Below are 64,703 nucleotides of genomic sequence, written 5' to 3'. Positions count from 1 at the left end.
GATAACACTGAATTGATAACCATGAACTGTTATAAAGGTTAACATAATGTCATGTGAATTTTATCTCAATAAGAAATTTTTGCAGCAAAACTACAGATAGTGTTAGAAGTTTCCCATTTACAGGTGGGTGAGTGATTGAGAGTTGCCCACCACCCTTAATATTATCTGACACCAAAATACCCCTAATTCACACTGAGGTGAAGGAGGGCAAGATAGAAACACACAGTGAGAACCATCAGTCTCTCCTTAGTGTTACTCATTTCTCTACAGATGTCCAGCAAAGGAATTCCACTGCTTCATCCACTGTCCTTGCTGGCATGTGGCCAGGTCCTCTCTCCTGGGCTCTGGAGGTGCTGCTGCCTGGTGGTGTGCTCAGGCCTCTGGCTGTCTCTGCAGGCTGAGCTCTGGGCTCCCTGGGGTCCTGCTCTCACTGGCCAGGCACCAGGTTCACATAAAGCAGAGGTGACTGAGCCTCCCACATCCCACATAGCACTGTGCTGACTGCACAGATGCACCCTGGCTGCAGACAGATTTGATGGGAAAAACCAAGGAGAGATGCAGTTCTGCTCCCCTGCTGGAGAACAGGAAACACTCAGGAGGGAGTACTTGGCAGTTAGAGTCCAGGCACTTCTGAGCCTCATTTTTATTCTGCTCAACAAACTGGAGTTTCATCCAGATTGTCAGCCACCCCAGGAAAAAATGGTTAACTCTTCAAAGAATTATAGTAACAATGAAGACTTGTAAACACAATACTATTTTCTGATTTCCAGTGCTTCAGTAGTATTATACCTGGAGCGTGGTGGACGTCTGCACAGTGTTTGCAAGTAACATGTGATAATTCTTCATGTTACCTCTTATTGGTTTAAAATTCTTCTATTCAAATAGTTTTTACTTACCACACATGTAGAAAATGCACAAAATTATCTGCACAGTTTTGATGGCTGACAAAGAAATATATTCATATTAAGGCAACAGAAACAAAATGCCAAATATATTGCAGGTGGCAGGGAGGTAGATATGAATTCATTTATGGAAATTACATTCAATCATATTTTTCAGTAGCTGTTGAAAATAAAAACATCCAATATGGTATACAATTTTCATAGAAGCATTTTGAATTCATCAACGTCACCTTTTTGTCCTAATCACAAATATGTTTGCATTTTCAATAATTGTTTACATTTTAGACTAAAAGCATATCATGTGTAATGAAGATGTGTGTCTAGTGGTAAAAATATAATAATAGGGTCATGCAGCCTTTAGAAGCACATTAGGGTCAGATGTGCTAAAGTACTCCTCAGCATCCCTCAATGACTGATCAATAACACTAAACCATAATTGCTAGTATGGAAAAATATAATTTAGAAAATAATTAAAACCTGTATTTTACAACATAAACAATCCACTGCATTTTTTAATGCAATCTACTTACTTGATAGTAAAGAACTGTCAGAGAAATACCAAAAGGGAAAACTCCCAGCTTTCTCCACTAACACACGAAAGTATTTGCAGAACCCCTTCTTCAAATTACTGTCATTAAAAATATGCTAATTTCTCTTTATGATTCTATTCTTGACCTTCTTGTTACCTGAACTTTGTTTTATTTATAACACCAACTTTTGGTGTTTATGGGAATTTTCAATAAGCATTTTCATTAGAGGACAATGTAGTTGTCTACATTGCTAAAATTGTGAGGTCAAATTAGAAAATTTGAAGACTTATTTCTTATTTAAAAAAAATCTAGGTGAAGAAATTAATCACATTTTTGAGATCTACAAGAATACTTGGAGGACCCCAGGAAATCAGGTAGTGGTCCTATATTTATTTTGTCATATCCATAATCTGAAGTTTCCTGTGAGACTGATCCATGAAAAAAGTAAGTCAAATATAGATAAGAATTTTTCAAGAAGTAGTTAAACACATAAGAAATGAAGGACATCAATTAAATTCATATGATTCAAACTGCTTACTGGACAATTTACTAAGTTTTATTGGAAAAATAAAAATAGTACATGGTTTAGTATAAAAAGTGGAAACAAAAAAATGTCTCTGTAGTTCTGTGCCAACTTCCAGATCCTGTGTACATATTTGTTTATCTTATATTTGACACAAATGTCTAGGGGTGGTGAGCAAGGACTCCTGTAGTGCCTGGAAGTCAGTATAAAAAGTTGAAAACCTGCAAAGTTTTTAAAATGCATTTGTCTCATCACCCATCACCTTCTGAATTTGTCATGTGCATTTATATTTTTACATAATGTATTATTGTATTATTTCTCTCATGGTAATCAATTTACTTGAAAATATCAATATTTTTCTTCTTTCCAAAACTTAACCATCAGTAATTGTTGTAGCCATACTTGTTTCATCGGTTATGCTTGTTGAGCAATTACTGCTATAAAGTGGAAATGTGCACATTTGCAAGTGCACAGGGCACCTGCGCTTGCATGACCTCCCACCATCCTGCACTGTGTGTGCTATAGCAGTGTAGAAGGGGCAGAGCATGCGTGAGAGCTCTTCATCTGTAAGTCAATAGCGTAAAGAAATCCAGACGAGGGGAGTGATCAGTCAACAAAGCCACCAGGCATTAGTTCCTTACCACTGTGAAGGAAGTCGTGCACTTGATACTAAAAAGATGAACAATACAAGGTCCCAAATCAAGGAATTTGCACCAATGATCTGAGTGTTGAATACATGCTGATTTAATCAAAGGCAATACAATATGTCTATTTCTAAGACTACACAGAAGGGGGAAAAGTTTAAGATTGTAAAGCAGTTTCCAGAGGAAAAGTTTCATTTGAGCCTTCTTTAAAGCCCAATACATATTAATGGAGAAAATTATATCACTATGTCACAGTTAGAAAAGGCTTCTGTCAGCAAGTTCCAGAGTATGCTATAAACAAGGGGGTCATTCGGGAGTGAGCCTCAGGTTTGTATCAGGGAAGAATTGGGGATGGGGCAAGACAGTGTTCAGGTAGACAGAGTAGGACCCCTTGAACTTCACCCTCACTGTGAAATTAACACCAACCTACCTGTGTCTGGCTACCCACCTCTGACCCAGGGGAACACACATTTCCAGAGGAACCGAGGGAGGCTCACCAGGAAGATCACTTTTGTAAGGGTAAGTGTGGTTAACCTAGAAGGTGCTGAGAAGGACCAGGTTTGCAGAGGGCAGAGGAAATGACAATATGGGTGATTCTGGATTGAGTCACCTATGGGTGGTCTAACCATGTAACCATGTAACCATGGGAAAAATATTCTTTTAGCATATACATTCAGTATCTTTTTGTATAATTATGATGCCATTAAAAAGAAAGAAAAATAATGGAAGGTTCCACAAGGAAAATATAAATTATTGACAAAGGGAACTTCAACTTCATCGTGGTGAACACAGAGTGAGAACATTTAAAGGTACAAAGTAGAAGTTGAGGAGAGTGTCAGCTGCTCGGGGCCTGAGGCTCTGAAGACCTTACCCTGATAACCTGGAGAGGAATAGAGAGCCCAGCAGGAGCAGGGACAGGCTGGTTGAGGGTGTGTGTCCATGAGACAGCACCACCCCCATCCTGGGGAGCACCAGGGAGAGTGGGAGACGTCAGCAGAGTTCAGAGGCACTCAGGTCACCTCAGTTTTCCACAACACTGGGCCTGTGATGCTGGAATGGGAAAATTTGAATTATTGAGATGGTTTTCTCATGAGTCAAATGTTTTCATGTTCATAGTGATCAGTACTCCAACATGATATATATAGATCTTTACATAAAAATGTAAAAAAAAATTACAATTTGCTTTATAATTTGAGTTATTAGGTGTGGAGGTAATGGCAAAATAATATTGAATTGTATTTATGGAGGAGGATGAAGGTAAGTAAACTACAGAGCATTAAACAATGAACTGTCACACAGGTTTTTTTACTTCCTCTTTTTAACTCTTCATCTTCTCAAATAACCAGAATTTCAAGTAAATGGCCAATGCCACCATGGTAACTGAATTTCCCCTCCTGGGCTCTCCTGATGGCTGGAATCTGAGTTTCCTCTATTTCACAGCATTCCCAATGACCTACCTGGGTACCTTGTTAGGGAACCCTCTCATTGTTACAGTCACGACTGCTAACCAGCACCTGTACAAACCCATGTACTTCTTCCTCAGGAACCTGTCCATCTTAGACATGTGCTTCATTTCTGTCACTGTCCTCAATACCTGTGTCATATCTCTTACTGGCAACAGGGTCATTTCAGTAGCTGATTGTGCAATACATATCTTCTTGGTCATTTTTTGTGCATATGTGGAGATGCTATTTCTCACAATCATGGCCTGGGACCGCTATGTGGCCATTTGCCAGCCTCTTCAGTACCTCTTCATCATGAACCCCAGATTTGTGTCTGCATGACCCTGGCTTCCCTGCTCAGTGGTCTGCTGTATGCAGGTGTGCACACTGGGAACACATTCCAGCTTTCCTTCAGCCAGTAAAACGTGGTCCATCAGTTCTTCTGTGATGACCCCTCTCTGCTGAGGCTCTCCTGCTCTGACACCACCAGCAACATGGTCCTTCTTCTTGTCTCTATTATAATCATTGGTGGTGGCTTCTTTGCTATAATAATAATGTCATATATTCACATATTTTCTGCTGTGCTGAAATTTCCCACCAGAGCCCCAGGGAAGGCCTTCTCCACCTGCACCCCTCACATCCTTGTTGTGTCAGTCTTCCTCAGTTCCATCACAAGTTTGTACCTGAGACCTTCAGCAACCTCTGACACCCTCCAGGACATGGTTCTCTCTGCCTTTTACACCATGGTTCCTCCCTTCTGAATCCTCTCATCTACAGTCTCAGGAACAAGCAGGTAAAGAAAGCTGTGAGGAGAGTAATGCAAAGACAGTTGTTTTCAGGGAAATGATAAAATTGCATTTCAGGATTGTCCTCATTTCCCTGTTTGTGGTTCCTAGATAAAGCTCTTCACATCTGGGATTTCCATCTAACCCTGCCTACACTGGGATCACATCATTAGGAGCTGATTTATTTTATAAGATATCTTTTTGTGATTTACCATATTTTTCCATGGATACTTCATAAAATTTGTAATTTTATCATTATATACATTTTTATTTTTAATTATTTGTTCTAATTAGTTACACATGACAGCAGAATGCATTTTAACTCATTATTCTAAATGGAGTATAATTTCTTATTTCTCTAGTGGCATATGATACAGAGTTTTATGGTTTGTGCAACCATAAGTGTATGTACATATGTTAATAATGACTGCCTCATTTTGACAGCCCTCTCCCCCACATCCTTCCTTCCCCTCACTCCCTTTTGCACAATCTGAAGTTCCTCCATAGTTCCCTATGTTCCCCCAAATTATGGATCAAAATTGTGTGTCCGACAAAACATTTTGCCTTTGGTGTTTGGGGATTGGCTAATTTCACTTAGCAAGATATTCTCCAACACCATCTGTTACCCAAAAATGCCATAATTTTATATTTTTAAGGCTGAGTAATACTCCATTGTGTACATATACTACATTTTCTTTATCCATTCATTTGTTGAAGGGCACCTAATTTGGGTCTAGGGTTTAGGATTGTGACTTGAGCTGCTATAAACATTGATGTGGCTGTGTCATATAGTATGCTGTATTTACGTTCTTTGGGTATAAAACAAGAAGTGAGATAACTGGGTTATATGTGGTGGTTCCATTCCAAGTTTTCTAAGAAATATCCATACTGCTTTCCAGAGTGGTTGCACCAATTTTTGGTCCCACCAGCAATGTATGAGTATACCTTTTCCCCCACATCCTCACCAACAGGTAATGTTGCTTTTATTGTTGATAATTTCCATTCTTACTGGAGTGAGATGAAATATCAGAGTACTTTTGGTTTGCATTTCTCTAATTGCTAGAGATGTTGAAATTTTTTTCATATATTTGTTGATCAATAGTATATCCTCCTCTGTGAAGTGTCTGTTCAGTTTCTAAGTGTATTTATTGATTGGTTATTTGTTTCTTTGGTGTTAAGTTTTTTGGATATATTTATTTCATGTACATGTGGTAAAGACTTTCTCCTATTCTGTAGGCTCTCTCTTTATGTTCTTGATTTTTTCCTTTGTTGTGAAGAAGTTTTTTAGTTGATATCATCCCATTTATTGATTTTTGATTTTATTTCTTGTGCTGTACGAATCTTTTTAAGGAAATATGTCCTAAGCCAACATGATGAAGATGTGGTTCTACTTTTTATTCTAGTAGGCACAATGTCTTGGGTCTAATGCCTAGGTCATTCATCCATTTTAAGTTGAGTTTTGTGCAGGGTGAGAGATAGGGATTTAGTTTCATTTTGCTACATATGGATTTCCAGTTTTTCCAGCTCTATTTGTTAAAGAAGCTATTTTTTCTTTGATGTATTTCTTGGCACCATTGTTTAGTATGTGATAACTGTATTTATGTGGGTTTGTCTCTATGTCTTATATTCTGTACCATTGGTCTACAAGTGTATTTTCGTGCAAAAACCATGCCATTTTTGTTACTATGACTCTGTAGTATAGTTTAAATTTCTATATTATGATGCTTCCTGCTTTACTCTTCTTGCTAAGGATTGCTTTCGCTATTCTGGATCTCTTATTTTTCCAAATGCATTTCAAAATTGCTTTTTTCTATTTCTGTGAAGAATGACAGTGGGATTTGATAGGAATTGCATTAAATGTGTATAATGATTTTGGTAGCATGGTCATTTTGACAACATTAATTCTGCCTATCCAAGATCATGGGAGGTTTTCCATTTTCTAAGGACATCTTCAAATTCCTTCTTTGTTTTGTTGTTTTCATTGTAGAGGTCTTTTTACTTCTTTTGTTACATTGGTTCCCACTTATTTTTAATCAATGCATAATTTAGTGAATAAATATAGTTCAACATATTTGCTGAAATTTTTTGGTTATATATATATATACCTCAAAGAATTTTAGGCTATATATATATATATATATATATATATATATATATTGAAGATTTATCCAATATGTCCTCTTACCTATATAAACAGCATCTAGTTTGGTTCTATAGTTTAGCTATTGTGACTTGAGCTCCTATAAACATTGATGTGATCAAATACTGTGACAGAGGAAAATTTTACCAATTTAATCTAGAGATAACTTACACTCCATAATTTATTCTTACTCAGAGCCAGTGTCAAATATGCAAGAAATGAGATATATAATTTTGTCAATTAATTATTTGAAAATATACAAAAATCAAATCCTAAAGAAGTTGTGACCAAAAATCCAGAGAGAAACACAATAATATCCCTCTCCATCTAGAACATGAAAAAAAGAGAAGAGTTTCTTTTTCCGTAAAGTAAACGGCGGGGGGGGGGGGCATTGTTACCACCCCTTGTGTCCTGACAATAAACCCAACTGCTGGGGAAGAGACCCCACCTTCCTTAGCTGTTCATGAGTGACCCAGAGTCAGGAACCAAACCCCAAGGCTGAAATGCAGGTCATCTTTTGGACAGTTTTCCTGCCACATTGTAATTGTCTGGCCTCGGTGTCTGATGATGTGAACACTTAAAATTGTTTCACTTTACTGAACTCTAAACATCTATCTGTACTTGTTTCCTAAAACCTCGTGGCAGTTTATTTTTTTTTCCTGAACAGCGATTGAATACAAGGGAGCATCCCCAGACTTTTATGTGTTTAATACTGTTTCACTAAGTTGCTGATGCTGGCTTGGAAACTCTTATTCTCCTGCCTTAGCTCCTGATGCACTGGAATTGCAGGGGTGTGCCACTTCCAAGTCTTGGGGCAGTCTTTCATCATCTCACAAACGTTATTTCTCTCCAAACATTCTAGTGTCCTCATTGACATATGCTTTGCCAACTATGAATTGTAAATGACATATGCTCATATCAAGTTACCTAGGAATACTTATATAACAAAAAGATAAAAAAATATATAATATGAAAATATTACATCAAATTCTAACTTTTGAGAAACAATTTTATTCACCAGTACAGTAATAGGAAAAAAAATGAAAAAAAAACCATTGTACTTATTACCTAGGTAAATTTAAAAGCCTGAACATATTTGATTGATTAGTAAAGGCATTTCTTAAAGTTTGCAGATAGGGGAATGCTTGGGAACCAGTGAGCACCCCAGCACTGGATGCTACAGGAAGCCTTGACTTGCTTAACAGGATCCAAACAGAACACAAGCTCCATCCACACACTGTGTGTATAGTTTCTGGTTCTCACTGCTCCAGTGTTCCCTGCTAGAGCAGAAAGACCTTCAGAGAATCCCAGATGATTCTGCAAACTCCATATTTACATGCATTTCTTCCAGAAATATAGCTTATTGAACATCTATGGGTGACTTGTATCAACAATTTTTGAGTTAAGTTAGGTGGGTAAAGATCATACTTATTATATGAATTAAGAATGCAATTAAATTGCAAAACCATCCCTAATGATAAGTATCTATCTTGACGAAGACTTTGGATGTTTACCTTATGTTATAAGATATTTTATATTGAAAGAATTGGTGATGAAGGAAAGCAAAAAAGAAAATATTGATATAAGAACTTCATGATATTTCACAGGTTGTGTCAAATTACACAAAAACACTATTGGTATGTGTGTATAATATGATATTTCTTCAGAATTTAGAAAAACTTTACTTTGTGTGCTAGTTTAGTACAAAGAAACACATTTTTATAGTAAGATAAATTGTGTGACAATATCTATTGTAAAGAGATCCACCAACAAGACATTATGGTAACATAATCTACTGAGTGCTTTCAGGTAATATTCATGACTGACAATATTATGCCATAACCATTATATTTTTCATGTTTTAAATAGCCTTTCTGATATTCATATGGATACCAGAGTCATATAGCATTGTAAGAAAGCAGTTGCTTATTTTAGTAGAGTTAAAATCCATATTTGATAAGATTTTTAACGTGATCATTGAGATAATGGCCAAGGAAGGTGTGGTGGTAAAGACATTGCAGTCCCTTAAGAGATGTCAAGTATTTCAAACTGACACAATATAGAAGAGGCTGAGGACATGTAAGGAATTTGCAAGACCACCACTGTTATACACTCATGGATGTAGAAGACAAATTCCCTTCCAAACTGTCTTGGGGCCACCCCACTAGCACAGGGGCCCAGAAAGTGAGTTTTCCCTGCTCAGCAAGGAAGACATTCAGAAATCATCACAGCAGTAGTTTCAGGAACCCAACTGAAGCACAAGCTGACAAAAGTCTTTGCCACTATTTACATTGTGCTGGCTCTGCAGGAATGCAGGGTGCTCAAGTTAAGGGGTCAGGCTGCCTTTCACCACCATCTCAAAAAAAGGCTTCATATGCCAATCAAACTGTAGCAGGGTCTGAGGCCCTGCAGGCTTCCCCTGAGCAGGTGATAGGTGAAGCTCTGAAGGTGAAGCCAAAGTCTGAATGGGATTTCCAGAAATTAGAGGTTACCAAAAGCATGAACTGAAGGCCATGAAAAGCTGCTGGCTACAGAGATAGCTAAAGGAAAAGAGAGCATTTGCCTGTGCTCTGCAAATGGCGAAGCCAAAGAGCAGGAATACCTAAGCACTTTGGAAATATCTTTTTATACTCAAGGGTCTTATATGCTACATGAGGAATTATAGGTGGAGTTGAGGGACATATTTGTTCAACAGGGTTTTGCATTTCCTCACCCCTTATCCATTCTTTATGTGCCCCTATTACTGCCTTTTGCTATTGGAAGATTTACTCTCTGCTAGTGAATACTGGATGCTTGTAACTTCTTTTGATGTTTTATAGGGGTTCACAGCCAATAGTTCACCTACAGTTTCAGGAAAGATTTTGGACTTTCACTTTGGGGGAATGCTGGAATTATTAAGATTGTGAAACACTTGGATATGGACTAAATTAATTTTGCATTGTGAAATTGACATGGGGTTTGAGGGGGCCAGCAGTAAATGTTATGAATGGGATGTGAGGTGTCTCCCAGTAGTTCCTCTGTTGAAGCAGAAGTTTCTGTCATTTGTCTCTGTGTCTTCTATTCTGTACCATTGGTCTACGTGTCTCCTTTGGTGCCAAGACCAGGCCATTTTTGTTACTATAGCACTGTAGTATAGTTTAAGGTCTGATATTGTGATGTCTCCTGCTTCACTCTTCTTGCTAAGAATTGCTTTGGCTATTCTGAGTCTTTTATTTTTTCCAAATAAATTTTTTGATAGCTTTTTATAGTTCTATGAAGAATGTCATTGGGATTTTAATTGGAATAGCATTAAATCTGTTTAATGCTTCTGGTAGTACAGCCATTTTCACAATATTAGTGGAATCATCCTATGACCCAGCTATCCCATCCCATTATTTATGCAAAAGAACTAAAATCAGTAACTACAGTGATACAGCCATATCAAAGTTTATGGAAGCACAATTCACTATATCCAGTTATGAAACTAGTCCAGATGCTGGTAAACAGATGAATGAATAAGGAAAATGTGATATATCTTCACAGTAAAGTTTTATTCATTTAAAAGAAATAATTAAATTGTGACATTTTCTGGTTAATGGGTGGAGGAAAAAAAATCATGCTAAGTGAAATAAGACAGACTCAGAAATTCAAGGGTCAAATGATTTCTTTCATATGCAGAATCTAGAGGAAAGTAAGGAGGCAAATTGGGTTGGATATTATAAAGATATAGGAAAGATGTGGAACAGAAGAAGAAAATCCAGAGAAAGGGATAAGGGATAGGAAAGGGTCATGAGTGTGTGAAAATGTACTACTGTGGATTCCACCTCTATACGCATCTATAAAATTCCAATAAAAATAAATAAACAGAGACTGGGGTGGGGGCTCAGTGGTAAAGTGTTCACCTAGCACGTGTGAGACCCTGGGTTTGATCCTTATCACCACATAAAAATAAATAAATGCAATAAAGGAGCCGCAGTCTGGCTGGGCAAAATTCCCGGGGGGTAACAAGCAAATTGTGAAGGTTGAAACAGTGGGAGCCACCTTATTGTAGGACAGCAGAGGTATTTAAACCTAACTCATTATACACAACTTGTTTCAATTAACATCATATAGATACATCAATTAGTCATTAAGGAATCCTCATTATCTTAATAATTACACAGAGCTTAACTTAATTAACATCATCTAGATAAAGCAGTCAGCCATTAAGGAATCTCCATCATCTTAATGGCTTGCTGGTGTTACTTCTCAAACCACGCCCCCTGGCAAAGTGCCAGAAACCATCTTGACTTGTCTGTGGCCCTCAACATAAAGGTATTGTGTGCAACTACAATGAAAACATAAATTTTAAAAATAAATAAATAAACAGATGAGGATATTGTAGACTAGTAGAATAGAACAGGGGAATCGGGGGAATGAGGAAGGGAAAGAGGGAATCCAAGGACTATAATAGAATAAATTAAGTTCCATGTGTGTATAATTATAGTAAAGTGAATCTTTATGTACAATTAAAAATAACAAAAAAGGCAAAATAAGTAGAAAGAGTTCCATAAATAAATTCAGAGATAAACAGTTACTACCATTGGAAATGTAGCACATCAGGTAAATGCTGGGGACCAGGGGAGACATGACCCCTCAAAGCTGTAGAAGAGACCTCTGAAAGGAGGGTCTGCTAGTGACCTTGGTATTGAGGGTTCTGATCTGGATCTCCCAGTGTGAGGATGTGTACTTCTGGTAGGGAAGTGTGCCTGGCCAACACAAGCATCCCTGAAGCCTTCAAAGCAGCTGGTTCTGAATATGACCTGTGATAAAACAGAAGGACCCAGTGACTGGTATTAACTACTGCTTATTACACACAGGGGAAACTGTAAAAAAAGAATGTATAATATGACCAATTCTCAGAAATTAATGAGGAACAACTATAGAGGGTTTATATGCATTGAACTACAGAAGAGGTTGAGATAGAGAAGAAATTTTTATTTTGATAAATTTGTCACCAGTGGCTTTTCTGTTCATTTTAATATACTACCAAAAAATCAATCAAGAAAAACCATCATATTTACAATAGCATCAACCTATGTATATGCTTCAAAAGACTGGGACTCTCATTAGAATAAGATGCATTCCATGTTTGTATAAATCTGTCAAAATACACTCTACTGTCATTGATAATTAAAAAATAACAAATTTTTAAAAAATATAAACTAATTAGACTAAATATAACCTAAGAAGTGAATAATCTGTGCACTTAAAATTACAAAATATTGATGAGTGAAATTAAGACAGAAAAAATAAATGGACTCAGCCCTCTGGACCTGAGTGCACACAGCTGGACCAGGCACTGAGGGCAAAGGGCCACCCAGCTGGAGTTGCAGCTCCCCTAGTCTGTTTGGAGACACTAAGCCAGGCAGAGAAAAGATGTGGAAAGAGCAAAAGAGACAGTGGAGGAGATCAGAGCCCAGAAGACATGATACATAGTAACTTGAATTTTCCTACCTTCATACCAACTGTAAGGGGAGCCTCTGAACCAATGTGAGGAGAAAGGAATGTCCTCTCAAGTGTGTGATTGAAAGTGTGGATTGTTTTAAAATGGATAAATCAAATTTTAAAAGAGAATAGATGATATTGACTAGCCTTAAACTTCAGGTCAGTTGTTGGAACTCTTGTAGCTACAGCTGAGAGAAATCAGTGTACTCACATACTGCTGACAGTTAGTCCAACATCATATGCACAAACTTGTCCATCAAATATTGGCAAAAGTGCATCCCAAGATCAACCCACCTTGGTGCTGCCTGTTGAGAGCCACAGCCGAGTTGGGATAACGCATGGCATTTTTGCCAGAAGTAGTGGTTGAGAGATGACTCCAGCGAGCCATTAACAGGATGACTTTTGAGTTCTCCCGGAGTTCCCGTTGAGTTCCAGTTGAGCCTTGCGGGGATGCCTGAAGAGTTCACATTGGTTGGGGAAGTGCCGGAGGAGGGATTTTCCAGTTGGTATTCCCTGGAGGAGCCGCATGGCATTCGGGGGAGTTCCCAGGGAGCGTGTGTGAAGTGTGCTGGTGGAGTTCAGAAACAAAGTTTGTTACTGCTTGAGTGGCTTGTGATTTATGCCCAGCCAGACTGCTGCAATTACCTTATCACTTACCCTCAGGTGAACCTCAGGTGATAAGGAAAATTGCTCCTCCCTGAGGGAAGACAAGAGAATTGGTTACCATTTCAAAAAAAAATGTGTTCTTGTTTTGATTTGTTTTGTTTTTGTTTCAAGCTTCCTATCCCTAGAACTTTCTCAGGAAAACTGGGAAAAATGGTTGGCTCCAGGTTTGAAGTTGTTTGCCCCTGAGAAAGAGATAGAAATATACACAAATGCACATGTCAAGAAAATAGGAAAATTGATACAACGATTTTTTGTTCCATTTTTGCTTCATTCTGTTTTGGTTTTGTTTTGTGTTCTCTTGTTGGGTTGCATTATCTTTAAAGTAGATTAGAAATTAGTAAAAAACAAACCAAAAGAGTGTTAAGTAAATTGTTACAGGTTCAGATCATGGAGAAAGACATTTTAGATCAAGTAAAAGAGAAGGTCTCTCGAGCTAGTGAGACAGAGGAAGAAAATTTAAAGGAGGAAGAACTATCAGGGAAACAGTTACAACAGGAGGCTGCTACTAACACCTTTCTATCACCAGAGTGTGTAAGTGTCCAACCAACCATTCATTCTATAGAGACAAAATATCCTATGGGGCTCTCAAACCCTGTAGTTGATAGTTGGGATACTGAGACAGGACCTCAAAAATTAGCGTGCCCTGTACTTGAGCAAGCAGGAGGGCAGTGAATTCACCGTGCTTTAGATTTCAAAACAGTGAAGAAGTTAAAGGAGGCTGTAACAACCTATGGTCCCCAAGAACCCTTCATTGTAAGCATGGTTGAATCCATTACCAACTTGGACATGACTCCAGAAGACTGGGCTAGCCTGTGTAAATCTGTGCTAAATGGAGGACAATATTTGTTATGGAAGGTTGCCAATGAGGAATTTTGCACAGAGACGGCTAGGAGAAATGCAGCAGCCGGTTACCCTCAAAGAAATCTAGATATGATATTAGGAAAAAGACCTTATGAGGGTCAATGGCAACAAATTGAATATGATCCTGCTATATATTCACAAATTGCTGCAGATGCAATTAGGGCATGGAAGACTTTACAAGGACATGGAGATTTACAAGGTCAATTATCTAAGATAATGAAAGGAGCTAATGAAACTTACAATGAATTTGTAGAGAGGCTTATTCAAACAGCTACCAGAGTTTTTGGGGACACAGAACAAACAATGCCATTAATTAAACAGCTAGCCTTTGAGCAAGCAAACAGATGGTGCAAGGAGGCCATTAGACCATGGAAACATGGAGATTTAAATACATATATTAAATTACGTAGAGACATTAATGAACAAGGGCAAGTCTTGGCAGCTGCAGTACAACAGGTTTTAGATGCCAGGCCGAAAACATGCTATAATTGTGAACAAACAGGACATTTTAAAAGGAACCCTAACCCTAACCCTCAGGGTTATACAAAATGTCATTTAAGAGGTAAGGAGGGGTAAGTCAAGAGAATACAAATGGAAGACATGATTTACAGTAGAAGGGGTAGAGAGAGAAAAGGGGAGGGGAGGGGAGGGGAGGGGAGGGGGGATAGTAGACAATAGGACAGACAGCAGAATACATCAGACACTAGAAAGGCAATATGTCAATCAATGGAAGGGTAACTGATGTGATACAGCAATTTGTATACGGGGTAAAAGCGGGAGTTCATAATCCACTTGAATCAAACCGTGTAATATGATGTATTAAGAACTATGTAATGTTATGAACGACCAATAAAAAAAAAAAAAAAAAAAGGAATTGCCCCGTAGGAGGAGGGTTTAACAAAGCTAGGTATCAAAGGAGTAGAATACCGGGTATTTGCCCATGATGCAGTAGAGGGAGATTGGGCTAATGAATGCCATTCTCAAACCACCATAGAGGGTACTCCATTATCAAAAAACAGACAAGAACCAGGTGTTTACCCATGATATCACGGAGAAAAGCATTGGGCTCCATTGCCAAAAACGGACAGGGGGGCCCAATGCTCTGGGGCCCAAGACCACGAATATACAGGGCACTGGAGGAACCCAGCGACACCATCAGGGTAGTGCCCAGGACACATTGTCCATTAGATTTCTCATCAGACAAACCAGAGGGAGTGCAGGATTAGACATCTGCTCCTCCACCAGAGCAGTACTAACTCCAGAGATGGGAGTTCAAATCATTCCCACAGGGGTTAAAGGACCTCTTCCCAAAGGAACAGTAGGCTTACTATTGGGACGCAGTTCTTCCACTCTAAAAGGACTTATGATAAATCCTGGGGTAATTGATCCCGATTATGAAGGTGAAATAAAAATTATAGCTGGTAATCCAAGGGGTATATCAGTAATTTCACCAGGAGATAGAATAGCACAGTTATTAATAATACCCAGCCTGCATGATAAATTTTCCAGCCGTACTATAGAAAGAGGTTCCAGGGGATTAGGCTCCACAGGTGTAGATTTAGCTATGCTGTCTTTAAATTTAGATTCTCACCCAATGCTAAAACTAAATATTCAAGGACATGAATTTAATGGGCTACTAGACACAGGTGCAGACCTTAGCATCATATCTCATCAAGAATGGCCAAAACATTGGCTGTTACAACAAGCCACTCAAACGTTTCAAGGCCTAGGAGTGGCGACTAATCCCCATAGAAGTGCAATGGTATTAGATTGGAAGGATCCTGAAGGATGTGAGGGAACTATACAGCCATATGTATTGGATCATCTTCCTATAAATTTATGGAAACGAGATGTCCTAGATCAATTAGGTTTGAAATTAACAAATAACATCAATCCAAATGCGCCCACTATTAGAGCTAGACAAGGTTTTAGGAAAGGAAAAAGATTAGGAGAACAAGAACAAGATACAGTAGCACCAATTCAAATAGATCAAGGAATAAATAGACATGGATTGGGTTTTCAGAAGGGGTCAATGAGACAATAAAAATTACTTGGAAATCAGAAAGAGCAAGTATGGGTTTCTCAGTGGCCCCTGACTAAAGAAAAGATACAAGCAGCCCATGACCTGGTCAAACAACAATTAGCAGAGGGACATATACAACCTTCTGTATCTCCCCATAATACTCCCATTTTTGTCATTAAAAAGAAATCTGGTAAATGGAGATTATTGCAAGATTTAAGAGCCATTAATAATGAGATGGTAATTATGGGACCTGCTCAATTAGGGATTCCCCAATTGTCTGCTTTGCCAAAAACCTGGTATGTTTTAGCTATCTATATTAAAGATTGTTTTCTTTTCAATTCCAATTTATCCTGTTGACAGTCCACATTTTGCATTTACTATCCCTGCACTGAATCATGAAGGTCCTACTCAGAGATATGAATGGAAAGTACTCCCTCGAGGGATGGCTAACAGCCCAACTATGTGTCAAATTTATGTTAACAAAGCAATCCAGCCACTTAATAATCAAAATCCTGAACTACAAATATTTCATTATGTGGATGATGTACTATTAGCACATAAAGATAAAAACACATTGCTAGAATGTTATGCCACTCTTACAAACTTATTAAAAAATTATAATCTAGAGATAGCAATAGATAAAGTACAATTAAATTTTCCAATTAATTATTTAGGAGTTCTATTATCCTCAACCATGGTCCATCCACCAAAAATTCAAATATAAGTAGATCAACTCAAATCACTTAACGACTTTCAAAAGTTATTAGGAGAAATAAATTGGATAAGGCCTTATCTAAGCATACCAAGAGGAGAGTTGGGACCTTTATTTGATATCCTAAAAGGTCCATCAGATCCAAATTCACCCCGAATATTAATACCTGAAGCAAGAAAGGCATTAAGAATCATTGAAACATATATGGAAAATATGCATTTGGATAGAATTGATATAAGTTTGCCTTTATTATTTATTGTTCTACCAACAAAAAATATTCCTACAGGAGTATTTTTGAAAGAAGGTCCATTATTGTGGATACATTTATCTTATTCTCCTAACACTATTCTTACTAGGTATCCTGAGGCTGTAGGACAATTAATACTCAAAGGAATAAAAGCAACAAAGGGGGCGTTGGAATTTTTCCCAATAAAATTATTATTCCATATACTATGGATCAAATTGATGAGTTAGCTAATGAGTTACATACTTGGGCAATAATCATGTGCAAATCTAATGTTTCATTTGATAACCACTTACCATCTAATCCTTTATTGTCTTTTTGGTCTTCGCATCCTGTAGTTTTTCCCAAAAATGACAAGAAAAACACCTATCATGAATGCTCCAAATATATTCACTGTTGGGTCAAATAATGGTACAGCAGCAGTAGTTACCCCTGATCAAACTTTTACATTTTTAGTACCCAGACAATGAGCTCAAAAGGTAGAGCTTAATGCAGTACTACAAGTTTTGTGATGTTTAAAGATTCTGTATTTGATTTACTTTCTGATAGTCAGTTAATGCTATAGTATCCCTTGAGGATGCTGGTAGGATTTCCCCTTCCTCTACTGTTTTCTCTTTGCTTTCCACTATACAAAGTCTAATCTGGGACATAAAAGATCCATTCATTATTGTACATATCAGAGCACATACAGGATTGCCTGGAGCCCTTAGTTTGGGCAATGATTTAGCAGAAAAAACTACACATGACATACATATTTTCTCTACAATAGAAGAAGCAACAAATTTTCATAAAAAGTTCCATGTCAATGCTAATACTTTAAAAAGGCATTTTAAAATAACTATAAAATAAGCTAGACAAATAATAAAATAATGTCAAAATTGTGTGACCTTTTTACCAAAGTTAATCTTGGAGTCAATCCTAGAGGATTGATACCTAACCATATTTGGCAGATGGACATCACACACTTGCCAGAATTTGGAAAATTAAAATATTTGCATGTTACAGTTGATACTTCTTCCAGATTTTTGATGGGCTCCCTTCATGATGGAGAAAAAAACTAAAAATATTATAGCTTATTGCTCACAAAATTTTGCCACTGTGGGCATTCCAAAACAGTTAAAAACAGATAATGCCCCTAGCTCTACCTCTACCTCTTTTAAACAATTTTGCTCATCATTTGGCATTACTCATATAACAGGAATTCCATACAATCCACAGGGACAAGGCATAGTTGAAAGAGCTCATAAAACTATTTAAATGTACTTTTTAAAGCAAAAAGAGGGAATTGGAAAGGGGTATATATCCCTCAAAGATAAACTTAAAATAACCCTTTTTACTCTAAACGTTTTAAATTTGGATTCATCAGGGCTTAGTGCTGCAGAAAGACATATGTATCCAAAAAATGTTCATAAGCCTAAGATACTTTGGAAGGATATTTTAACAGGACAATGGAAAGGTCCTGACCCAGTGATTGTCTGGAGTCAGGGTTCTGTTTGTGTGTTTCCACAGGGAAAACAGCAGCCAATTTGGATTCCAGAGAGACTAACCAAAGCGATTTCTACAGACCAAAAAGAAGGTGATTTGACTCAAATCCATAACAGCTGATATCCAGAGCTCCAGTTTGGCTATTCTTGCATCTACAACAGTGGTTCTCCCACACCTGGAGGCTAACGAATAATGAACACCATTAAAGCCTATTTCAAATGTAAAAAACCTTGGGGCTTGCTTGTGGGAATACCTTCAGACCCATTATGCAAGTTACAGGAAAAAGGATGGGATATCCAAAAAAGAGTCAAACCCAGGTGGTATCCAGGATGTCTTTTTTTCAATATCTATTTTATTGCCTTTTCCCACATCATAAAGTTTTATTTTGTTTTTTGAGCTCATACAGACCTGGGTTAATGTTTTTCTCATCAGCTCTATTTTTTTGACTGTGGAGTTTTTAAACATTGCAATGGAGATTTCACCTGTGAAAAGCTACAAGGCCTTTACTATTATGTTATGTATTGTATGTATTGTATTATGTGTGCACACTTCTGTTTTGTGTTGTATGTCTGTATGTTTGTATGTCCATATATCATATATGAGGAGTGCTCAGAAAAAATGGATCCAAATATTTTTTTATTCACATGATTTAAATGGTTTAATTTAAATTGGGTAAACAGCTGTTGAGGATTGTTTTCATATGTGAAGAAAAAAGAAGGTTAACAGATCTGTTTGTTTACTTTCACCTTCCCTTTTCATTATATTTAATAATTCTGTTCAGGATAATGTAAATTGTTCAGAAAATTGTTTTCTTAGTACCTGTTGGAATGTTACATAATTTTTTTTTCGCCATCATTGCCAGAATTTCTATCTTCATCCCAGTGCCAGTGAAGACAATGATAAAACCAAACTACAGCTTCTTCGATAGCTATCACAGTAAACTGTATAAACTTATGCATCAATGAATAATAACTCAACAAATAATGCTCAGTCAAGGAGTGCATTTACTTTGGGAGGAAATAGACATATTGATAGATTCCTCTGCTTTGAACTGCTTGCAGAACTTGCCTGGACTATGTATCACTTGTATGCATTGTGAACTATCTGTTGGTGCAGCAAATTGTGGTAGTGCTGGCGTATCTTTGCAGATGGTGTCATCGGTGGTACAATTTTCCCAAAAAGAGCCATCATTTGGCTTGGTGTCCTGGCATTTTGCATTCTCCTCTCTCCTGCTAGTGATGGTCTAAAATTTGGGAGCCAACAGAGGTGAGGCAAAGAACCTCACCCCCCACACTGGTGCATAGGCCTATCCACAAGTATGGTTGTATGTTGGATCAGTAGTCAGTGACAGGTAAGATCCAGTTGCAGTGGTACCAACCTAAGACAGGAGCCTGACACCTTGAGGTCAGCTCATCCGATGACAGGTAAGGAACATATGTAGTATTGGACAGCCTAATAGTGAGTGAAGATCACACACTGAATGATCTACTTATACAACATCTCCAGGACATAAATTCAAACATGGAGAATATACTTAGTGGCTTCAAGTGACAGTAAGTAAAGATAAGTTGGGACAATAGATAGATGTTTCATTAAGACTGAAACAAATACTTGGGAATAAGATGTAGTTGGATGTTGTACAATTGCATATTTTTGTACATAACTGTGAACTGATAATTTCAAATTGTTACAAAGGCTAAATTCATGACATGTGCCTTTAGTCTCCATGACAAGAAACTTTGTAGCTAAACTACAGATAGTATTAGATTTTTCCCACTTACAGGTTGGGGAGTGAGTGAGAGTTTCCCACCACCCTTGATGTTAACAGATCCCCATAAACACCCCTAACTCACACTGAGGTCAAGGAGGGCAGAGATGAAAACACACAGGGAAACATCAGTCTCTCCTCAGTGTTACTCATTCCACAATAATGACTTAGAGTGAGTCCAGCAGAGGAGTTTCTAAGTGTTATTCACTGTCCATGCTGGTACATGGCCAGGTCCTCTCTCCTGGGCTCAGGAGGGCCGCTGCCTGGTGGTGTGATCAGGCTTCCTGCTGTCTCTGCAGGCTGAGCTCTGGGCTCCCTGGGGCCCTGTTCCCACTGGACAGGCACCAGGTTCACATAAAGCAGAGGTGACCAAGCTCCCCACATCCTACATACCATGTGCTGACTTCCCAGATGCACCCTGACTGCAGACAGTGTAGATGGGAGAAGCCAAGGAGAGACTCAGTTCTGCTCCCTTGTGGAGAACAGGATACACTCAGGAGTGAATTCTTGGCATTATACTCCAAAGGCATCTGAGCCTCATCTTTATCCTGCTCAGCAATCTGCAATCTCATCCAGATTATCATCTAGCCCAGAAAGTTAATTCTGCAAAGAATAACTGGCAAACAGAAGTCTTGTAAACACTGTAGTTTTTTCGATGATTTCTATTCTTCACTGATAGTGTACCTGGAGTGTGGTGGAGATCTGCACAGTGTTTGCAAGTCCTGCATGTAATAGTTCTTCATGCTGCCTCTTGTGGGTTAAGATCCTTCTTTTCAATTCACTTTTACTTACCACACACACAAATGCACAAACTTATCTGGAAAAATTTGAGAGATGACAGAGAAATATATCCAGATTAGGCAACAGGTACCAAGTACCAAATACATTGCAGGTGACATGGAGGTAGATGAATGAATTCATTTATACAAATTACATACTTACATATTTTTCAGTAGCTGTTGGAAATAAAAACATCTAATATTGTATACAATTTTCATTGAAACATTTTTAATTTATCAACCTTACCTTTTTGTCCTGATTACAAATCCATTCTCCTTTTCAATAATTTTCACACTTTATACTAAAGGTATATCAGATGTGATGGGGATGTGTGTCCATTGGTAGAAATATAAAAAAGACAGTTGTGCAGTCTTTGAAAGTACATTAAGAAGGTTAGGACATAATAAAGTACTCCTCAGCATTCCTCTGTGGCTGATTAATAGCAGTAAGCCATAATTACTAATATTGAAAGATATAGCTTAGAAAATAATGAATTCCTGTATCTTACAACTCAAGAAATCTTTTCATATTTACATGCAATCTGTGTGCCATACCTTTCCTCATGTTAAGGACTATCAAGAGAATTACCGAAAAGGAAAGCTCCCAGCTGTCCATACTTTAGGAGAAAAGCACTTGGAGCCATCCCTCTTACACTTCTGGCATTAAACCCATGCTAACTTCTCCTCCTACTTCTGTTCCTGACACTCATGCTACCTGACATTTGCTTTATTTATGTCCCCCTATTTTGGATTTTATTAGGAAATTTTTAATAATCATTTCACCCTTTAAAGGAGGATGTAGTTCTGAACACGCTAAAATTATTGAGGTCAAGGTAAATAAACTAAAGCTTAATTCTAATTTTTCCTACTGTTTTAGTAGGGAAAAAACTAGAAACAAAGAAAATGTCTGCAGTTCTACATGAGCCTCCAGATCCCAAACACATATTCAATTGTCCATCTCATATTTGCCACAAATGTCTAGAGGTTTTTACCAAGGACTGCTAGAGTCCAGAAGTCAGTATAGAAGGGTGAAAACCTGCAAGGTTTCTAATGTGGATTTATTTCATCACCCAACATCTTCTGAACTTGTCATATGTATTTACTTTCTTACACTCTGTATCATTGTATTATTTTTTCATCTTAATCAAATTATATAAAAATACCAATACTTTTCTTCTTTCCAAAACCTCAGCATCTGAAACACCTGTAGTCATATTTGTATCATTGGTAAACATCTGTTGACAAATTTCTGCTTTAAAGACATCTTACCTTAGAAGTACACAAGCCCCTGGGCTTGCATGACCTAACATTAGCATGCACTGTGTGTGCTACAGCCATGTAGAAGGGACAGAGCCTGTTTGGGAGCTCTTCATCTGTAAATCAGTAGAATACAGAAAGCTAGTGCAAGTGAGTAGTTAATCAACAAAGGCACCAGACATTAGTTCACTTACCACTGTGTAGGAAGTCATGAACTTGCTATAAAAGGAGAAAAACATGAATGATACAATATCCAAATCAAGGAATTTGTACCAACAATTTTATTATTGATTACATAGTGATTTAGTAAAAAAAAAATAGTATAACACTGATTTCTAACAGTACACAAAGTGGAAAAAAATTGAAATTCTACAGAGTTCCCAGAAAAATTATTTTTATATGAGCCTCCTGTGTAGCCCAATATACAGTAATGGAGAAAATTAAATCAGCATGTCAAATAGAAAAGGGACTCTGTCTCAAAGTCCAAGGAGCATGCTGTGAACAAGGATGTCACTCAAGTGTTAACTTCAGGTTTGTATCCGGGAGGAACTGGGCTGGGGAGAAACAGAAAGCAGGTAGACTGAGTGGGACTACTGGAAAATTCATGCCCATTGTGAAATAAACACAAACCTACCTGATTCTGACCACCATCCCTGACACTGGAGGACACAAAATTTCCAGTGTAGCCCAGGCAGCCTCAGTAGGAAGGTCATTTTTCTACGGGTGAGTGTGGTTAACCTGACAAAGTTCTGAGGGGGACCCGGTTTTCAGAGATCAAAGGAAATGACTGTGTAGGTGACTCAGTATTAAACTGGTCTGAGCTACTGCAGAAGTGTTTTAAGCATGAGCAAAACCTTCCCTTCGGGAACACAGTATCATTTTGTACACTTATGATGACTTTGAGAAGAAAGGAATATAATGGTAGGTGTCAAGAAGAAGTAAGCGAATTATTGTCAACTTCATGGTGCTGAAAACAGAGTAAAAACATATTGAGGTAAAAAGTAAACATTTAGGAGAATGTTAGCTGGGCTGGAATGAATCTGGAGGCTTTAAAGACTTCACGTGAATCTTTTGGAAAGAAAAAGAAAACCCCAGTAGGAGCTGGGACGGGTCCAGATCTGAAGGCCTGTGGCCTGGAGACAGGACCATCCCCTTCCTGGGGCAGCAGCAGGGTGAATGGGGAACAGCAGGAGAGTCTATGTGGTGTCAGGTCACCTCAGTTCTCCACAAACTGGTCCTGTGAGCCTGGAATGGAAAAGTTTGAATTCTACATGGTTTCCCATGAGTGAAATTTTTTCATGTTCATGGTGTTAAGCACTTCAAGATTATAAACATATTCCAACATAGAAATGTTAAAAAAAATAATTATAATGTGAATTATTATTCATGATTTCAACTGTTAAGTGTTGATACAATGGCAAAATAATATTGAAATTGTATTTATGAAAGAGGACAAAAGGAACTTATTAATTAGCTAAAGAGAGAATTAAAGAACACACTGTAACACAGTTGGTCACAGAGGAGAGGAGGTGGGCAACCCTGGAAGTGCTCTGCATGGGAGTCTCAGGAGGTCAGAGGAGGCCTGATGGGGAGCTGAGGACAAGCCCTACAGGTCAGGCCCAGACCCAGGGCTGCAGATCTCCACACCTGCACTGGGAGATGCACTCTGATCAGAAATGATTAAACATATCAAAAAAACAAGAGTAAGCTTTCCTCTGCAGGGAAGCAATGGCCAAATACAAGAAAACACCATGCAGAGGACTATGTAATGTAATTCTATTAATTACATTTCTGCTTCTCACCTCTTATCTCTTTATCTTCCTAGACAACCAGAATTTCACAGCAATGCCAAACTGATACAGTTACTACATAATTACATAGAGTATAAAGTGTTCACCAGAGATGTGAAATATGGCAAAACATATGATACCCAGTTATTCACAGTATAATAGAGAATGAAAAAAATATGTCCACAAGTAGAAGTGTTGATTAAAATATTTCTGGCATATGCATATAATGGTATGTCATTCATCCTTAAGGAATGAACAAATGGTATATGCTACAAGGTGGATGAATCTCAATGTGTTAGGCTAACTTCAGTCAGAATACAGACCATACACTGAGTGATTTTATTTTTATAAAATTTCACAAATATGTACATTCAAAGATACAGAATATCTGTAGTGTTTTGTAGTGACTGATATGAGGGATAATATGGGCAATGTGTAAAATGGATTAGGGGGTTAATTTGAAGTAAAAATAAATGTAGGGGAGTGAGTGAGAGTTGCTCACCACCCTAAGTGTTAACTGATTGCCATAAACACCCCTCACTCACACTGAGGTTAAGGAGGGCAGAGATGAAAACACACACAGTGAGCACCATCAGTCTCTCCTCAGTGTCAATAGTTTCTCCATAACGACTTAGGGTGATGCCCAGCAGAGGAGTTCCCATGTGTCATCCACTGTCCATGCTGGCAAGTGACCAGGTCCTCTATCCTAGGCTCTGGAGATGCTGCTGTCTGGTGTCTCTGAAGGCTGAGCTCTGGGCTCCAGGGGCCCTGCTTCCACTGGCCAGCACCAGGTTCACATAAAGCAGTGGTGACTGAGCTCCCCACATCCCACATGTCATTGTGCTGACTGCACAGATTCACCATGGCTGTACACACATTGGATGGGAAAAGCCAAGGACAGATGGGGTTCTGTTCACAAACAGAGAATAAGAAACACTCAGGAGGGAGTACTTGGCACAGTAGAGTCCAAATACATCCGAAGCCTCATTTTTATTCTACTCAGCAAATTGCAATCCCATCCTTCATTTATAACTAGTCCAGGGAGTGAAGTGTTAATTATGAAAAGTAACAGGCACAGAGAAGTCTTGTGAAAACTGTAGTATTTTCCATGATTTCTAGTGCTTCAATAGTAATATGCATGGAGTGTGTGAGAGGTCTGCACAGTGTTTGCAAGTACTGCATGTGATAGTTCTTCATCCTGCCGCTTATGGGTTTGAAATCATTTTTTTCAAATTAATTTTTCTTACTAAAAACTTGTCATATATATTTACATTTTATGTATTTTATTATTGTATTTGTCTTCTAATAGTAATAAAATTATTTTAAAATTATATTATTTTACAAAACCTGAAGATCTGAAATACTTATGGCTCTATTTGTATCCTCAGTAATACTTGTTGAGCAAGCACTTCTCTAAATAGACTTACATTGCAACTGCACAGGGGCCCAAGGCTTGCATGACCTCATGGTAGCCTACTCTGTATGCTACAAAAGTGCAGAAGGGGCAGAACGTGCTTAGTAGCTCTTCATCTGTAAATCAGTAGAAAGAAGAAGCCAATCTAGGTGAGTTGTCAACAGTGCCACCAGGCATTATTAGTTCATTAACCACTGTGCAGTTTAAGGTCTGGAATAGTAATGCCACCAGCTTCACTTGTTAAAAATTGGTTTGACTATTCTGGGTGTCTTATTTTTCCAAATGAATTTCATGACTGCCTTTTCTATTTCTAAAAGGAAACTCATTGGTATTTTGATTGGGATTGCATTGAATCTGTATACTGCTTTTGGTAGTATGGTCATTTTGACAATATTAATTCTGCCTATCTAAGAACAAGGAAGAGTTTTCCATATTCTAAGGTCTTCTTCAAATTCTTTCTTTAATGTTCTGTAGTTTTTACTGTACAGATGTTTCACCTCTTTCATTAAGTAGATTCTCAAGTATTTTATTTTATTATTTTTTGAAGCTATCATAAATGGGGTGGTTTTCCTAGTTTCTCTTTCTGAGGATTTGTCACTGATCTACAGAATGTCTTTGATTTATGAGTGTTGATTTTATATCCTGCTACTTTACTGAATTTATTTATTAGTTTTAGAAAATTTCTGGTGGAATTTTTTGGGTCTTCTAGGTATAGAATCATATATCATTGGCAAATAGTGCTAGTTTGAGTTCTTCTTTTCCTATCTGTATGGCTTCATTTCTTTTGTCTGTCTAATTGCTCTGGCTAGATTTTCAAGAACTATGTTGGATGTAAGTGGTGAAAGATGGCATCCCTGTCTTGTTCCAGTTTTTAGAGGAAGTGCTTTTAATTTTTCTCCATTTAGAATGATGTTGGCTTGGAGCTTAACATAGATAGGTTTTACAATGCTGAGATATGTTCCTGTTATCCCTAGTTTTTCTAGTGTTTTGAACATGAAGGGGTTCTGTACAATGTTAAATGCTTCCTCTGTATCAATTGAGATGATCACATGATTTTTATCTTTGAGTCTATTGAAGTGATGATTATATTTATTGATTTCCATATGTCAAACCAACCTTGCATCCTTGGGATGAACCCTATTTGATCTTGGTGTACTATCTTTTTAATAGTTTTTGTATTCAACTTGCCAGAATTTTATTGAGAATTTTTGCATCTATATTCATTAGTGATATTTATCTGAAGTTTTCTTTCTTTGGTATATCTTTGTCTGGTTTTGGAATCCGGGTGATATTAGCATCATAGAATGAGTTTGAAAGTGTTCCCTTTTTTCTATTTCATTAAATACTTTGAGGAGTATTGGTGTTAGTTCTTCTTTAAAGGTCTTGTAGAACTCAGCTGTGTGTCCATCTAGTCCTGGGCTTTTCTTGGTTGGTAGGCTTCTGATGGTGTCCTCTATTTCCTTGCTTAAAATTGATCTGTTTAAATTGTGTATATCATCCTGACTTAGTTTGGGCATATCATAAGCCTCTAGAAATTTGTCAATGCCTTCAATATTTTCTATTTTATTGGAGTACAAATTTTCAAAATAATTTCTAATTATCTTCTATACTTCTGTAGTGTCTGTCCTGATATTTTCTTTTTCATCACATATTTTAGTGATTTGAGTTCTCTCTCTCCTCTTTTTCAGCATTGCTAAGGGTCTGTCAATTTTATTATTTTTTCAAAGAACCAATTTTGGTTTTATCATTTTTTTCAATTGTTTAAATTTCATTGATTTCAGCTCTGATTTTAATTATTTACCATCTTCTACTGCTTTGGAGGGGATGATTTGTTCTTTTTCTAGGGCTTTGAGATGTAATGTTAAGTCATTTATTTGTTGACTTTTTCTTATTTTAAGGAATAAACTCCATGCAATGAACTTTCCTCTTAGAACTGCCTTCATAGTGTCCCAGAGATTTCTATATATTGTATCAGTGCTCTCATTTACCTCTAAAAATTTTTAAATCTCCTCCTTGATATCTTTTGCAACTCATTGTTAATTCAATAGCATATTATTTAGTTTCCAATTGATGAAATAGCTTTTATTTTATATTTTGTTATTGATTTCTAATTTTATTCTGTTATGATCTGATATAATTCAGGGCAGTATCTCTACTTTTTTGTATTTGCTAAGAGTTGCTCCATGGCACAATATATAATCTATTTTAGAGAAGGACCTATGTGATTCTGAGAAGAAAGTGTATTTGCTCCTTGATAAATAATATACTCTATATATGTCAATTATGTCTAAGTTATTGATTATATTATTGAATTCTATAGTTTCTTTGTTCAGCTTTTGTTTGAAAGATCTATCCAGTGGTGAAAGAGATGTGTTAGAGTCTCCCAATATTATTGTATTGTGGTCTATTTGACTCTTGAACTTGAGAAGAGTTTGATTGATAAACACAAATGCTCCATTTGGGGGGGCATATATATTTATAATTGTTATGTCTTTTGATGTATGTTTCCCTTAAGCAGTATGAAATAACCATCTTTATTCCTTTTGATTAACTTTGGCTTGAAGTTATTTTGTTTGAGACAAGGATGGAAATTGCTCCTTGTTTATACAGACCATGTGAATAATATATTTTATCCCAACCTTTCATTTTCAGTCTGTGGATGTCTTTTCCTATGAGATGAGTCTCTTGAAGGAAGCATATTATTGGGTCTTTTTTTAATCCAATCTACCAGTCTAAGACTTTTGATTGGTGAGCTTAGGCCATTAATATTCAGAGTTATTATTGAGACATGATTTGTATTTCTGATTATTCTTATTTATTTAACATGACTTGGTTTCTCCTTTGGTTGGTGTTTCCTTTATTATAGTTCTTCCCTTTGCAGATTTTTATTGTTGTTTTTTATTTCCTCCTTGTAGAATATTCTGCCAAGAATTTTCTATAGTGCAGGCTTTCTTGGTGTAAATTCTTTTAGCTTTGTTTATTATGGAAAGTTTCTATTTTGTCATCAAATATGAAGCTTAATTTTGCTGGCTATAAGATTCTTGATTGGCATCCATTATCTCTTAGAACTTGGTATGTGTTGTTCCAGGATCTCTGCCCACTCCAGCACTCTGTGGCCCAGCAACCCAGAGAGAGGCACCCCATGCTAGTTTTCTTTTTTACCAAAGCGAGGCTCCACAGCCCTACATCAGGGTACATTTAGGATTTAGGGTGCCATCACTATGAAACTGGGATATCACTGCTTCAATCAAGGGACAGCAATAAGGACCTGGTAAGATATCACCAAGGTCCCTGTGGTCCTGGCTGCACCAGAGTTATCTCTACTAGGGTTGGTAGCAGTTATCCTGTTGCTGAGGTGACAGGGAGTCTTGCATGGGTTTCCCTATCTCTTGTTTCTCCTTCTAACAACAAACTTCTTATGATTACCCTCTCATTAGTCATATAATCTAATACCTCCATACTCTCACATCCTACCTCATAAACATCTCAGCCAAACCCCCAGGTCCCCCTTCTACAATTAGAAACTACAAACCATTACATAAACCTATTGACTATATGGTATAAGATAACCAAACTCATTTGATTATAGTGACAAAAGTGTAAATGTAAAAATGGAAGCTAACTGATCTATGGCTGCACATTGGGTACATTGAGTGCTGTAATATTGATATCCCCCTTAAAGGTGAGGTATTTGTAACCTATAGAGACATTATAAGACAATGGGGCAGAAACTGTAATACATCAGATCTATGCTGCAATAGAGTAAGTCACATAGACATCATGAAAACACAAGGGAGGAAAGTGACCCCAACAAACCAAGATACTACAACAATAGAATCCATAGATAGCACCATAGATGATGTATCAGAGAAGGGGTTTGGAATATACATAACTAAAATGATCTGGGAATTAAAGAACAACTTAAGTTAGCAAATACATGCAACCATCAATCACACCAACAAAGAGATAAGAGAGAAAATACAGGTAGCAAGAGATTACTTCAAGAAAGAGATAGAGATTCTGAAAAAAAAACAAACAAACAGAAAGTTTTGAAATGAAAGCAACAATAAGCCAAATAAAAACCACAATAGAGAGCATCAACAACAGACTAGATCACTTGGAAGAAAGAACCTCAGAAAATAAAGAAAAAAATACAATCTTGAAAAATTGGCCTCACAGTGAAGATGGTAAAAAAAAATGAACAGAATACTCAAGAATTATGAGATACCATCAAAAGACCAAATTTAAGATTTATTGAGATAGAGGAAGGTTCAGAGATTCAAATCAAAGGAATGCACAATCTCTTCAATTAAATAATAGCAGAAAATTTCCCAAGCATAAAAATGAATTGGAAAATCAAATACAAGAGGCCAAATGTACAAAATTACAATATATCTACACCAAGAAACATTACAATGAAAATTCCCAGCCTACAGAATAAGGATAGAATTTTAAAGGCCACAAGAGAAAAAAAATCAAATTACATATAAGGAAGACCAATTCAGATCACAGCAGATTTTTCAACCCAGATCCTCAAAGGCAGGATATCCTAGAACAACATATTATCAGTTTTTAACTTGATTTAGTTTCTCCTTCGATTGACTTTTTCATTAGTGTAGTTCTGCCCTATGCTGGTTTTCACTTTTTTTATTTCATCCTCATGGAATATTTTGCTGAGAATGTTCTGTAGTTCAGGCTTTCTAGTTGTGTATTATTTTAACTTTTGTTTATCATGGACAGTTTTTATTTTATCTTCACATCTGAAGCTTAATTGTTTTGGATATAAGATTCTTGCTGACATCCATTTTCTTTTGGAGTTGGTATATGTTGTTCCAGGAGCTCCTAGCATTGAGGGTGTGGGTTGAGAAATCAAATGAGATCCAAAATAGTTTCCCCATAGGTAATCTCATAATTTTCTCTTGCAGCTATTAAAATTTTATCCCAATTCTCTATGTTAGGCATTTGTGCATTCATGTGGGTCTGTTGTAATTTTGTTCATTTGGGGATCCTGAAAGATTCTTGTATTTTACTTTCCATTTCATTTCTCAGTTTGAGGAAATTTTCTGTATTATTTCACTGAAAAGATCATGCATTCCTTTGACTTGTATATCTGTGCCTTCTTCTATACTGATAAATCTTACATTTTGTTTTTTCATATTGTCCCATAATTCTTGGAATTTCGGTTTGTGGTTTCTTACCATCATCTCTTTGTGGTCAACTTTATTTTCAAGTGCCGCAGTCTGGCTGGGCACAAAATAACCGAGCCGCCATGAGGCACTTGTAGGTTCAAAACAGGAACTTTTTTATTGCCCAAACGACCATGAACACCACCCACAGGGCCCTTCCAGGAACACCACCAACCGGAAATCCCTCCTCCAGAACTTCTCCAACCAATGTGAACTCCCCAGGCATCCCTGTAAGAACTCCAAAGCAGCGGGTGCCAGAGGCAAACAGCAGTGGTCTAATATACAATTGAATACACTGCTTAACATAACCATCATCATCTCAATGGCTCGCTGGCATCACCTTTCAACCACTCCCTTCTGGCAAAAATGCCATGAGTCAATCCAAATCGGTTGTGGCTCTCAGCATTCAAGATTATAGAATTTCTTTTTTTTCTTTTTTGAAATTTTTAACATTTATTTTTTAGTTTTCGGCAGACACAACATCTTTGTTTGTATGTGGTGCTGAGGATCGAACCCGGGCCAGGCGAGTGCACTACTGCTCTAGCCACGTCCCCAACCCGAGAGATTATAGAATTTCTGTTTGATTTCATTTCATAATCTGTCTTTATTGAAGTTATATTTTACCTCCTGAAATTTGCCTCTGATTTCACTCTTTCCATCATACTTTATGTGACAGATCAGCTTAACTACACACATTCTGAACTTCTCTGATATTTCTTCCACTGTTTCATCAATGGATTCTGTTGTTCTAGCATCTTTCTTTCTCTGGGGCACTTTGTTCCCTTGTTTTTTTTTCATGTTGTTCATGGGGCTTCTCATACTGTGGCTCTGAGGCAGCACAGTTTCTACCCTATAGACTTATATTGTCCCCTAAAGTCTTCAGTATCTCACCTTAAGAAGGAGATCAATATTAACAGCACCCAATACAAACAATATATAGCCTTAAACTTAACAGCTCTTACTAAACGTCCACAGTTTTGTCACAATAAACAGAAATGGTGTGATCAATTGTAGTTTAACATATAAATAGTATGTTTGCAAAAGGGTTTACACCTCTTTTGGAGAGAGATTCCGTTTAGGAGACTGTGTGCATGTCAATAAAAAGCTTCCTTTTTGATTCAAATCCTCCACTATTTGCTTTTCCTTGGGCTCAACCACTTTCCCAGCTGTCTCCAACATGCATCCTGTACCTCTTGGTTCCTCAGGGTGTAGATAACAGGGTTCAACAAGGGTGTGACCACAGTGTAGAAGAAGGTGAAAAACTTGCCATTCTTTGAAGCAAAGTTGCTCTTAGGGTCAGTGTACACCATGGCCACTGTCCCATAAAACATGAAGACCACGAGGAGGTGGGAGGAGCAGGTGGAAATGGCTTTCTTCCTTCCTTCCTCTGACTTCATGCACCTCACAGCCTGAGCTATGCAGCCATAGGAAGCCAGGATCAGCCCCACAGGGACCATGGTGAAGATGACAGCTGTGATGGTCATCTGCCACTCATTGGCAGTGGTGTCTCCACAGGCAAGGCGCATGAGGACAGGCACCTCACACAGAAAGCCATCCAGGAGGTGATGGGGGCAGAAGGGCAACTGGAAGGTGGTGGAAGATTGGAACAGAGACACTATCAGACCAGACAGCCAGGCTAGGAAAACCAGCTTCCAACAGAGCGGACGGTGCATGAGGACAGTGTAGCACAGGGGCTGGCAGACAGCAATGTAGCGGTCAAAGGCCATCTCCACCAGCAGCACGCCTTCTGTGGCTCCAACACAGAGGAACACACTCAGCTGGATGACACACCCTGTGTAGGTGATGCTCTTGTCTGTCCCCCACAGGAGGGACAACATCTGGGGCACAGAGGCTGTGGTTAAGCAGAGATCCAAGAAGGAAAGATTGCCAAGAAAGAAGTACATGGGGGTGTGGAGATGGGGGTCCATGCAGGACAGAAGTACGATGCTGGAGTTCCCGAGGATGGTCATGGTGAACAAGAGGATCACAACCCAGAAGAGCATCCTTTCCAGCTGAGGCCACTCAGAGATCCCAAGCAGGACAAAGCCGACAGGGAAGCTCTGGTTGGTCCTCCCTGTGGTTTTTGGCATCAGGGCTTGAATATAATGGTAAGCAAGATTTTGTGTATAAAATTTGGAGAAAGACTCTACTGCCATTTATTTCGAGAGGATAATTGGATGCAATGACTTTCTTATAAATGTCTGTTTAAGCCAAGGTGGTTTTGCAACACCTCTTGTAATTGTTGTGTAAAATCTGAAGCCCCTGCATTCTCAGATGAAAACCTTACATGGTCACCTTAGAATACTTACACGCTCCTTCCAGATTATACACTTAGCCATGTTTATACATGGAATTAAAAGTGGAAAAAGTTTAACTTTCATTTATCTATGTTTTCCTCCAAAAGAAGCAGATATTATTTAGCATTATATGGTGATATTAATAGAAATGCATGGGCTATAGATTATCCCAGAACCAATAGTCCTGTGCCCCCAGTGTAATCTTCAGTACCGTTCTCTGAGTGATTAAAGCAGTACCTGGGCATAGAAGAGATACCAATGTTTAAGGAGTGTAAAGTGGGTTGGGCACCACTTCCTTGGCCTTAAGTAACGTAAATTAAAGAACCAAGCATAGCAACCCCATCACTGTTCTTACCTGATGAATGGCTACAACAACCATTGCTGCAGAGAATTCTGTTCCAGAAGACAGGAGGCGACAGGGTCCTTCCAGAAACAAGTGCTGTCATTCCCAGAACTGGTGAAACTAAAATCACTAAAATCACTATAACTGCTGCTTGATTCTACCCTATATATGTCCATCATCGTAATCCTCAAAAACCAACTAGGAATAAAGTATAAATATCAAGAAATTACCATTCCTGAAAAATAGAGATAGACCGGGTGCAGGGACACATGCCTATAATCCCAGATCTCAGGTGAGTTCAAATCCAGCCTCGGCTAATTCTTGAGGGTTAAGCAACTCAGTGAGTCCCTGTCTCCAAATAAAAAATAAAAAAGGGCTAGGTATGTGATTCAGTGGTTAAGTGCCCTTGGGTACAATCCCCAGTACCAAAACAGAGAGAGAGAGAGAGAGAGAGAGAGAGAGAGAGAGAGAGAGAGAGAGAAATATGAATGGGGAGATGGGGATAGAAAGAGGGGGGCACCAAGTGAGACGTTTATGAAATTGGTATTATTTAAACATTTTCTACTTGGCAAGGTGGAAAAGGTTTGGCAGAAGCATTGGTTAAATAAACTAACTGGGACACAGAACTTAGCACCAGAATACTGATTTTTTTTTTTTTTTTTGTCTTCCCAGAAATGTAGAAATCTTCCAAAGAAATCAGGAACGTGAGAGGCAGAGGACATAAAACTTGTGTTAGGTGAAAGGGAATTGGAGTTGTTCATTTGGAAATTAGCCTTTGAATGTGGCCAAATAGTGTAAAATCTTATGGAACATTCTAGAAACCTATCACTGTTCTTCAGTAATTGATTCTCATGAGCCAGGTGCTTTGCTCTGATCGGTGGACATACTGCGAACAAGAGATGAAATTCTTGCTTTGGTGCAGCTCAGAAGTCCATGGAGAAAGTAAGTACATTGATGAACAAATAAATCATAAGCATCCCATTTTTTGAAACAATGTGTTCTACAAAAGCAAACAATGCTGGCTGTCATAACTGCAGAAGGCGGTGAAGGGGGCTAGAAGCAGAGATGGCTGCTGCCATAAGGACTGGAAGCCAAGCACTGAGCAGGGCACAGCCTGAGAGCCCAGCAGGGAGAGCAAGGGGGCAGGAGCAGAGGCCCCAGGCCCGCAGCTGAACTCGCCCCTCTTCTGGGGCGCCCATCATGTCCCAGGACTGACCTGCACTGTGTTGTGTTAGGAGTTCCCCCTCCTCCGGGTGCCCCATGCTCCGAGTCTCAAGTGACCACTTACTTATGCTGACTCTGGCACTGGACTCTGGCACTGGACTAGAGCTTGCAGGTTATGCGCTGGGATTTGACTTTTGAAACGACTCCAACAGGTTCTGGTTCTTCATACAAAAGGAAAAAGTAAGTTGAGGTCAGTGATATTATGTGTTTACTTTTAAAAAAATTGTATTGAATTATATTCATAAAAGATTATATGCTTTCTTTATAAATGAATTTTGTGAATACTACAAATAAAGATCATTAAAAGAAGCAATAAAATCAACTGTAATCCCACTGTAACTTCAATAAAATATTTACTATAGAGGTTTGATTTCTTATTTTCATAATACATTTTATTAGATGTGATGTGTAAATATACATCACTGTTTTTCATAAAGGATGCCAGATATGGATTAGAATCCCAAGTCCAGGAATATTACAGTTGTGCATGCAGCCTCACATCTTTAAACACCTTCATAAGTGTCAATTGTTGAGTGTGATTCAGAGCTTCATACTACTTGACCTTAGTGCCAGACTTTGTGTAATGATTTTAATCCTATTTTGGATGTATTTTCTATTCATGTTTTTTCTTATCTAAACACTGAGAAAAATGTCTGTGTAAATAATTCCTCCATTCTTGCCAGGAGTGCATTTTTCATGAGAGCAACCCATCTCTTTCCAAACTCTATAATGACAGAGGGATGGGGGATGCCCTCCCCCTGCCCCACATGCAGGGCTGATTTTTACCTAACTCATCACACCACCAATAAATAACCTCTGTATCTCCTCTCTGTAATTCAGAACTAAGATGGTAAGGCCCTAGTGGGCATGTGATTTACATTTTCATTACAAATCTGGATCATCTGGGAATTCTTCCTCACTAAAAGAAAATATTTATGATTCTATTTAAATTTATGTAGTTTATTTTTCTAAAGAGTACATAAGTTAATAGTACTCATTCCCTGATAATAGGAATTAACCTTTGAGCTTATACATATATTTAAATATGCTTTAACTTATTTGATATTTTAGCCTTCATGCTTAGCCTTGGATTATTATATGAACAACACAAATCCCCAATTAAAAGCATTTAATATTGTTTATCATCCTTTCTTCTTCTATGTTATTTTTTCCTTTCTTCATGTTTATTGCTATTTCATTCATTGCCTTTTTTTATACTTTAGGTAAATTTTTACCAAGATATTTGTGTCCTTGTTTACTAATATCATTTTCTGCACCTAAAGTTTACATCAATTGGATTTTGAAATGTTGAAAATGAAATGTAAATGCAATTCCTAATTTATTAAATGTTCAGAGTACTTCACTGAGACCCCTCTTTCATCTCACTGAAACAATGGCCATTTTGCACTGATATTTTCCAAAAGCCACCATTGTCCAGGTTAAGGCCCAAAACTACCTCATCTGCTGAGGGAGAATCTGCCCTGCTCCTGCCTCCCTCTGGAATTGTCAGATTTGGGCTCAAAAACACCTCAGCTGTTACATCAAGTTATCTTACATAAAGAAACATGTGCATTTCAATTCTAACTAGCTATAGTTTTACTACGACTGATTGTGATTCTTACGAGCACATGTAAAGTGAAGAAATGTGTGATGATTAATCACTAGGCTTGCTTGACAGTGATGCTTCACTAAATAATCCTCCACCTCACTTCACACCTCTCAATATGAGGTGTTTTAAGTTCACTTCTGTGGTGTGGGAAATGAAAATATGGTAAGAGATTTCTGCAACAGTGGTGAAAACAGGTGTGTGTGTGAGTGTGTGTGTGTGTGTGTGTGTGTGTGTGTGTGTGTGTGCTGTAGCATGAAAAGTCTACAACACAAACATGATATTCTTGAGGTTGATAATTTGTGTGTTTTTAATATATTCTGCTCCACAGTTGCACATAGCTTCAATCCCCTTGAAGTCTGAGACCTCTTATGCCTTCTGAGCCTTTTCTAGTTTTATTTATTCTATTTTCATATCTACTTTCTATCTCACAAAATCAGCAGCTTACCAGTGAGGAAGCAGGTCAGCAACAGAGCTCGGCAAAGCAGGTTTCCAGGCCGGGCATCACCTGCAGACCTACCTGTCTTGGGACTTTTCTCAGCCCTGAGTATCTCTGTATTTAAATACAAGGAGGGCACAGACAATAGCAGCTGGGAGGAAAAAGGGCATCAACTTTTTTTTCCATAAAGAAAGAAAGTGATTACAAGAAACTGTCTCTAGGGCATTGTTCCTCACAGTAATTAGTGGCCAGTCCCAAGATGTGGCAAAGTTGAAAGAACAAAAACAAAATAAAATGAATTAAATGTTTCCCTTGTCTTCAATGAATATATTCCCTACTTTTTTAACTGTTATCACTTGACTGCTTAAATTCATTGCCATGAACACTAATCAATTGGTTTAGTGATTATGTCTTCTAAAGGTTGCAAGAGGGCATGGTTTATTACTCATGACATCAGGTTCACTGAGTGCCTGCTGCAACCCACCCTGCAACAGCTGTGAAGACAGAACAGAGACAGGAGAAAGCCAAAAAAGGCCAAACAGCTCTGTTGCCTGTCTGACCTCAATTGCAAGTATTATTCCTAATCTAAAAACAGAGAGATTGGACAATTCAAAGAAAAGTTACATCAGACAGAAACACATTTTAATATGAGGGTTGGGATGCTTAATGACAAAGTAGAAGATGAAGACAAAGAGGTTCATCCCAGACAACATAAGCAGACAGTTAAGTTTATTTTTAGATATCTTTTGAAGCCATTAAAATATATTGACTTCTTGATTTGTTTTGTAGCAATTTTGCTATTACTCTGTAGAGATGATACTTGTTTTGTGTATTTATTTTGTATCCTATTACTTCTTGAATTTGTTTATTATTTCTAACAGTTTTTGGTGGAGTCCATCAATTTTCCTGGGAATCATCCATAACATAGCAGGTGTAGGAGGCACAAACTCATCTCAAAAAATATTCTGAATATAGACCTTGATGGCTCGGAATAAAAACATTCTTCTTTTAAGTGTAAGATACTTCAGTGTAGGAAACATCACAATCAAATCAAATGTAAAAAAAGTTGAAGGAAATGTGAGAAGAAAGTCAACAATAGCATGATTGTGGGAGACCAACTTTGCATGTGACTGAGTCACTTTCTGGCTGAGTGATTGAGGCTTTTGACAGCAACCCTACCAGACAGCCCCTCCCTTCTTGGGTTCTAGGGACATTGTCTTGCTACAGCCCCATTGGGTGGAGCTATGCTAACCTGTTCCTTTGTAATATAACCCCTTGCCCTGTTTAGGATAGAGTGTTCCATGGAAATGCCTTTGTGTGTCCCCTTATCTTATTGTGCCCTTGTGTGTGGCCTACCAGGTGTCAGTCAACCTGCTGACAGTGGACATCATGAAGCTAGACTCAGCCCTCTGAAACCTGACCCCTTGCCTCATTTGAATAGTTACTTCTCAATAAAAGTGGTCAGAGCATCTCTCTCTCTCTCTCTCTCTCTCTCTCTCTCTCTCTCTCTCTCTCTCTCTCTCTCTCCTTCTGAGGACCCTTAAAGTCAGAGGAGCTGTCACACAACCCCAATGGAAAAGGTATCTGTGTCTCTTGTGTGGTTATTTTGAACAGTCCAGTTAGCCCAGTTCCCCTGGAGTGACCCATGAGTGATTTAGTCATGAACAAAACCCAGCAATTGGCATCCCTGGGTGGACAAAAAGATCTAAGTTCTTAAGTCCCTGGGGAAAAAGCCTCACATGATAGAAAATTACAATCAGAATTGATGATAAAAATAATTTTCTTTAAAGAAAAATGTAATATTAGGTGATGCTATTGTGAAATAGAACTCAAATATTATGTATGAGGTATCCAAGGAGAAATATAAAACAAAAATTGAAGCTAACATTGTAAGTCAGCAAACTGGGGGTTTCAAATAAAACAGAAAAAATAAAATTATGTCAAGAATAACTTAAATGTAGAAACTGCTGCAGATGTTTAATAATTTGAAAAAGACTACTTAAAATCTTAAGTAAAATAAGACAAAATTCAAAATATTAAAAAAGAAATAATTAATTTGGAAGACAAAAAATAAGATGAAATATAATTAATAAATTTGAAAATATAAATGAATAGAAAGAGAAATTCAAACAAAAGTATTATTCAAAATTCTAAACCACATTGCTTGCCACAGGATACACTGACAGGCCACAGTTTATGAGCTCACATTAGAGTTCTTTGTAGTAAACCATGCCAAACTGAATGAAATTCTAACTGAATCTTGGTTTGGATTTCATTGAGATTTCGGACATTTAGAAGATGTCTATCACTCTTTGGCTTTGGATCCTGCCAGAGGTCCTGGGGCACAAGAACAGCTCCCCTAGGTGCTATGGACATACTGCCACTGGTATTCTTGAGACAGGGTCTTGCTAAATTGCTCAGGTCCATGCTGGGTTGCACAGATTTTCCATGAATTTGTGATCCTCCTGCCTCAGCCTCACACTGAAATTACAGGCATGTGCCAACCTTGCCAGCCTTTCCCCCCTTTTCAAGTCGAACAGTCTCAGGAACAAGAAGGTAAAGGATGCTGTGGGGACATTAATGCAATGAGAGTAGTTCTCATGGAAATTATAAAGCTGCCTGTCAGAATTTGCCTAACTTTACTGTTAAGATTTATGATTAGATGAAGGTCTTCAAATCTGGGCTTTACAAGTTACACTGCCTACCCTGGTATCACTTAATTAAGACCCATGAAAGTTTTAATATAATAATTTTGTGATTTACACTATTATTTCTATTCATCCTTCATAAAATGACATTAGGTTGAACTATAGAAAAAGAGAAAGCAGTAACATAATTAAGACTTACTCCATATATCAGACTACCTGCTGAGCTATGAAACAAAGTCCACATTTTGGCAGTAATACATTTTATCCCAGGCACAAATATAAATAATAAAGACCATTCTGAGTAAAAGGTGTTTTTTTTTCTGTGTCCCTCTGCATGTGAGAGGGTACAAATGTATAAATTCAAATGGAAACTCTTGGGAGAGCAGCCAGGAGGTCTCTCAAGGACTCAGAAACTTGACACAAAAACCACTGACCATGCCTGTGGTTCATGGTGGACATGACTCTGAGCATGCTCAGGGAGATGCATGGAGCAGATGGGCTGCTGTTGGCTGCCAGGATCAGTATGGCTCCAGCCTCTGCTGCAGAAAACCCTGTTTTCACACTGTGCTTGCTGTAGATTAGAGACTTAATGCATCCCTCTAAAGAAAAAGCCCACAGGACAACTGGATTTGCTCCAGCCCTAAGCACAGGCCTCCCACCTCCACAGAGGCCATTGTGCCTAGGAGGGGCAGGCCCCCAACTCACTTGCCCCTCACTCTGGAGAATGTTTGATGAATGTTGTGTTCATGAGGAGTCTGCATCTGGCTCTGCCCTGAACAATGCTGCTGGCCTCTCCGAGGTCCTGAGGGATGGGAGGAAAGACAATTCCAATAGTCCAGGGACAGTCCAAGGCCAAGATGGACAGGATTCCATGGCAGGTGATAGTGCTCCTCTCCCTCCATGGCCTGCAGGGGGGTCAGCACTGTGACCCCTGGACCCCTCTGGGGCTCCAAGAAGCAGATTCCTCTTCTTAATTATTCTTAACTTTCTTTCCTGATTTCTTAATAATTCCTTCTCATAAATATAAAAACAGAGGAGTCCTTTTTACCTGGGATCCCTCACTTGTGGAACACTGCTGACAGATTGAAGAGAAGGTATCCATCCACATCATTCTTTCTTCATTAAACTTGTTTCTAGGCATCTGACTTAGTATTCTTTTATAATGCTTTTTGCATTTTGTACTTTCTTCCTAGACATAGGGAAGGTTATACTAGAAATTATAGTTAACCTGTGAAAGCTAGACTGATCACCAGTACACCTGAGATTGGTCTTATTTTAGAAGCTACATTGTTCTGATGACCAGCGCCAGGTCCTGTCTCACATGAAATGTCCATAAAGGAGTGGAGGCTGCTGGCCTTGGCCCAAGGTCTGCTGAAGATCATGAATGAGACAAGGAGACGATGCTCATGGGTCATTCTGTGACAGTCCTTCATTAGGCTTCCCTCTGTGGCTCATCATAATCAGTGTTCCTTCCCTGTGCTGGGCTCTGGGCCTCAGTTTGGTCTGTACCAATATAAGTACAAAAGGTTAAAGATTCCTTTGTAACTTTTGAATTTTCAGTAATGTAGGATCACCCTCTAGCTGTACAATGGTGACCAAGTCAAATACTGAATCCTGTTCCTGGACATTTCCCTTCCTTTCATTGTCCATGGGACTCAAAGTCAAATAAGGTGTATAGACATAATAAGTAATGTTGTCTCTACTGCAGATGAAGTCACTTACATTGTACTCTTCCCTAGTCTTGGAGCCCCCTGGGACCGTGCAGTAACATGCCTGCTTATTGGCCTAAACACCAAGGTGGCCATCATTCCTATGGCTATAGATACAGGGTCTTTGTTCTCTCTTTTTCTGGATCAACACCAATTTATTTTCTTCCTTATTTTTCCTTTTGGACAGGTACAAGGTGGGGGATGAGTAGTTAAAGACAATATGGAAAGTGGCAGCACAATGTGGGGTCAAATGAATGGAGTTCTGCATACATGGCATAAGTTAAGGGCATCTGTGTGGCAAACCATCCCCCATGCTAGGCATGTGAGCAGCAAACCTCTTAACCCATAGGCACAGACCTGGCCATGAGGCCCTGTGTTGCAGTCCCTATTCTTACTCCAAGGCCTGCTCCTCGATTGGTCACTGCAAGGACAGTTGGTCAAAAATTGTATTGGTGGTGGCATGTAATCTGCTTGGCTACTGCCTGAGTATATATACATGGTAACTGCAAATAAAATCAGACCTGCTTCCTGCTTGGTCTCTGGAGGTCTTCAATAGTGACTCCACAGCCACATTCTCCTCTACCCTGTTCTGTGGACCTCCTCACTGGAGAAGAGAGCGACCACAAAGTACAAGAAAAGAAGATTACAGAATAATTGCTTTGATCAGAATATAGACTAACATTCTCAATAAAACCTAGCAAAAAAGTCCAGCAACACATCAGATGGATTATAGACCACATTCATGTGTACTTTCTCCCAGGATGCAAAGAAGCCCCTATAGAAGATCACCATCAAATCCCACATTGTGTTAAAAGAGCGAAGGGAAAAACATCTATCAGTGGACATGGATTTTTTTAATGCTGGTGTATATATATAATGGACTCTTATCGATTGACTTAAAGAAATGAAATAGTGGTAAACGCTACAATATGGAATAATTTTGAAAACAACCAAGCAGAGTTAAAACATAAAAGCAACATGTATTGAATTATTCTAGTCAAACAAAAAGTCTAGGACATATAAATTAAAAACTGGAGATTATACACAGTGGTTTCCAGTGACTGTAATTAACGATATGCAGATATAGTATATGTAATATATTAGATGGTTCATTTGAAGAAATAGAAATATTTGGTAACAAGATATAGTTGGATGTTGTGCAATTTTGAAATATAGTATATAGCACTGAATTGATAACTATGGACTGTTACCAATGTTAACTTTATATCATGTGGATTTCATCTCAAGGATAAGAAATGATGCTGCTGACCTGTAGATACTGTTAGAGGTTTCCCACTTACAGGTGGGTGAGTGAGAGAGAGTTGTCCACCACCCTTATTGTTAACTGATCCCTTGTAAACACCCCACACTCACACTGAGGTAAAGGAGGGCAGAGACTAAAACACACAGTGAGCACCATCAGTCTCTCCTCAGTGTTACTTGATTTCCAAAAATGACTTAGGGCTATGCTCAGCAGAGGAGTTCCACTGTGATATCCAATGCCCACCCTGGCACATGGCCAGGTCCTCTCTCTTGGGTTCTGGAGGTGCTGCTGCCTGTTAATGTGCTCAGGCCTCCTGCTGTCTCAGCAGGCTGAGCTCTGGGCTCCAAGGGGCCCTGCTCCCACTAGCCAGGCTCCAGGTATACATAAAGCAGAGATGACTGAGCTCCCCAAATCCCACATGGTACAGAGCTAGCTGAACTGACCCACCTGGCTGCAGACACAGTGGATGGGAGATGCCAAGGAGAGACAGAGTTCTGCTCCCAGGCTGAAAATGGGTGAAACTCAGGAGTGAGTACTTGGCAATTAGAGTTCAAACTCATCTGAGCCTCATTTTGATGCTGCTCACCAAATTTCCATCTCATTCATATTTCTCCCAGGAAATGCTTGGTCAATTTTGCAAGAATAACAGGCAAGAGAAGTCTCATAAACAGTGTAGTATTTGCTGTATTTTCTACTGATATATCTATAGAATATAGAATATAAATTGTCCCCACTTACAGAGGGAAGCACTTGGAGCAGTCTCTCTACATTCTTCTGGCATTAAACATTTGCTAACATTTCTTTGTACTTATTTTTCGAAGCCTCAAAATATCTGATCTTGTTTTTTTTCTTTTTTTTATGACCCCAACTTTTGTGTTTTCCAAGGGAATTTTAATAAGAATTTTTCACCCATTAAAAGAGAATGTAGTTCTGAACACTCTAAAAATATGGAGGTCAAACTACAAAAATTAAAGCCTATTTCTTATTTCTCAAAATCTAGGTTCATAAAGTAATATTATTTTAGAGATCTTCAGAATACTCTGAGTACCTATGAAAGTTAGGTGGTGATTCATATATTTACTCTATCACATCCATAGTCTGAAGTTTTCTAGGAGACTGACCCATGAGAAAATTAAGTTAAATTTAGAGAAGTTTTCAAGTTGTAGTTAAACCACATAAGCAAAGAAGGACATCAAATAAGTTGATATAATGCAAAATATTTACTAGAGAAATTACTAAATTCTGTTGCAAAAACAAAAACAGTAAATGGTTTAGTATAAAAAAAGTGAAAAAAAAAGTCACAAGTGGTTCTATGTCAGCTTCCAAATCCTAACAGATAGTTGATTTTCCAACTAATATTTGTCATAAATGCCTGGGGTTGGTCAGCAATCATCCATGAAGTGCCCAGAAGTCAGTATAGAAGTGGGAGAAGCTGCTAGGTTTTTAACATGGAATTATCTCATCACCCATCACATTCTCAATTTGTCATATATATATTTACACATTAGATATTGTGTTATTATATTTGTCCTCTAATGGTAATCAATTTATTTTAAAATACCAATATTTTTTTCTTTTCAAATCCTCAAGGTCTGAAATACCTGTCACCATATTTTTTTCCTTAGTAATATTTGTTGGGCGAGTACTGCTTTAAAGACATCTCGATTTGCAAGTGCACTTGACCTCACACCACCCTGCACTGTGCGTGCTACAGCAGTGTAGAAGGGGCAGAGCCTGAGCCTGCTTCGGAGCTCTTCACCTATAAATCAGGGGCATAAAGAAAGCCAGTCTAAGTGAGTGGTCTGAACAATGCCACCAGGTGCTAGGTTATTAACCATTGCACAGGAAGTCATGCACTGCTACTGAAAGGTAAAATGATGGATAATACAAGATCCCAAATCAAGGAATTTGCACCAGTGACTTGGAGTGATGAATATATATTGATGGGCTGAAAGGTTGTTTATCATGGTGATTCCTAACACTCAACAAAATTGGAAAAAAAAAATTAGAGATTATGAAGCTTTCCGAGGAAAGATTCCAGTGGAGTCTCCTTTAAAGCCCAATATTGACTAAAGGGAAAAGGAAATTAATACATCACAGTAAAAAAGTCAGCAGTGAACAAGAGGGTCCTTCAGGCTGAATGTCATGTGTGTGTCAGGAGGAACAGATTGCAGGTAGACTGACCCCTTGAACTTCACACTCACCACCAAATTAACAGCAACCTAGCTGAGTCTGGCCACCCACCTATTGCTCTGGGAGACACACAGACTTCCAGAGGAGCTCATGCAGGATGAGAAGGAAGGTCTTTTTTCTAAGAGTGTGTGTGGTTAACCTGACAACGTGCTGAGGAGGACCCCAGTTTGCAGAGGGCTGAGGAGATGAAGATGCTGGTGACTCAGGAGTGAACTGGTTGAGCTGCTGCAAAAGTGTTGAAACTATGAGTCAAACCTTTCTTTTAGGGTTTACAGCCAGTTTCAGTTTGTGGGATTGTGATGTGGATAAGAAATCAATATAATAGAAGGTGTCACCAAGACTAAGGTAAATTATGTGTTGGACAAAAGAAGCTTCAACTTCATGGTGCTGAACATGAAATAAGAATAGAATAAGGTAAAAGTAGAAGTTTAAATCAATGCCAGCTGGGCTGGAGCCTAGAAGTTGAAAAGTCCTTATGCTGCTCAGTTGGAGAGGAAAGAGCCTCAGTGGGGGCTGGGACTGGTCTGGCTGAGGTCCTGTGGCCATAAGAGAGCACGCATGCATGTCCTGAGGAGCATCAGTGAGAGTGGGAGACTGCAGGGAAGTCCAAGTGCAGTCAGGTCACCTCAGTTTTCACAACACTGGACCTGTGAGCCTGGGTGGGAAAGTGAATTCTTGAGACGCTTTCCAAATGAGCCCAATTTTTTCGTGTTCATGAAGATATATTCTCCACCATTATGAATAGTTTACTATATATTAAAAAAAGTAGAAAGTAATTATTATTTGCATTATTAAGTGTGAATACAATGGCACAATAATATGGAATAAATTAAAGGTAAATAAATCTGAGAATATTAAAGAATGCACTGTCAGACAGGTGGCCATGCAGGAGAAGAGGGGAAAACCCCTGGAAATGCTCCACATGGGTGTCTCATTAGGTCAGGGAGGTCTGATGGGGAGCTGAGGGCAAGCCTTGCAGGTCACACCCAGACCCCACACCTGCCCTAGGAGGTGTACTCTGCTCAGAAATGAGTAAACATATCAAAAAACCAAGAGTGACCTTCCTCTCCAGGGAAAGCAATTGCCAAATACAAAAAAAAAAAAAATACTTTGAACAAGAATATGTAAAGTAATTTCATTTTTTTCAAATAATTGTTATTGTCAATGGATGTTTTTTAACACATGCTTGAAAAGTGCTCTATGACTGAGCAACAACCCCAGCCCCCAGCAATTGTATTCATCATGTTCTTTTTTTTTTTTCCTTCCTCTCTCTTCTCTCTTTATCTTCCCAGACAACCAGAATTTCCAGCAAATGGCCAATGCCACCATGGTAACTGAATTTCTCCTCCTGAGCTCTCCTGAGGGCTGGGATCTGAGTTTCCTCTATTTCACAGTATTCCCAATGACCTACCTGGGCACCTTGTTAGGAAACCTTCTCATTGTCATTGTCACCACTGCTGACAAGCACTTGCACACACCCATGTACTTCTTCCTCAGGAACCTGTCCATCTTGGACATTTGCTTCATTTCCATCACTGTCCCCAATGCCTGTGTCAACTCTCTCACTGGCAACAGGGCCATTTCAGTGCCTGGCTGTGCAACACAGATATTCTTGGTCATTTTCTGTGCATCTGTTGAATATCTGTTTCTCACCATCATGGCCTGGGACCGCTATGTGGCCATCTGCCAGCCCCTCCAGTACCCCCTCATCATGAACCCTCAGATTTGTGTCCGCATGACCCTGGCTTCCCTTCTCAGTGGTCTGTTGTATGCAGGTGTGCACACTGGGAACACATTCCGTCTGTCCTTCTGCCAGTCAAACTTGGTCCATCAGTTCTTCTGTGACGTCCCCTCTCTGCTGAGGCTCTCCTGCTCTGACACCACCAGCAACATGGTCCTCCTTCTTGTCTCTGCTGTGGCAGTTGGTGGGGGATCCTTTGGTATAATAATCATGTCATATTTTCGAATATTTTCTGCTGTGCTGAAATTTCCCACCAGAGCCCCAGGAAAGGCCTTCTCCACCTGCACCCCTCACATCCTCGTGTTTTCCCTATTCCTCAGTTCTGGCACAGGTGTGTACCTGAGGTCCTCAGCAACCTCTGACACACTCCAGGACATGGTTCTCTCTGCCTTCTATACAATGGTTCCTCCCTTCCTGAATCCTCTCATCTACAGTCTCAGGAACAAACAGGTAAAGGAAGCTGTGGGGAGAGTAATGGGAACACAGTTGTTCTCAGGGAAATGATAAAGATGTGTTATCATAATATCACTGAGTGGAGTTCAATGAGATTAAGGGATCTTCCTAGGTGGGCTTTACAGGTTACACTGCCTACCCTAAAGCCACCTTATTGTAAGCTAGGTTATTTCATAAATTCATTTTTTATGATTTAACATATCATTTCCATGGATCCCTCATGAAATGTGTAATTTTATTAATGCATTTAAAATATAAATATAATTCACTGTGTTTTCTGAAATCATTTTTAAATATATACATTAAAGTTTCATTATATATAAACAGTACCTGTTTCAGTTGCTGTCACAGAGGAAAGCTTTACAAATAAAACATGGAGGTAACACATAGTCGAATAGTCTGCTCTTGCAGAGAGAAATGGAAAGCATATTTTAAGCACTGTGATACATAATTGTGTCAGTTTCATATGAAAATATATGAAAGTCAAATCCTAAAGAACATTTCACCAAATACTTAGAGATAATAACAATAATATTTCTATCCATCTGGAATATGAAAAAGGAAGACACTCTTTGTCCATGAAGTAAACAGAGAGTGCTGGTTACCACCCCCTTTGTCCCACAGTCAAATATGTCCTCTGGGGAAGAGCACCTGCCTTCCTCAGGCACGTTGGCTGCCAGGATTTTAGTATGTCCTCGAGTGACCCAGTGTCAGGGAGCTAATTTGGGGGTTGAGTTGAGGTCAGCCTTCTGATCATTCCTCCCCCAATGTTTACTTCTGTAATGTCTATGGGGATGTGTCCTGCCTGAAATGATGAAAGATGGAATGTAAGTGTCTGACCAAAGAGTGTGTCTTCAGTCAACTCCAAAATTCCCCCCCAGTTTCCTGGAATTCGGAAAGCAACCCTGTCTCTGTCTTGTGGCTATCTTTGTTATGCTCGAATTCAGGACCCCCAAAGACCACCAGAGACCCAAGATCTATGTAAACAGCAAAGAGGTGTTTATTGCGAGCTAGCTCGGTCCTCCGCATGCACACACAGCAGCTGGTGACGCTGAGAGGCCCTGAGCCCAGGGTTTGCAGCATTTTTATACATTTTTTGGAGAGGGCAGGGACTTCACATACATCATAGCAAATCATCACACACCGCAGGAAAATCAAATAACAACTCTAAAACATGATTAGCACATTCACTGGCGGGAACAAGTTGGGTAGGGGTGATTGGTCAGAACAAAAGGGGTATTGGTTTGAACTGATTGGTTTGAGCCAAGAGGGGTGTACGGGCTGAACTACATGGTTTCCCAATATGTTATCAACCACCATAAACTACTGGGAGGGTCATCTGGCATCCCAGGTATTTCCCTGTCTCATGCTGATTGGTGGCTGCTAGGGGGTTGCTATGGATCTCCACCCAGCCTGACTGAGTCAGGGACACCTGGGGCAGCAGATCTCTCCTGTTATTTGTAGATAAACAACTTAGCAGGGTGGGGATGTGCCTAGGAGTGCTCTGTGGGTTTTTCCAAGGACAAAGGTCATGTCCCTTCCTTGGACAGGCTTTGCTCTGAGATAGAGGCTGGTTTTTCAGGCTCAGGGCCTCTCAGCATCACCAGTCGCTGTGTGTGCGTGCAGAGGACTGAGCTAGCTCGCAATAAACACCTCTTTGCTGTTTACATCGATCTTGGTCTCTGGTGGTCTTTTGGGGGTCCAGAATTCTAGCCTAACAGAATCCTTATATCAGTATTTTCTTTTTTCATCTCCTTTACCATCAGCCTTTCAATATAAAACATAATTAAATGCCCAAAGGTGTGTATCAAATGGACACCTCTCAATAGGACTGGTGGTTGCAATTCAATGTCTCTCCAACTTAATCCATTAAATTTAAATTTCATTTTCATGGCCACCTCAGCTCATGAAAAACTCATGAATTAAGATTCAGTTAGTTTTGTGGCAGAAAAAAATGCATGTAAAGATGGAGTTGGCAGAATTCATCTTGGGTTCCCTGAAGGTCCTTCTGTTCTAGAAGAGAACATGGAGTAGTGAGAACCAGAAGCTCTGGGACACAGTGTGTGGGTGGAGCTTGTGTTCTGGTTGGATATGTTACAGCAGATCAAGATTACCTGCATCAGCCAGAGCTGGGCATTTCACTGGTCCCTATTACAAGTATTCCCTTGTTGTCAGACTTTAAGTAATGCCTTAGATAATTAATCACACATATTGAAGATTTTTTATTTTCCTTGGTAATAAATACACTTATGCTTTTCTCCACTTTTATCCTATTAGTGTACTGGTGAACAAGATTGTTTTTTAAAATTTGGAATTTAATATATTGATTTTTATATTGCATAAATGATTTTTCTCATTTTGTTATATAAGCATTCCTAGGTAACTTGACATTGAGCCTATGTCAGTTATAATTAATGATTAGCAAAACATATGCCAGGGAAGACACTAAAATGTTTGGAGAGGAATATCTGTGTGAGATGATGTGTTGCCACAAGTGGGCTCAGGGGTGTACACCTGCAATCCCAATGGCTCAGGACTCTGAGGAATGAGGATCTCAGGTTCTAAACCAGCCTCAGCAACTTAGAATGTACCAGAACAACTTAGCCAGACCCTGTTTTCTGTGATTAAACAGGAAAAGGGCTGGGGCTGGGCCCTTGGGTTCAACACTGCTGAAAACAACAGCAGCAACAACATAAAGATGAAAAACCAGCCTCTACCTCAGAGCAAAGCCTGTCCAAGAAAGGGACATGACCTTTGTCCTTGGAAAAACCCACAGAGCACTCCTAGGCACATCCCCACCCTGCTAAGTTGTTTATCTACAAATAACAGGAGAGATCTGCTGCCCCAGGTGTCCCTGACTCAGTCAGGCTGGGTGGAGATCCATAGCAACCCCCTAGCAGCCACCAATCAGCATGAGACAGGGAAATACCTGGGATGCCAGATGACCCTCCCAGTAGTTTATGGTGGTTGATAACATATTGGGAAACCATGTAGTTCAGCCCGTACACCCCTCTTGGCTCAAACCAATCAGTTCAAACCAATACCCCTTTTGTTCTGACCAATCACCCCTACCCAACTTGTTCCCGCCAGTGAATGTGCTAATCATGTTTTAGAGTTGTTATTTGATTTTCCTGCGGTGTGTGATGATTTGCTATGATGTATGTGAAGTCCCTGCCCTCTCCAAAAAATGTATAAAAATGCTGCAAACCCTGGGCTCAGGGCCTCTCAGCGTCACCAGCTGCTGTGTGTGCATGCGGAGGACCGAGCTAGCTCGCAATAAACACCTCTTTGCTGTTTACATCGATCTTGGGTCTCTGGTGGTCTTTGGGGGTCCTGAATTCGAGTATAACAAGCCCAGGGTTTGCAGCAGTTTTATACATTCTTTGGAGAAGGCAGGGATTTCACATACATCATAGCAAATCATCACACACCACAGGAAAATTCAATAACAACTCTAAAACATGATTAGTGAAAGGGTAAAGTTTCTAAGCTATAAAGCCTGAATTAAAATGTAAAAGACTGGGCATTGCAAAGTTCCACTGCTACACCCAGAACCTGAAATTCCTGAGATAGTTAAGACAACGCCCTACTGGCCATTTAGCCTAGGGCCCTGTGCAGGTTGTCACAGGGCCCCAACCAATCAGTTTGAATGTGTACCCCACTTAGGAGTGACCAATCACCCCCGCCCCACCTGTTCCTGCCAATGAATGTGCAAATCATGTCTCAGAGTGAAAGGGTAAATTTTCTAAGCTGGAAAGCTTGAATGTAAAAGATTAGGTATTATTAAGTTCCTCTGTTACACCCAGATTCCTGAGATAGTTAAGACAACACCCTACTGGCCATTTAGCCTAGGGCCCTGTGCAGTTCCTCACAGGGCCCAAACCAATCAGTTTGAATGTGTAACCCGCTTAGGAATGACCAATCACCCCCGCCCCACCTGTTCCCGCCAATGATTGTGCCAATCACGTTTCAGAGTTGTTGTTCAATTTTCCCGCGCCTCATGATGATTTGTTCTGATGTATACAAAGCCTCCCGCCCTCTCCAAAAAGTGTACTTAAGCTCTGTTTGAACCTCTGCTCGGGGCTCTGGGCTGCTCTCCCTTCTTGAGTGAGCACAGAGTCCTAGCGCACTGGAATGGATCCCAATAAATATCCCCTTTTGCCAATTTCATGGAGTCAGTCTCTTGGGTGGTCTCTCCCTCCGACGTTTCGCCATACCTTTACAAGAGTTGTTGTTCAGTTTTCCCGAGCCTCATGATGATTTGTTCTGATGTATGCAAAGCCCCCCCCTCCCCAAAAAGTGTACTTAAGCTCTGCTTGACCTCTGCTCTGGGCTCAGGGCTGCTCTCCCTTCCTGAGTGAGCCGTGGGCCTCAGTGCACTGAATTAGGATCCTCTTCAATAAACTCCCTCCTGCTCATTGCATAAAGCTGGTCTCTTGTGGTCTCTTCCTCCGATGTTTCGCCGGACCCTTACAATTAGCACATTCACTGGCGGGAACAAGTTGGGTAGGGGTGATTGGTCAGTACAAAAGGGTTATTCATTTGAACTGATTGGTTTAAGCCAAGAGGGGTGTATGGGCTGAACTACATGATTTCCCAACATGTTATCAACCACCATAAACTACTGGGAGGGTCATCTGGCATCCCAGGTATTTCCCTGTCTCATGCTGATTGGTGGCTGCTAGGGGGTTGCTATGGATCTCCACCCAGCCTGACTGAGTCAGGGACACCTGGGGCAGCAGATCTCTCCTGTTATTTGTAGATAAACAACTCAGCAGGATGGGAATGTGCCTAGGAGTGCTCTGTGGGTTTTTCCAAGGACAAAGGTCATGTCCCTTCCTTGGACAGGCTTTACTCTGAGGTAGATGCTGGTTTTTCAATTCCATGATATCTCACATCTTATATCAAATAATGCAAAACCCTCTAAGTGTGTGGATGTGGTATGAACATTCTGCAGAATTTGGCAAAAGCATTTACTTTGGGTACTAGTTGTGAATCCAGGAAACATTTTTTTATAGTAATATTAATTATGTCAAAGATATATTTTGGTAAACCATTTTTTCTGAAATATCAGTTCTCCCCTTATAAGGACACTATATTTAGGAGTCCTTGGTAGAGCCTTTTTTTGTGTTTCTGTTTGTCAGTGCTTTATAAAATCAAAACTATGGAAGACAAAGACTTAGCACAGCCAATAGTTAGAAATCTTTTGAGAGTTTAGCTACCAAAAAGACATAGTAACTTAATTTAAAGAGTGTTTTAAGGTAGTATCCAAGACTGAGAATATTTTGCCAGAAGCAATAGACTTTCCCAAGTTTTATAAAGGCTTTAGAATGTTTATATCAATACTATAGACATATAGCATTTTAAGAAAGAATTTGTTTATATTAATAAAGTTAGATACCAGATTTGATCAGAATTTTAAAGTGGTCATTTAAAAACTAATGCCAAGGTAGGTGTAGTTGTAAAGAGATGGCAGTCCCTTACAGATGGTAAATATTTCACAAAGAGACTAGGAAAGAAACTGAAGGAATGTAAGGAATTTGCAAGACCACACACCTTGCAGACTCAAAGATATATAAGGGAAAATTCCCTTGAGAAGTGTCTTAGGGGCACCCTGCTTGCACAGGGGGCCCAGGAAATTATCTTTCCATGCTCAGCAAGGAAGATATCAGAGGCCACCATGGTAGTAATTTCAGGGACCCAAAATGGTGTGATCTGGCAGCAGGCTTTATCATCATTTGTTTGGTGTTTGCTCTGCAGGAATGCAGGGTGCTCAAGGTAAAAGGTTCTAGAGGCTTCCACCATCATTTCAAAAGAGTATATGAGAAGCCAGGCAAACTATAACAGAGTATGAGGTCCTACAGGCTGCCCCTAACAGGGTAATAAGTGAAGTTGTGAAGGTGAAGCCAAAGTTAGAATAATACCCAGAAATTAACAGATGCAGTACAAAGAACTCTCAGCCAAGAAAAACTAAGATCTGAAAAGATGGTCAAAGCCAAAGAGAACCCTTGGGCTCTGCAACTGGGAATTTTAAAAAGGCAGGAATTTGCAAGTGAAAAGCCAGCCTCTACCAGAGAGCAAAGCTTGTCCAAGGAAGGGGGGCAACCTTGGAAAGATCCGCAGAGCACTCCTAGACCAATACCCACCCTACTGATTTTTTTATCTACAAATAACAGGAGAGATCTGCTGTGCCAGGTTTTTGACTCAGTCAGGCTAGGTGGGAACCCATAGCAACCCCCTAGCAGCCACCAATCAGCATGAGACAGGGAAATACTTGGGAAGCAAGATGACACCCAGTAGTTTATGGTGGGGTGTTGGGAAACCATGTAGTTCAGCACATACTCTGGGCTTGGGGCCTCTAAATGTCATCAGTTGCTGTGTGTGCAAGCTAGCTTGCAATAAACACCTCTTTGCTGCTTACATCCATCTTGGTCTCTGGTGGTCTTTTGGGGGTCCCGAATTTGAGCATAACATAAGCCCTTTGAATTTTCCTTCAGTTTCAGGTGAGATTGTGGACTTGGAGTTTGGGGCAGCACTGTAATTGACCCTTGGAGATGGACTAAGTTGATTTTGTGTTGTGAAATGGACATGAGATTAGAGGACCAGCAGTGAATGTTATGGGTGGAATGTGAGGGTGTTTTGCAAAAGTTCCAGAGTTGAGGCAGGAATTTTCAAAGGTCAAATAATGGGTAGGAGAGCTACAAGCTATTTAGTATATTCTGGTTTGCATAACGTGACTGTGTAGTAGCTTCAGGTATGTGGGGACGTTGCTGGAGGAGATGGGACACTGGGGTTAGACCTGGAACTATTCATCTTCCTGCATCACCTTTCCCCTTCCCTGTCTTTGCTTCCATGAAGCCATAAATTGAGCAGATTTTGTCTGCTGTGGCCTTCCCCAATGTGCCCTCACCATGGACACAAAGCCATGGAATAAAACTCTGAACCCATGAGCTGAAATATGCTTCGGCTCATCATAGGTGGTATTTGTTTATTGTAGGTTTTTTGTTTCTTTGTTTTTTGTTTTTTTTATGAAGGCATTTTGGTCACCACAATGCAAAGCTGATTGACACAATTATTCAACATCATCATAGAGAATGCAGAATGTGAACCAGAAATATCAAGGATAGCAAAACATATGAGAACCAATAAATCAGTCACATTATGTTAAGAGAAAGAAGGAGCATATGTCCACAAATGGATATGCTGATTAAAATATTTCTGCCATATACGTATAATAATGTTACCGCTGTTGACCGGTGATGAGTTGAGTTCTTGCTTCCCCAATGTTGAAGAAAAACACCAGAGAAGCACGCTGAATCAAGGTCAGAGTGGAAAGTAGAAGTTTATTAAAGGACAGCAGAAAAGACTTATCCCAGAGGAAGAAGGGGACCCAAGAAATGGAATCCATTGAAGGGTGAATGTGCTCCACTTTTTATAGTTTTCAGTGATGGAATGTAAGTGGGAAGGCCCCAGGTGGGCCAAAGAAGTAATCTGGGCAGGAAGGACTTCTGAGTCAGCATCTTCAAGTTTGCTGGGGGCTCACTTCTTTGGGATGGGCTATTGTCTTGGGCTTTTCCTGGACTTCATTAACATTCCAAGAGTTGTTTAACTTTTCCCAGAATTCATTCTCAACATAGCCTCCATTTTAGATCTTACTCGATATTAGACACAATTTACCTAACTACACTGACTACCTAACTTTAAACCTGGCTTCATTCCCCCCTCTAATTTTGGGAACTCCTTACTGCTGTAAGGAAAGGGGGTGAAGATCATTCTGGCTTCTTCAGTCTGAAAGAAGAATTCATTAGTACTGGAACCATATTGGTGAAGCAATAAATGCCACAGCACAGGAATATGCCAATGAGTATGATGACAAAGACAGAGACTAACAATGTCTTCCACCAGGAAGTACCAGAGAACCAGGAGCTCAGATATTGTTCCCAAGACAAGGTTGGTGAGGACATGGCTTCTATCTGAGCATGTAAATCTTTAAGGATATTTGTCACATTGCCAGAATTGTCAAGGATGTAAACACAACATTCAGTTTTAATAATGGCACCAGTACTACCTTGAGCTGCAGTGAGGACATCCAAAGCCATCTGGTTTTGTAAGATGGCCTTCCTCATAAGTGTTATCCCAGTATTAAAGAGAGAGATACTCTCCTCAACATCATGGAGGGCAGTTTGAGTATAATTGTTTAAAGTCTCTACATGCCACATTATATCTTCTAAAGCAATTTGTGGGATAAACAGAGAAGCTAGATGATCATACCAATGAAACACTTATCATCCCCATTTATGTTTGAGATGGGGGAGATTTGCTGGCTGCGTTATATTTGGGGTCCATCTCCCCTGCATTCAGGGGTACCCAATAGTACATCTTCCTATCCAGCCTGGGGGAAGCCAGGGCCATAGGTTAGTTCCACATATCCACTGAGTCCCATTGGGTGCTGGCCAAATAGTTTGAGGTCTAGAGAGCCAATTTGTTCCAAACCAATCATTGGCTTATAAAACTATAATTTGTTGGCATTGTGACTCTGGGGTCCATCCTAATTTTCGAGTAGCATTAGGCCATGTGTCATAGGTATGGTTTCATTGTTCCCAACAGATTGGGGCTTTTTGGTTTAAATGCCCAATAGTGGGAGTGAGCCATAAATCTCCATCCCAAATCTGACAGATAATGTATATCTGTGGCATATTCATGGTGCAGGTGGTGGAAGGAGAGAATTAGATGGAACTATATGGGATTTAACAGTGGTGGAAGTCTGAAGGTTGGTTTGGTTTAAAGTGAAAATCTTTCCATGACCAGGTTGTGATAAAGTTTCATTTATAGGCCATAAATTAACATCTGCATGAGAGGCATTTTATAAACAGGGTCTTTCTTTCTTTTGTTGTAACATTAAGGATTGTAAATTTATCCAGTCATTTCCTTGTAAGGGGGATACCCACCAAGGTAGTCCAGAAGTGCTGGAAATGGGTAATAGTCCACATATCCAGCAATTATCTTTCTGTAACCTAGTGGCATATTGTTGAGCCCACATTAGAAAAGAGTCAGCCTCAGTTGATCTTTTTATGATAGCAAAGAAAGAGAGAAGGAAAAGTTTACATATCACCATTTTCTTTGCAGAAGAGATATCTTAGGTCCTCTACTGGAGTGCAGGAGTATCATTCCTCAGCTTCTTGGGAAGAAGAAGTCTCTTTGGGTATTGGCTCAGAGTGGCAGGCTTTGATCCAAGAGTGGTGGATCCAATTTTCCTGTCCCAGCACATTTACTGCAGAAGGGGTGGATAAGATTACAGAAAAAGTCCTTTCCAAATAGGGTCTAGGTTTGGAGAGTTTGAAGGTATGGTCTTAATCATAACTAGATCTCCAGGCTCATATAGAGGTGGAGAAGTAACTGGCTCAGATATAGGATATTTGTGAATTTCAGATTGAAATTTGGTCAACTTTGTGCTATGAATCACTAGATCTGCAGTTTCTTGGTCTTTAAGGATATCATTTCTTAGAAATGATCTCCTGTATAAGAGCTCAAATGGGCTGAGCCCTAATGTTTTGGGGGTGTTCCTGATTCTGAGCAGTGCTAAAGGAAGCCATGGGTAGTGGGTTTCTTGAGTGAATTTCCCTAGATGTCTTTTTAAAATATCATTAGTTTTTTCTACCTTTCCTGAGGATTGAGGTCTCCACTAAATAATGGAGATGATATTTGATGCCTAAGGCTTTGGATATCCCCTGAATGACAGCTGCCTTAAAGGCTGCTCCATTGTCACTCTGCAGACTTCGAGGCAACCCAAATTGTGGGATTATTTCTGTAATAACGCCTTGACTACCTCTCCTGCTTGTCCATCCAGTAAAAGTATCTATCATAACTAATAAGCATTGAAATCCATTACTCTTAGGCATATGGGTACAATCAAGTTGCCAGTCTTCCCCAGGGAACCGTCCCATCCTTTGTAATCCTGGGGGCTTTTGGCAGAATTAAGTGGATTGTTTCTTTGGCATGTGTCACAGGCTTTGACTATTTGGTGGATAGTCTTTGAAAGATCCTTTCCTTCAAATATCTCTCAGGTTGATTTGAGAGTATTTTCTTCTCCTAGGTGGAAAGATTGATATAAGTTATGTAAAATCTTCCACTGGGAATTAGCAGGTAAATAAAGTTTGTCATCTTCCATTTGAATCCACCCAGAGGGTAAAAGAATACCTCCTTTAGATAGTGCCTTATTAGTGTCCTCCTGGGTGTATTGAGGTCTTATCTCTGGGGGAGGGCCTGTCCATATCAAAGGGGCTAAGGTGAATTTCCCTTAGCAGCCTCTTTGGCTTGTTGGTCTGCTAGTCTGTTCCCTTCTGCTATCAATCCCTTTCAGATGTCCTTGGCAATGAATTACTGCTACCTCTTTGGGTAAATGGACAGCCTCTAGCATTCTTAAGATTTGCTCATAGTTCTTTATAGACATTTCCCCAGTCATTTGAAATCCTCTTTCCTTCCAAATTGCTGCATGTGCATGCAGGATTAGGTAGGCATATTTAGAGTCAGTATAAATATTCATTCTCTGTTGTTTCCCTATTTCCAATGCTCTTATTAGGGCTATCAATTCAGCTAGTTGTGAGCTTGTGCCTGGGGGCAAAGATTGTGTCTCTCCAGTGTCATGTAAGGTCACCACCGCATATCCAGCTTTGCATTCTCCATATTCCATAAAGGAACTCCCATCTGTGAACATGGTGAGGTCTGGAGTGGATAGGGGAAGGTTTTGAAGGTCCTTCTGAGCTGAGTAATTTATAGCTAGGACTTGTTGGCAGTTATGTTCAGGATTTCCCTCTAATTTCTCTGGGAGGAAGGTAGCTGGGTTTAAATTAGAGCAAGTCCTTATTTGAGTTACAGGTCCTTCTAAAAGTAGGGTTTGATATTTTAGAAGGCGATTATCTGAGAGCCATAGTTCACCTTTTGTATTTAAAATTCCTGAGAGATCATAAGAGGTGTAGACTATAAAGTCTCTTCCCAGGGTTATTTTAATTGCCTCAGGGACTAGCAAGGCCACAGCTGCTACTACCCTCAAACAATGAGGCCATCCTTGAGACACTAGATCAAGCTCCTTACTGAGATAAGCTACTGGCTGTTGAACTGGTCCCTTCTTTTGTGTGACCACTCCTGGGGCTATTCCTCCTCTTTCAGTAACAAATAGGTTGAATTTTTGTTCAGTGAGTAAGCTGAGGGCAGGGGCTTGGAGTAAGGCCCCTTTCAATGCCTTAAAGGCTTTAATCTGTTCTGGTTCCCATATGAGGGAAGTCATTCCTTGGTGTAGCATCTCTTTGAGGAGGCTATAGAGAGGTTTAGCTATTTCCCCATATCCAGGGATCCAAAGCCTACAGTATCCAGTTATCCCTAGGAAGCCTCTAAGTTGTCTTATGGTTTGAGGTAGAGGATATTGTCCTATTCTTTCTGGTCCTAGCTTGTGAGTTCAATGAGACAGCTGTAATCCTAAATATTGAACTTGTTCTTGTTATAATTAAGCTTTTTTCTTTGAAACTTTATAACCCTTATCCAATAAGAAGTTTAAAAGCTCTTTAGTAGCTTTTTGACATTCCTTTTCAGTAGTGGCACACAAAAGTATGTCATCTACATATTGTAGGACAGTCAGAGATGTCTTATCTCTGAACTCTGTTAGATCCTTAGCTAGGGTCTGGCCAAACAAATGAGGACTGTCTCTAAAACCTTACAGTAATACAGTCCAAGTTAGTTGAGATCTACTATCTGGTTCTTCAAAGGCAAACAGATATTGTGATTGGGAGTCTAAGGGTATTAAAAAAAGGCATCTTTTAAATCTAACACTGTAAACCAAGCTGCTGGAATCTCAGATAACAGAGTGTATGGATTAGGAACCATAGGGTGGAGAGGAACAACTGTTTCATTAATTATTCTCAGGTCCTGAACTAGTCACCATTCCCCATTTGGTTTTTGAATTCCTAAAATGGGTGTGTTACCTGGGCTATTGCAGGGCACTAAAAGTTTCTGTCTTTTGAGGTTCTGAATGATCTTCAATAAGCCCTTTTTTGCCTCTGGGCGTAGGGAATATTGTCTCTGATGTGGAAAGACAGAAGGGTCCTTTAAGACTATTTTGATTGGAACTGCACTTTTTGCCCTTCCAATTTTGCCTTTAGTAGCCCACATTTCAGGGTTCATATCACATTCTAATAAAGGCAAACATAACGGTCCTCTCAGTCCTAAATTCATTGTAATGGATGTCTGAAGTTTTGAAAGTAAGTCCCTTCCCAATAAAGGGGTAGGACATTCTGGTGTAAGGGGGGGGGTCCGGCGGAGTGTTGGAGGGAAAGACCACACAAGAGACTTACTCCATGCAATTGGCAAAAGGGGATTTATTGGGGATCCATTCCAGCGCGCTGGGGCTCCGTGCTTACTCAAGAAGGGAGAGCAGCCCAGAGCCCAGAGCAAAGGTCAAGCAGAGCTTAAGTATACTTTTTGGGGAGGGCGGGAGGCTTTGCATACATCAGAACAAATCATCATGAGGCGCGGGGAAATTGAACAACAACTCTGAGACGTGATTGGCACATTCATTGGTGGGAACAGATCAGGCGGGGGTGATTGGTCATTCCTAAGCGGGTTACACATTCAAACTGATTGGTTTGGGCCCTGTGAGGAACTGCACAGGGCCCTAGGCTAAATGGCCAGTAGGGTGTTGTCTTAACTATCTCAGGAATCTGGGTGTAACAGAGGAACTTAATAATACCTAATCTTTTACATTCAAGCTTTCCAGTTTAGAAACTTTACCCTTTCACTGGGATTATCAGAAATGCATGAGAAAACATCACCCCATCCCACTCACAACTCAGTGGGGGAGTAAACCTTCTGGTAATAGGCCATCCAGACACCCCTTGTATGGTTACAGTATTAGAGGAAAGGGGTCTGGGATAAGAGTTGAGCACAGAATAACTGGCGCCAGTATCTAAGACAAAGTTGACCTTTCGGCTCCCTAGGGAGAATCATACCCAGGGCTCACATGCGGTGATGGGAGTTACGGGAGCCAGAATAGAGCCTGGGACCCATCAGGCCTGTGTGGAGGAGTCTGGCTTCAAGGACCTATGCCCCTGAGGACAGTCACTCTTCCAGTGATTGCCTTGACATTTAGGGCAGGGCCTTTGAGGTGGACGCTTGACTTTTGGGCAATCCCATTTGAAATGTCCTTCTTCTCCACAATGGAAACAAGTCCCTTTTGTGGATTGAGGAGCATTTTGTCTTCCTCCTTCACCCTGGGAGCTTACTCCTCTAAGAGAAAATACCAGCGCTTCAGTTCTTTTTCTGTCTCTGAGCTCTTTCTCCTTTTTTCCCTCTATATCTCTATTATAAAAAACCAAAGTAGCAAGTTGGAAGATGTTATCTAAAGATTGATCAGGGCCATATGCCAATTTTTGTAACTTCCTCCAGATGTCTGGGGCTGACTGAGTGATAAATTTGTCCTTTAAAAGTAATTGGCCCTCTGTGGATTCAGGATCCACGGTGGTGTGTTTTCTCATTGCCTCTCTGAGTTTCTCCATGAAAATAGCAGGCCTTTCTTGGGATCCCTGAATAATTTCTGAAATCTTAGAATAGTTAATGGGCTTTTGCTTGATTCTCCTAAGGGCCTCAAGGATCAACACTTGGAAATGGCTAATTTTCCAAGCATCTTGCTCGTCATTTGGGTCCCACTCAGGATCATTTCTGGGAACTGTCTGTGCTCCAGATGGGTAATTAGGTTTCCTCCTAGTCTGTTCTGCTGGGGAAGGAGCAAGGTGTAGTTCATCCCCAAATTCCTCAGCTGCTCTCAGAGTTGCTTCCTTCTCATTGAAAGTCAAGGTCTGGTTGAGTAATAGCATAATATCTTTCCAGGTGAGGTCAAATACCTGGCATAAGTTTCAAAATACCTCAATATATTTATATGCCTTGCTCCGAAAATCTCCCCAAGTCAGTTTTTATCTGCCTTAGGTCTTGAAGGGAGAAAGGGGTATGGACTTTGATTGGCCCAAATTCTCCTCCTGGCATCTCCTGGAGAGGTAATATATTTGGTTTGCCTATTGGGGCAGATGCAGGGAGGCCAGGATATGGAGGACAGGAAAGCTGTTGTTGTGCACCAACAGCAGATGGAGGTTTTATGGGTTCTCCTGATTCTTTCTCCTCAGTAGGTGAGTCCCCAAGATTTTCTCTCTTCATGGCAGATATCATGGCTAAGTCTACTTTACATTGCTGGCATAATTTAGGATTTTCCCTTAGAACAAAGAAAACCTGAACATATGGCACCTCACACCATTTCCCTTCCTTTTTGCAAAATTTATCAAGCTGTAAAATTGTATTAAAATTGATACTTCCCTCTGGTGGCCAGGTTTCTCCATCAGGGAGTTTGTATTGAGACCAGACCTGGTGGCAGAAGAAAATGAGGTGCTTTTTCTTGGGAGTCTGAGGGTCAAATCTATCCCAATTTTTCAATACACAGGTAAGTTGTGTACCTGGCATATTGGAGAGTGAAGCTCCCATCTGAGTGAGAAGAGAAAAAAACAGGACTCAGGTGCCTGCACCAGAGAAAACTGTTCATCTCCATAAGCTTGAGCTTCCTAAATGGTTCAGAAAACCTGTCTCTCACCTTGCTTTGCCAAGGGGGTTTCTGGTCCCCTTTGGCAAAGTGCTAGGGTCTCAGTTTGCCCTGTGCCAGAGACCCTGGGAGGATTCAGACTTAAGGGCATTACTGCTTATCCTCCCAGCCACTAAAAATCCATTGCAAAAGAAAATCATGTGCCCTTTTGTTGCCTTTGCTCTGTAGACTAAAGGAACTGCCTAAGGGTGAGAGATATCTACTGGTTGTAAGGTAGCACTTTCCATCAGAGAAATTACAGGAGGAATGGATTTTAAAAATGCCTGGCTCTAGAAGCTTAAAGAGAACACAGCACATTTTAAACATTGGGATGGTAAAACAGAGTAGTGAAAGTTACCTATGCACCTTAGGGAACCTGGGCAGATTTTACTAATTATCCCATGCCTTTTTCTCAGTCCTACAACCTGAATTGCTGACATTTCTGACCAAGGAATGAAGGGGAGCATCCAGGAGGGAATGGATGTGGGTTTGGGAGTGTTGTGTAGCCCATACAGAGGCAAATGTGATTGGGGCTTTCCCTCAGTGCCATTAATCTACCAATCACCCTAGACACCCCTTAGGGCTGTCGGGAGGGGGCTCAAGAGAAAGGAACCTTAGGAATACGTCTGAGTGTAGCCCAGACCGGAATTCTGCAGTTGTTCCAAACTCCTTCTCCACCTCCACACATCCGATGCAGATCGGGATTTAGGGACACTGTATTCACACCAATTGCTCTCCGGGCCCAGACAGAAAAGTTGGAAGCGGCTTTGGCAAAACCCAACATGCCTGCTCTGTATTGAACAGGTGATTGAGAGCTTCCTAGGCCGGGAAACCTCTCACCCGAGTCTTGAAGAGTGGCAGCTGCACTAATTGTGTTTAAGTAGCCATTGGGTGCCCACCTTACCCGCCAGAAAGAAAGAGAGAGAAAGATGCACCTCAGACAGACATGGGGTGCATGAAGAGGCACTTAAACTCGGTGTAGAATCTCTGTTGGGAACCTCCAATATGTTACCACTGTTGACCAGTGATGAGTCCTTGTTTCCCCAATGTTGAAACATAACACCAGAGAAGCACGCCCAGGCAAGGTCAGAGTGGAAAGTAGAAGTTTATTAAAGGACAGCAGAAAAGACTTATCCCAGAGGAAGAAGGGGACCAAAGAGAAAGAATCCATTGAAGGGCGAATGTGTTCCACTTTTTATATTTTTCAGTGATGGAATGTAGGTGGGAAGGCCTCAGGTGGGCCAAAGAAGTAATCTGGTCAGGAAGGACTTCTGAGTCAGCATCTTCAAGTTTGCTGGGTCTGTTCATTAACACTTCTTTGGGATGGGCTCTGGTCTTGAGCTTTTCCAGGAATTCATTAACATTCCAAGAGTTGTTCAACTTTTCCCAGAATTCATTCTCAACATGGCCTCCATTTTAGATCTTACTTGATATTAGACCTGATTTACCTAACTACACTGACTACCTAACTTTAAATCTGGCTTCAATAACAACAAGTCATTAATCCTTGAGGAATAATCAAATGATACATGCTATACGGTAAATCAATTTTGAAAATATTAGGCTAAGTTAAAAAAGAAAAAAATAGCATATATTGAATGAGTCTATTTATATGAAGTTTCAGAAATATATGAATTCAAAGACACAGTATATACCTAGTATTTTCCAGTGACAGCAAGCAGGAATAAGGACAGTGTGTGTAATGGATTATGTGGGTCATCTGAACTAATAACAGGACTAGGGGACAAGATAATGTCAAAAGTTGTGCAATTGTGAAGTGTGGTAAATAACACTGAATAGTAACTGTGAACTGTTACAAAAGTTAATTTTATGTCATGTGGATTTCATCTCAGAGTAAGAGATTTTGCTGCTGAACTTCAGTGCTAGATGTTTCTCGCTTACATGTTGGGGAGTGTGATAGTTGCCCACCACCCTCAGTGTTAACTGATCCCCATAAACACCCCTAACTCACACTGAGGTGGAGGAGGGCAGAGATGAAAACACACAGAGAAACATCAGTCTCTCCTCAGTGTTACTTGATTTTCAATAACGACTTAGAGTGATGCCCAACAGAGGAGTTCCACTGTGTCATCCACTGTCCATGCTGGCATGTGGCTATGTCCTCTCTCCTGGGCTCTGGAGGTGTTGCTGCATGGTGATGTGCTCAGGCCTCCTGCTGTCTCTGCAGGCTGAGCTCTGGGCTCCCTGGGACCCTACTCCCACTGGCCAGGCACAAGGTTCACACAAAGCAGGGATGACTGAGGTTCCCACATCACTCATGGCACTGTGCTGGCTGGACAGATCCATGTTGGCTGCAGACACAGTTGATGGGAGACACCAAGGAGAGACATGGTTTGCTCCCATGTAGAGAACTGGTGACACTCAGGAGTGAGTATTTGGCAGAGTCCAAATTCATCTGAACCTCATTTTTATTTTGCTCAGCAATTGCAATATCATCCAGAGAATCATCTAGGCCAGGGAAGGAATTAAGAGTTAAATCTGTGTTGAATAGCAGGCACAGACAGGTCTTGTAAACATTGTAGTGTCTGCTAGGATTTCAGGTACTTTAGTAGTAATAGCTCTCGAGTGTGATGAGTGTCTGCACAGTGTTTGCACACGTCATGCTGCCTCTTATGGTTTGAAATTCTTCTTTTCAAATTTCTTTTACTTACCAGAAACTTAGAAAATGTACAGAATTATCTGCACAGATTAGAGAGGTGACAAAGAAATATATTCTGATTAAGGAAACATGGAGTAAGAATGCCAAATATTTTGAAGGTGACAGGTAGATAGATGGAAATTTATTGATGCAAATGACATACATTCATAATTTTCAGTAGCTGTGGGAAATAAAAACATGCAACATTCTATGCAGTTTTTATTGAAGCTTTTAAAATTCATCAATATCAACCTTTTTGAATTCATCAATCTCAGCTTTTACTGATCACAGTTATGTCCTCCTTTTTAATAATTTTACATTTTATACTAAAGGTATATCATGTGTGATGTGGATATGTGTCCAGTGGTAAATATATTTAAAAAAAGAGTGGTGTAGTCTTTGGAAGCACATTGTGAAGGCCAGGATGTGATAAGTGCCTCTCAGCATTCCTCAGTGACTGATCAACAGTGGTAAGCAATAATTGCTAATACAGAAAAATGTGATTTAGAAAATGATTAATTCCTGTCTCTTACAACCCAAGCAATGCTTTGAATTTTTACCTGTAATCTGTTTCCCAAACACTTCTTTATTTTAAGCACTATCAAGAGAAGTACCCAAAGGGAAAAATCTTTCAGACAGGTGGTCATGCAGGAGAGGAGGTGGGAAATCCTGGAAATGCTCTGCATCCAGTCTCAGGAGGTCAGGGGAGGCCTGATGGGAACTTAGGACAAGTCCTGCAGGTCACACCCAGACCCTGGGCTGCAGACCTCCACACCTGCACTGGGAGGTACACTCTGTTCAGAAATGAGTAAACATATCAGAAATGAAGAGTGACCTTTCTTATATTCCAAAATATAAGAAAACACTCTGGAAATGAATATGTAAAGTGATTGTATTAG

General features: G+C 39.7%; 2 protein-coding genes and 1 pseudogene across 2 annotated transcripts; 2 read left to right on the top strand and 1 right to left on the bottom strand.

The window, feature by feature from the left end:
- The first annotated feature begins 3,957 nt into the window (after positions 1 to 3,957).
- LOC144255490 (olfactory receptor 14C36-like) lies at positions 3,958 to 4,888 on the top strand (annotated as a pseudogene).
- A 26,859-nt stretch (positions 4,889 to 31,747) lies between these two features.
- LOC144255484 (olfactory receptor 2H1-like) lies at positions 31,748 to 32,707 on the bottom strand. Its single transcript, XM_077800273.1, has one exon. The coding sequence runs from the start codon at positions 32,705 to 32,707 to the stop codon at positions 31,748 to 31,750; it is 960 nt and encodes a 319-aa protein (XP_077656399.1).
- Positions 32,708 to 45,652: 12,945 nt separating this feature from the next.
- On the top strand, positions 45,653 to 46,585 carry LOC144255477 (olfactory receptor 14C36-like). The gene has a single exon (XM_077800244.1). The coding sequence runs from the start codon at positions 45,653 to 45,655 to the stop codon at positions 46,583 to 46,585; it is 933 nt and encodes a 310-aa protein (XP_077656370.1).
- The last annotated feature ends 18,118 nt before the right edge of the window (positions 46,586 to 64,703 follow it).

Source organism: Urocitellus parryii, chromosome 1, assembly GCF_045843805.1.
Source record: "Urocitellus parryii isolate mUroPar1 chromosome 1, mUroPar1.hap1, whole genome shotgun sequence".
In the NCBI taxonomy this organism is placed as follows: Eukaryota; Metazoa; Chordata; class Mammalia; order Rodentia; family Sciuridae; genus Urocitellus; species Urocitellus parryii.
This window is presented reverse-complemented; position numbering and strand designations above follow the sequence as displayed.

Bases quoted from the DNA above. Each gene is read 5' to 3' on its own strand.
- LOC144255484 (XM_077800273.1), bottom strand. From the start codon at position 32,707: ATGCCAAAAACCACAGGGAGGACCAACCAGAGCTTCCCTGTCGGCTTT.
- LOC144255477 (XM_077800244.1), top strand. From the start codon at position 45,653: ATGGCCAATGCCACCATGGTAACTGAATTTCTCCTCCTGAGCTCTCCT.